Raw genomic sequence first — 61,645 nt, forward strand, 5'->3', positions numbered from 1 at the left:
ATTTGCTCATTTTATGTCTCGATCACGTTTTGGGAATTTTCACATAATCCTATATTTTTTGCATTATATTGAACTGCTGCCATCTAATGATAAAATGTTAACAGATGAGTTGCTTCTTATGGTTGAACAAAGAAGTGGTTTCCTGAGATGGAATCTGCTCTTGGTGAAGATGCTGTGAAGACTGTTGAATGACAAAGAATTTACAATATTACATAAACTTGGTAAAGCGGTGGGATGAGTTGAGCACACTGACTCCTAATTTTGAAAGAAATTCTGTGGGTAAAATGCTATCAAACAGCATCATATGCTATAGAGAAAGGAAGATTAATTAATGAATTAATCTTTATTAAGAAAATGCCACAGCAACCCCAACCTTCACCAAAGACCAGGCTGATCTGTCAGCAGCCATCAGCGGCAAGGACGCTCCCCCAGCAAAAGGACGGACTTGGTGAAAGCCCACATGATGGTTAGCTTGCCTTTTTTTCTTTTCTTTTTCTTTTTTTGCAAGAAAGTATTTAACTAAGGTATGTACATTTTTTGGGGGGAAATAACTGTATTATACACTTAATAGACTGTAGTAAAGGCATCACACTTACATGCACGTGGAAACCAAACTCATCTGACGTGCTCTATCGCGGTATTTTGGCTCTACTGCAGTGGTCTAGAAACAAGCCTGCACTATCTCTGAGGTGCACCGGTGAGTAGTAAGAGACCAAACAGAAGAAGTGCACCCAGAAGTGACCTAGATACTGAGGTTTTTAGACAAGGATTTTGATGTAAATATGGTTAATACATTAAAATACATGAGAAGATGGAAGATAAAGAAAACTGGATGACTTCAACTAGTAATTAGAATCTAGAAAAAACAGTCAAATGGCTGGCTATTCTAGAATTGAAGACACAGTATCTGAGATTAAGAATTTCATAGACAATAGCAAATTGAACACAGAACAAAAAAGTAAACTGGGAGGCAAATGAACAACAACAATACTGAGACGGGCAGAGAGAAATATGGCAAGGTCTGAGAGAAGACTTGGAGCTTTGCTGTTCTCGTTAGAAAGCTCTTCTGTCCTGTCATTCTTCGTCCTCTGTGGAGGACTACTTTCTTTCCTTCAGATTTTGACTTAAATGTCATCTCACGGAGACCTTTCTTGACTTCCTTATCTAACACAGGTCCCCTGCTTATCCTATCATCATGTTTTTTCCCCTCATATTTTGAATTTAGCTAGAAGTCAATTTAGAAGGGCTTTTTCTTGGGGCGCCTGGGTGGCTCAGTGGGTTAAGTCGCTGCCTTTGGCTCAGGTCATGATCTCAGGGTCCTGGGATCGAGTCCCGCATCAGGCTCTCTGCTCGGCGGTGAGCCTGCTTCCCTCTCTCTCTCTCTGCCTGCCTCTCTGTCTGCTTGTGATCTCTCTGTCAAATAAATAAATAAAATCTTTAAAAAAAAAAAAAAGAAGGGCTTTTTCTTAAGATTTTATTTGAGAGAGGGGGAGGGAGTGGGTGAGCTAGTGAGTATGAACAGAGGGGAGGTGCAGAGGGAGAGGGAGAAGTAGACTCCGTGCCGAACAGGGAGCCTGACATGGGACTCGATTTCAGGACCCCAGGACCATGACCTGAGGCGAAAAAGAGGCTTAACTGACTGAGCCACCCAGGTGTCCCAAGTCTACTTCTTTTTAAAATATTTTATTTTTAGGGGCGCCTGGGTGGCTCAGTGGGTTAAAGCCTCTGCCTTCCGCTCAGGTGATGATCCCAGAGTCCTGGGATCGAGCCCCACATTGGGCTCTCTGCTCAGCAGGAAGCCTGCTTCCTCCCTCTCTCTCTGCCTGCCTCTCTACCTACTTGTGATCTCTGTCTGTCAAATAAATAAATAAATAAAATATTTTAAAAAAATTAAAATATTTTTAATATTTTATTTTAATCTATACACCGACCATGGGGCTTGAACCCACAATTCTCAGGAATCACATGCTCCACTGACTGAGCCAACCAGATGCCCCTAGATGAAGTCTAAAAAGAGCCCATGCCCCTTAGCAATATTTTTCAAATGTCCTTTTCAAAGAGTTTGCCTTTAAAACACTGGAGATAGAAAAAGTGGGATGCTGTACTTTATCAAATGCTTTTTCCGCATTTATTGATATGATCATATGGTTGTTATCCTTTCATTAATGTGAAATCACATGATCACATTTATTCAGGAATGTTGAACCACCCTTACAACCCAGGAAGAATCCCATCTTGATTGTGGTGAATGATTTTTTTTTTTTTTTAATGTACTGTTGGTTTCAGCTTGCTAGTATTTTATTGAGAACTTTTGCATCCATGTTCATGATATTGGCCTGTAGTTTTTTTGTTTGATTGTTTATATGTTTGGTTTTTTAGGTTGTTTTTTGTTTTTAGTGGAGTCTTTTTTTTTTAAGATTTTATTTATTTATTTGACAGACAGAGATCACAGTAGGCAAAGAGGCAGGCAGAGAAAGAGAGGGAGAAGCAGGCTCCCTGCTGAGCAGAGAGCCCGATGCAGGGCTTGATCACCAGACCCTGAGATCATGACCTGAGCTGAAGGCAGAGGCTTAACTCACTGAGCCACCCAGGCGCCCCTTAATCTTCCTTCTTGAGACACTAGTTTGTCTTGGTTGGACAAAACTCATCTTTATTGTTCTCCTCTCATCTACTAAGATTCCATTTTTTTTAAAGATTTTGTTTATTTATTTGACAGACAGAGATCACAAGTAGGCAGAGAAGCAGGCAGAGAGAGAGAGGGGAAGCAGGCTCCCTGCTGAGCAAGAGCCCGATGTGGGGCTCGATCCCAGAACCCTGGGATCATGACCTGAGCCGAAGGCAGCAGCTTAACCAACTGAGCCATCCAGGCACCCCATAAGATTCCTTTTTTAAGTCAACCTTTAAATACAGCAGGTCTTCGTGGTCAGTGGTAGACACTGTCTTTTTCCACCATCCATTTTCTCTCTGCAATCTTAGCCACCTTCACAAGACCTATCGTGGTCTGTGGACTGATGTTGCTAAAGTTGCATGTCCATCCTAGACACCTCCTCAGGTCCACAACTGCAGCGTGTCAGCCAGTTATCTGGGTGCTTCACAACTCTATTAAGGTATCCTGGCTAAAACTGCACCTACTGCCTCTTTTTTCCATCAGAGGTTCCTCCTTCTATGTTTTGTTTCTTAATAAATTAGAGCTGAGCTGGTCAGTATCTGTAAGACCAAGTAGAAAAATCTCAATGGCTGCTTTCAGCAACGAAAACTGGTAGCTTCCCCTCTCTGAAAACTCTTCGGATTTCCAGTACTCAAATATTGGGATTTCCCTGCTTCTCTGATCACTTGGTTTTGGTGACTTTAGACCCATCATTATTTGTTGCCTAAGCACAAGTGCTCTGTCAACATTCTTTCATTCCTCCCTTTTCTATGTTCCAAACACATGCGTCCAACCTAAAATATTTACTCTGCATATCTCTTCGGTCTTTAAAAAAAAAAACAAGGTTACTGTGTAGACTGTAAGCATGTGCTTTTAACATCAATAAGCTGATTTTTCTCACACAAAAATATCCAGGTAGAAGCAGTACAGTTCTTTTTTTTTTTTTTTTTTTTTTTTTTTTTTTTTTTACAGATCTTATTTATTTATTTGACAGACAGAGATCACAAGTAGGCAGAGAGAGAGGAGGAAGCAGGATCCCTGCTGAGCAGAGAGCCCCATTTGGAGTTCGATCCCAGGACCTTGAGATCATGACCTGAGCTGAAGGCAGAGGCTTTAACACACTGAGCCACCCAGGTGCCCCACAAGCAGTACAGTTCTAGTACAGCTATCTAAGGAGTCGCTGAGGAACCAGGATCTCCTTCTTTACCTCCTTAGGCCATGGGTGTCATTCTTATGGTCACAGATGGCTCCTTCAGCTCTAGAAGTGGAAAACTCAAAGGGAAAAGAATGAGGAAGGCAGAAAGGTAAACTGCAAAAGGCAAAGAGAAAAAACCAGACAGGTCTGTTTCCAGTGGTACTGTTTTTGATTAATCAGGAATGAGGATTATGGATACAGCTGGGTTCAAGGAGACTGAGAGGAGTTTTGTAACTGGACATATTGCTATTGTGAGCCCAAATAGGATTGTCAGCAGGGAAGGATGAGCTGGATGTCTGACTGCCTACTAACAATACCTGCCACAACAGGCCAGAAAGCAGCTCCCAAGAATATACCAATAAAGTAATATCATATACCCCAGATATTCTAAACGTGATGCAATTAATTTAGAAATCAATAACAATGAGGGTGTCTGGGTGGCTCAGCCAGTTGGGCGGGTGGCTCAGCCAGTTGGGCCTCTGGCTCTTGATTTTGGCTTGGGCTGTCATCTTGGGGTTGTGGGGTCAAGACCTGCACTGGGCTCCACACTCAGTGGGGAGTCTGCTTGGGATTCTTTCTCTCCCTCTCCCCCTTGGCCCCTGCTCACTGTCTTTAAAATGAATTTTTAAAAAGATTTTACTTATTTGACACAGAGAGAGATCACAAGTAGTCAGAGAATCAGGCAGAGGAAGAGGGGAAAGCAGGCTCCCTGCTCAGCAGGGAGCCTGATGTGGGGCTCGAGCCCAGGACCCTGAGACCATGACCTGAGCTGAAGACAGAGGATTAACCCACTGAACCACCCAGGTGCCCTACAATGAATGTCTCTCTCTCTCTCTCTCTCTCTCTCTTTTTTTTTTTTTTTTTTTTTTACAAGTAGGCAGAGAGGCAGGCAGAGAGAGAGGAGGAAGCAGGCTCCTGGCTGAGCAGAGAGCCTGACACGGGACTTGATCCCAGGACCCTGAGATCATGACCTGAGCCGAAGGCAGAGGCATTAACCCACTGAGCCACCCAGGCGCCCATGAATGTCTCTTTTAAAAAAGAAAATAACTGCAAACTTTTAACTATTTTGAAAACATAGAATTCTAAACATCTATACACTCATAAAGTCATCATACATCTTATACAACATTTAGAATTAAACATAGGCCAAATGTGTTACATAGTTCAAGAGGTATTTAGAAGACTATAGTCTTAAATGCTTATTTTGGATGATAAAGCCTGAAATAATGAGTTGGAGTCCACCTCAAGACAATGAATAAATCAATTCCACATTCATAACATTTATAGTTTCTCTTGCAGTGAAGAACTCCAGCTGAAGACTTTTCCACATTGAATACACTCATAGGATTTTATTTCCCCAGTGTGAGTTCTCACATGTTTCCTAAGGGAAGAAGAAACACTGAGGGTTTTCCTACATTCCTTACATTGAAGGTGTTTCTCTCCAGTATGGATTCTCACAAGTATTTTAAGGGATGAGAGTCCACTAAGAACTTTCTCACGGTCATTGCATTTGTAGAGATTCTCTCACGTGTGTATTTTCTTGTGAACTTTAAGGTGCGAGCTTGTAGTAAAGGCTTTTCCACAGTCACTGCAGTCATAGAGTTTCTCCTCAGTGTGTATTCTCCTGTGCACTATTAGGTAAGAACTTGTGCCAAAGGATTTCCCACAATGATTACACTCATAACGTTTCTCTCCCGTATGAGTTCTCACTGGAGCAAGAGGTGTTTTTTGACTAGAGCATTTCCACATTGGTTACATTTATACGGCTTCTCACCAGTGTGAGTTCTTACATGTCTCCTTCGGGTTGAGGAATTGTTGAAGACTTTCTCACATTCTTTACATTCATACTGCTTTTCACCCATGCAACTTTTCTTGTGCAAAATTAGATTACAAAGTCTTCTGAAGGCTTTCCCACATGGACTACATTTATGACATTTCTCTCCATTAGGAGTTTGTTCCTATTGCCTAGGGGGTGGATGATGACAAAAATTCTTGCTTTTATTACATTCATAGGAATTCTCCATATATGAAAATTGTTATAAGTAGGAAGCATATTATTATGTTTGAAGTGTGTACCATGCTTGAAGCATGCATATTTTTGTGCTGCCTGAGTTTTTTCAAGATGTCACAGAGGTCTACATATTTATGACTTTCACACAGAGCTTCCCACTTACATGTTCCTCTTGTAATTATTTGGGATTGAATTATGTTTCAAATTCTCAAAATCTAAGTAACATTTATGGCAATGTTTACTGGTGGAAAGTCTCTTTGAAAAAACAAGTTTTGATCCAAGTTTAGAGTTTTCCTCTAATTCATGATGGTCAAATAATCTCTTCTAAGATGCTGTTTTCTTTTGGGTCACTTTCCTCAAATTTCGCCCTGGGATCTTTTTTGCTGTTTTCTGATCTTATGACATTCCTGGTCTTTACTTAATGTGGAGGACCAGTTGTCCATTATGAATCTTACCATTTTCATTCCACGGGATGATTTTTCCCTAAAAATACTCTGCTTTGGAGTTGAGTTTTTGGTTTTAAGTTGAATTTCCCAGTCTGTATAGGTACCTTGGAGAATAATCCTTTTCATAGTTCTTATCTCTTCTTGACCCAACAGGGAGATCATAATAAACTCCCATAACTGATATTCCAGTGAGGTAAGATTTATAGTTTTCCAAGCTCACATCTCCGTAAATTCTTCTCTGACCAGAATCAAGCATCATCCACTCCTCCTGGGTGAACTCCACAGCTACATCTTTAATGGTCACAGGTACCTGTAACCAGGTTGCTGGAAATTCGGCCACTAACCTTTTTTCCTCAGTATTTATCATGTATAAACAGGCAGAATTCTGTGTTTGCAGAGCCCATATGAGGGGTAGGTTGGTGGCTTCCATCTTAAGAGTCTGAAATTGATATCTGCCTGCACAATAGGGCACAGAGATCAGGATATTTCTTTTCTTCTTCCTCTGATCTAATCAAGGCATGAATGCATTTCACTGGGTGTTCCCCCTGTAGCCAAAGAGGCAGGTTCAGGTAAAAGAAGAAAGGTGAGGGGCACCTGGGTGGCTCAGTGGGTTAAGTCTCTACCTTTGGCTCAGGTCATGGTCTCAGGGTCCTGGGATTGAGCCCTGCATCAGGCTCTCTGCTCAACGGGGAGCCTGCTTCCCTCTCTCTCTCTCTGCCTGCCTCTCTGCCTACTTCTGATTTCTGTCCATCAAATAAATAAACCCACTTAAAAAAAAAAAGAAAGGTGGAAACAGAGCCCCGTTGTTGGCAAGGAAAAGAAAAATTGTAGACCCTCTCCACTACTCTCAGCAAGGTTTGGCCAGCTTAAACTCTTTACAGGGATTTGTAGTCACATACAATATTGTCATCCTTGGCCACCTTCTGGCACTGTCATCTTGGTTATTTATGCTAGCTTCTCCTGCAGATTACTGTTCAGCACTGTGTGAAAGGAGCATACATTATTTATTTTCTTTAAAGATTTTATTCACTTATTTGACAGAGAGAGACACAGCAAGAGAGGGAACACAAGGAGGGGGAGTGGGTGAGGAAGAAGCAGGTTTCCCACTAAGCAGGGAGTCCTACTTAGGATTTGATCTCAGGACCCTGGGATCACAACCTGAGCCAATGGCATATGCTCAATGACTGAGCCACCCAGGGACCCCAAGGACCAGGCTTTTTTTTTTTTTTTAAGATTTTATTTATTTATTTGGCAGACAGAGATCATAAATAGGCAGAGAGGCAGACAGAGGAGGGGGGAGAAGCAGGCTCCCCCCCACAGCAGGCTCCCCCAAAGCAGAGAGCCCAATGGGGGTTTGATCCCAGGATCACAACCTGAGCCGAAGGCAGAGGCTTTAACCCAGTGAGCCACCCAGGCACCCCTAGGACCAGACATTATTAAAAGAAAAAATATTAAAGCTAAAGAGAAGCAGTTCAAAGAGTCACGGTTGATTATTAAATTTTGTGCATACTTTGGTACTTTTTTTTTTTTTTTTACTTTGGTACTTTCTAAGTTAACTTTTGGAATGGAAAAGTAATTTTCATGTGAAACATAATTATTCTATGTATGCTTACTTTCCTATATATAACTTGGGGTTTACCTGAATAACATCATACATGATTAATAACACTGATGATTTAGCTGCTACTTAGGAATTTTATTGGAGTTGTCAAAGGTAGATATGTGAATTTGAAACAAGTATTCCTTTTATTACCTCCAATTCAATCTCCTTCTCCAGAGGACATGTTTCCTCAAGATAATTTATTCTATCTAAAACTTGAATGGGATCAACAAAAAAGCATGATCCATGATCCAAACTTTGGGAGTGAGTTCTTAATGTTAATAAGATGTCAGAGTGCTTTCCTATATAATTTTTGCAAAGGCTTTAATATAAATTTTAAAAAGATGTAGTGTGAATACAAAAAAAACGAATGTTTAGAGACTTTAGGATCATAATAAATCATGCAATAATTCGTTATGCTAATTTTTATACAGGTGTTCCTTTTTGCAGATTACATGATAACCTTCAAAAGTGAGTCCTCTATCTCAATGCTACAATAGAGTTCAGTTTTAATGGATAAAATCACAGATTTGGGAATTTTATTCAGACAAATATATTTTTAAAAGATTTTATTTATTTATTTGACAGACAGATCACGAGTAGGCAGAGAGGCAGGCAGAGAGAGAGAGGAGGAAGCAGGCTCTCCACTCAGCAGAGAGCCCAAAGTGGGGCTCGATCCCAGGACCCTGGGATCATGATCTAAGTCGAAGGCAGAGTCTTTAACCCACCGAGCCACCCAGGCACCCCTAGACAAATATCTTTGACGGGTAGATTCTATGTCCTTAAACCAGAAGCATATAGGTCTTTAGTGTAAACCATACAGAAATAGACTTCCATCTGATTTGTTCATTGCTATATTCCAAGTACCTAGAACATTGTAGCACATGGCAGACACTCAACAAATATTTATCGAATAAGCTGAATGAGTCCATGGCAATTAAGGCTTTGTGAAGGAACCCCCAACCCCACCCCACCATCCATACCCTTCTTTCATTAGGAGAGAAAATTAGAAAGTTATGCTTCCTCTTCAAAAAGGAACTTACTTTGTCTTCTGGTTAAATCTTTTAAATATTTATTTATTTATTTATTTGTTTATTTAATTTATTTTTGTCAGAGAGAGAGAGAGAGACTACAAGTAGGGAGAGCTGAAGGCAGAAAGAGAAGCAGGCTTCCCAAGGAGCCCAATGAGTGACTCCATCCCAGGACCCTGGGATCATGACTTAAGCTGAAGGCAGACTTTTAACTGAGTGAGCCACCCAGGCATCCCTGGTTAAAGCTTTTTAGGCTAAGAATTGTATTCTTGGGATGCCTGGTTGGCTCAGTTGGTTGAGCGGCTGCTTTTGGCTCAGGTCATGATCCCAGCGTCCTGGGATCGAGTCCCACATCGGGCTCCGTGCTCGGTGGGGAGTCTGCTTCTCTCTCTCTGTCTCTACCTGCCACTCTGTCTGCCTGTGTTCACTCTCGCTCTCTCTCTCTGACAAATAAATAAATAAATATCTTTAAAAAAAATAAAAAAAGAATTGTATTCTGGACTTGTTTCTCAGTTCCCTATGTTTTATTTCTTTTCTAGTTACAGAACTAATTAGAAAAACTAAAAACTGTAGGGACAAACAGGAAAAAGTATCTGAATGGAGGAATTCATTATGATTATGGATAGAAATATTAAATATTATAAATATTTCAATTTTTCACTAACTAGAATTGCATTGGATTTTCATTATTCTATATATTCAATTGGGGTTTTTTAATTAAATTTTTAAATTCTTTTATAAACATATAATGTATTTTTAGGCCCAGGGTTACAGGTCTGTGAATCGCCAGGTTTACACATTTCACAGCACTCACCATAGCACATTCCCTCCCCAATGTCCATAACCCCACCACCCTCTCCCAACCCCCCTCCCCCCAGGAACCCTCAGTTTGTTTTGTGAGATTAAGAGTCTTTTATGGTTTGTCTCCCTCCCAATCCCATCTTGTTTCATTTATTCTTTTCCTATCCCCTAAACCCCCCATATTGCATCTCCACTTCCTCATATCAGGGAGATCATATGATAGTTGTCTTTCTCTGACTGACTTATTTTGCTAAGCATAATACCCTCTAGTTCCATCCACGTCGTCACAAATGGCAAGATTTCATTTCTCTTGATGGCTGCATAGTATTCTATTGTGTATATATACCACTTCTTCTTTACCCATTCATCTGCTGATGGACATCTAGGTTCTTTCCATAGTTTGGCTCTTGTGGACATTGCTGCTATAAACATTCGGGTGCACGTGCCTCTTCGGATCACTACGTTTGTATCTTTAGGGCAAATACCCAGTAGTGCAATTGCTGGGTCATAGGGTATCTCTGTTTTCAACTTTAAAAAAAATTTCTTTGTCTTTATTTGACAGCAAGAGTAAGGGAGCATGAGCAGTGAAGATGGGCAGAAGGAGAGGGAGAAACAGACTCCCTGCTGAGCAGGGGGCCCCATGTGGAACTCGACCCCAGGATCCTGAGATCATGACCTGAGCTGAAGGCAGACACTTACTGACTGAGCCACCCAGGCGTCCCCATTTTTGACTTTTAAAAAAATATATAATTTATTTGACAGAGAGAAATCACAACTAGGCAGAGAGGCAGGCAGAGAGATAGAGGAGGAAGCAGGCTCCCTGCTGAGCAGAGAGCCCGATGTGGGGCTCGATCCCAGGACCCTGGGATCATGACCTGAGCCGAAGGCAGAGGCTTTAACCCACTGAGCCACCCAGGCGCCCCCTTATTTTTGACTTTTTGAGGAACCTCCATACTGTTTTCCAGAGTGGCTGCACCAACTTGCGTTCCCACCAACAGTGTAGGAGGGCTCTCCTTTCTCTGCATCCTCGCCAACATCTGTCATTTCCTGCTTGTTAACTTCAACTATTCTGAGTGGTTTGAGGTGGGATGTCACTGTGGTTTTGATTTGTATTTCCCTGATGCTGAGTGATGCTGAGCACTTTTTCATGTGTCTGTTGGCCATTTGGATGTCTTCTTTGCCAAAATATCTGTTCATGTCTTCTGCCCATTTCTTGATTGGATTGGTCTCTGTGGATAGGTCTGCTGCCAGTCTAATATTTCTGCTGTTGTAGGTTACAGTCCTCTTATCCTGAGCTGCTTTCAGGGTTTTCTCTGTCTCTGAGACTTGTAATTTTTTTTTTAATTTATTTGACAGAGAGAGGGAGATCACAAGCAGGCAGAGAGGCAGAAAGAGAGAGAGGAGGAAGCAGGCTCCCTGCTGAGCAGAGAGCCCGATGTGGGGTCAATCCCAGAACCCTGGGATCACGACCCGAGATGAAGGCAGAGACTTAACCCACTGAACCACCCAGGCGCCCTGGTCTCTGAGACTTGTAAATTTTACTATTAGGTGATGGGGTGTTGACCTATTTTTATTGATTTTGAAGGGGTTCTCTGTGCCCCCTGGATTTTGATGCTTATTTTCTTCCCCAAATTAGGGAGTTCTCAGGTATAATTTGCTCCAATATACCTTCTGCCCCCTCCTTTTTCTTCTTCTGGGATCCCAGTTATTCTCATATTATTTCATCTTATGGTATCACTTACCTCTCAAACTTTCCCCTCATGGTCCAGTAGTTGTCTCTCTTTTTCTCAGCTTCCTTACTCTCCATCATTTGGTCTTCTGTATCACAGAAGAATTCTCTCTCCTGCCTGACTTACCGTGGCAGTGAGAGCCTCCATTTTTTATTGTACCTCATTATTAGCCTTTTTTATTTTGACATTGTTGGATTTTAGTTCTCTTATTTCTCCAGAAAGGGATTCTCTAGTATCTTCTATGCTTTTTTCAAGCCCAGCTAGTATCTTTAGAATTGTCGCTCTGAACTCTAGTTCTGACATCTTACTAATGTCCATATGGGTGAGATCCTTGGCAGGTGGTACTGCCTCTTGCTCTTTTTTTTTGAGGTGAGTTTTTCCATTTTGTCATTTGTCCAGAGAAGAATAGGTGGATGAGAGAACAAAATGCTAATAGGATAACAATGACCCAGAAAAATATACACTAAGTGAATCAGGAGAGTCCTGCAACCAGCGGGAAAAGAAAGGAAAAAAAAATAATAGAGAATATGATCAGGCTGGTGAGTAGAGCAGAGCCACACACTAAATTTTGGGTGTATTTTGATCTGTTAGAAGAAACTGCCTCCCAAAATTTTAAGGACAGAAAAAAAGTATATATATACACAAAAAATAAGTGTAAGTACAATGAAAGGATGGACTATGACTGTAAAGGTGAAAATTTAAAAAGATTTTAAAGAAGGAATTCATAAGAAGTTGGTTGAAAAAGAAAAAAAATTTAAAACAAGGGGAGAGAATGTGTTTTGGCAGGAGACAAGAACAAAGTCATACACTAGATTTAGTGTCTATTTTATCTATTAAAAGAAAATGTATCCCACAATTTTATTTTATTTTTTAAGATTTTATTTATTTATTGGAGAGAGAGAGATCACAAGTAGGCAGAGAAGCAGGCAGAGAGAGAGGAGGAAGCAGGCTCCCTGCTGAGCAGAGACCCTGATGCGGAGCTCAATCTCAGAACCCTGGGATCATGCCCCGGGCCGAAGGCAGAGGCTTTAACCCACTGAGCCACCCAGGCACCCCAATCCCACAATTTTATTTATTAAAAGATTATTTATTTATTTGACAGACAGATAGAACACAAGTAGTCAGAGAGGCAGGCAGAGGGAGAGGGAGAAACAGCCTCTCCGCTGAGTAGGGAACCTGATGTGGGACCTGATCCCAGGACCCTGGGATCATGACCCACACTGAAGGCAGCTGCTTAACCAACTGAGACACCCATGCGCCCCCCACAATTTAAAAGAATGAATTACATATATATATATATATATATATATATATACACACACACACACACACACACACACACACCCCAAATAAGGTTAAATACAATGAAGGTATAGAACATGACTGTTAAAAATGAAAATTAAAAAATATTTTTTAAAAAGCTATTGATGTTAGTTAAAATAGGAAAGGGGAAAAATTCAAAAAAAAAAAAAAAGAAAAAATAAAGAAAATTAAACAAATTTAACTTGAAATACTAAAGAATCATGGGGGAAAAGTCATGAATCCTATGTGCTGTATTCTCCTACTGCTGGAGTTTTGCATTTCACATTGATGGGTGAACTTGGTCTTAACTGGATGTTCTTGCTGATCTCAGGGAAGGGCCTGTTGCCCAGATCCTCAAATGTCTTTGACTGAGGTAGAATTTTACTGCCCTTGCCAGGGGCTGGGCAAAGTCAAATGCTTGTGTTTGCTCTTGGGAGCTTTTATTCCCTGAAAGCTTTCTGTAGAGCTCTGGAGGATGGGAATGAAGATGGCGGCTGCCCAATCTTGGGCCTGGAGGGGCCGTGAGCTCTGAGGCCCCACTCCTTAGTGCACCCTCAGAGAAAACTAGTCAGTCATGACAATCTCCCTTGTCTCCGGCCGCTCTCTGTGCTAACCTGGCCTGTGACCAAGTGTCTCTTCTCTGGTATACGACCCCGTTTGGGGTCTCCAAACCCAGCAGATTCCTGCAGTGTGCTCCCCTGCCACTCCTCCCATTGGAGGAAGCAGGGGTCTCCCCGGATCTGCCACTTGTGGGGCCCCTGCTCAAAGAGCAGTGGCCTGACTGTGCTGTGGATCACAGTTATGGCAACCCTGAGATGAGAGCCCACTGCTCAGCTCCGTCTTTGCAGCCGGCTTCCCCGCTCTGATACTTGGGGGGTCTGGTACACTTAGGCACCCCCAGTCTTTCTGTGACCCCGAGGTTCCTGACACCACACTCTCCCAGAGAGGGTTCCACCACCCGCTTAGCCACTGGAGCAATGTCCTGTAAGGGCCTGGTTGGCCGGAGGGAGTCATTCTGTGTTTACGTAGTGAACTTAGATTGACCCCACCCCTCCCAGAGAAACTTACTTGCAAAGCCTAGATACAAGGGCGGGTCAGACCAGGTGAAGACATCCAATCAGTGGGGAGCACATATATCTACTAGGGTAAATTGAAATTCAATTGGCCACCTCTGTGTTACCTAGCAGTTTTTTTTCTGTGTGTGGCAGACCTAGCATGACTGTGCAGTTTTCTCTGTGTATTGCAATCCCATTGGCCACCTGTGTGTGGGCGGGGCTCAACCACCTCTATAAAAGCTGGTCTGTGAGGCTGCAGAGATATATATATAGCAGGAGGAGTCAGAGTAGCTGGTAGCAGCTGCCGCAGCAGCACCGCCACGAGCGGACCCGCCAACCTGAGCAGCAGCACCAGCAACGTCGCCACGAGCAGCCTCGCCACCTCGAGCAGTGCTGCCGCCGGGACTAGCCTCTCAGGAGCCGGCAGTGCAACCTCGTCATCGGGAGTGGCCTCGCTGGGAGCACCGCTGCCCGAGCATCATGAGCGTCGCCGGGCAGCGGCCTTGCCAGCTGGGCAGCAGCCTCGCCAGGGAGCAAAGCTGCGGGAGTGTCATCATCGGGAAGTGGGAGTCGTCGGGTAGTGGGAGTAATTGGGTAAGGGAAGTAATCGGGGTTGGTCTCCGGGTCTTCGCCTCTTTGTAAGAGACGGCGACGACTGATTGATTTGATTTTCGATGCTTGGCATTGCTGGGAGCCTCGTTGGCTGCGGCCTCATCCAGGGAGCGGCCTTGCTGGGAGCAGCCTGTGGTACAGTGAGGGTGGGGCAGGGAGCCTCCAGGAAGGACCCCAGGCCAGGGAGGCGGTGGCCCCCAGCAAGGCTCGGGCACCTCCCGATCAGTTTGGTTTCTAATGCATGGGGCCCGGGCGCCTCCCGGTCAGTTTGATTTCTAATGCATGGGGCTCAGGCACCTACCGGTCAGTTTGGTTTCTGATGCATGGTGCGAAATCAAGCTTTGCTTGATTTTCGCTTTGTGTCAGTCTCGTTCCTTTGATCACAGACCCTAACAGTCCCTCCATGGAGCAGACTTAGAAGAGTTCTGTGCTGCTCTATCACTTGCTGTAGCTGGCTGATGGAGACCCCCTCCCCTAGCAGTATATCTTCCTAAATATCACCAAGGATTCAATTCTCCGCAAGTCCTACCTGCCACAAAGTGGCCCCTTTCTGTTCTTAGAATTGCTATTTTCTTCAATCTCCTGTTGAGTTTGTAGGTGTTCAGAATGGCTTAATAACCAGCTGAATTCCTGGGAGCAGACAAAATTTAGGTCTCCTCCGCCACTGCCATCTTCCTCCTCCCTGCCCTACTATATATATATATATATATATATATATATATATATATATATATAAAATAAATAAATATATATAAATTTTTATTTGACAGACAGAGATCACAAGTAGGCAGAAAGGCAGGCAGAGACAGAGAGGAGGAAGCAGGCTCCCCACGGAGCAGAGAGCCTGATGTGGGGCTCGATCCCAGGACTCTGGGATCATGACTGGAGCCAAAGGCAGAGGCTTTAACCCACTGACCCACCCAGGTGTCCCTATTTTTAAAGATTTTATTTATTTATTTATTTGTCAAAAAGAGAGAGAGAAAGTACACAAGCAGGCAGAGAGGCAGGCATAGGCGGAGAGACAGGAAGGCTCCCTGCTGAGCAAGGAGCCCGATTCGGGACTCGATCCCAGGATCCCGGGATCATGACCCGAGCCGAAGGCAGCGGCTTAACCTGCTGAGCCACCCAGGCGTCCCTGCCCTACTATATTTAAAAATGCATTATAACTTGGGGGGCGCCTGGGTGGCTCAGTGGGTTAAGCCTCTGCCTTCGGCTCAGGTCATGATCCCAGGGTCTTGGGATCGAGCCCCGCATCAGGCTCTCTGCTCAGTGGGGAGCCTGCTTCCTCCTCTCTCTCTCTGCCTGCCTTTCTGCCTACTTGCGATCTCTGTCTGTCAAATAAATAAATAAAATCTTTAAAAAATAAATAAATAGGGGCGCCTGGGTGCTCAGTGGATTAAGCCGCTGCCTTCGGCTCAGGTCATGATCTCAGGGTTCTGGGATCGAGTCCCGCATCGGGCTCTCTGCTCTGCAGGGAGCCTGCTTCCTCCTCTCTCTCTGCCTGCCTCTCTGCCTACTTGTGATCTCTCTCTCTGTCAAATAAATAAATAAAATCTTTGAAAAAAAAAATAAATAAATTTCTAGTAACTTGGGGCACTTGGGTGGCTCAGCTGATTAAGCATCTGCCTTCAGCTCAGGTCAGGATCCCAGGGTCCTGGGATCGAGCCCCGCATTGGGATCCCTGCTTGGTGCGAAGCCTGCTTCTCCCTGTCTCACTCCCCCGGCTTGTGTTCCCTCTCTCACTGTATCTCTCTTTGTCAAGTAAATAAAATCTTAAAAAAAAATAAAAATCATCGAGAGATATTTCATTCATAAAGCATTAATAGGATTTAAAAAAAAAAGATTTTATTTATTTGTCAGAGAGAGAGAGACAGAGAGAGAAAGATCACAAGTAGGCAGAGGGAGAAGCAGGCTCCCTGCCAAGCAAGGAGCCCGATATGGGACTCGATCCCAGGACGCTGGGATCATGACCTGAGCCGAAGGCAGCCGCTTAACCAACTGAGCCACCCAGGCGTCCCAAAACATTAATAGGATTTATGGCTGCTTTTCTTTTTTTACATACAAAATCACAAAATAAGTGGTCTTAGGAAATTTAATAGTAACAAAAAAATTTAAAAAGGGTAAAAAGATTTCAAGATAAAGCTTAGAAACTCTTCCAGGAAGCAGAACTCCCAAAAGAGAAAAGCAACAAGAGAGAACAGGTAAGAAAATTTTATGATGAATTTCAAAGGTTCAATAATAATTTAACTCAGATAATTCAGACTTCCAGAAACAAAACAAAACAAAACAGAAGAAAGAATCAAACAAATACAGAAAAAGTTCTTTAAAGTAGTGAAATATGTAAGGACTGACCCATCAAAATCGGCAATGTGGCAATGTTTTTTTTAAAGATTTTATTTATTTACTTGAGAGAGCATGAGCGAGAGAGCAAGAGTGCGGGTGGAAAGGGGCATCGTGAGAGGGAGAAGCAGGAGCCCAATGTGGGGCTCCATCCCAGGATCCTGAGATCATGACCTGAGACGAAGGCAGATGCTTAACCGACTGAGCAACCCAGGCACCCTAAAATGGGCAATTTCTTGAAAGACGAACTAAACATATTAACATGAAAGTTTTGAATACCAAAAATAAACTGATGAATCTAAAAGTTGCAACAGATGACAAATAGGTTACATACACAAGCACAGGAACAGGTGTAGAGCAGGACTTCTCAGTGGTAACACTGCTTCCTCTCTACCCAGCTTTGCCCACTTTCCTAAAATGCCAAGGAAAGGCAAGTTCTTCCATCCACCCCCTAAGAGTGGAGCTGTAAGAAGCAACAACCCTTCCTCTTCCTCTCCGCCATCTGCTCAGCAGCCACAAAGCAGCAACCATGTGTAAGTTCATTTCCATCCAGGCTGGTGTTCAGACTGGCAATACCTGCTGGGAGCTCTACTGCCTGGAACAGGGCATCCGGCCCAATGATCAGATGCCAACTGACAAGACCACTGGGGGAGGAGATGACTCCTTCAACACTTTTGCAGTGAGACAGGTGCTGGCACATGTGAGCCCAGGGCAGTGTTTGTAGACCTGGAATCCAGTCATTGATGGCAGTTCACACTGGCAGCTTCTCCACTCTGAGCAGCTCATCACAGGGAAGGAAGATGGTACCAATAACTCTGCTGGAGGGTCCCACACCATCAGCAAGCAGATCAATGACCCTGTCTTGGACTTAAGCTCAATAAAGAAAAAAATGGTTACAAATACAGCAATGATTTTAAAATATCACTAAAAAGGCATGATTTTTTAAATCTTCAAAAATTACTATAAAAGATTAGTATGAACAACTTTATGCTACCAAACTTGAAAATTCAGAGAACAATTTTCTAGAAAACCTTAAGTATCCAAATTGACTCAGTAAGAACTATAAAACTTAAATCCATCAACAACCATTAAAAAAAAAAATAAAAGAATCAGAAATCAAATATCTACCCCTAGAGAGTTTGGGTCTGAAACTCACAATGGAAAAACTACTTTACAAAATAGGAGGGAAAAAAAAATCTATGCTTCCCAAATTACTCATGAGACTTGCAAAATTTTCCTATGGTACAGAAGACCGTACTGCAAAGACAGCATAGAGGCCACTTTTAGGCAAAGAGACTGGAGCATGGGATGTGCAAAGGGCCCACAGCGACCTGCCCATCAGGTGACCCACTTTAAAACAGCCGACCAGGGGCACCTGGGTGGCTCAGTGGGTTAAGCCTCTGCCTTTAGCTCAGGTCATGATCTCAGGGTCCTGGGATCGAGCCCCGCATCGGGCTCTCTGCTCAGCGGGGAGCCTGCTTACTCCTCTCTCTCTACCTGCCTCTCTGCCTACTTGTGATCTCTCTCTGTCAAATAAATAAATCTTAAAAAAAAAACAAAAAAAAACAGCCGACCAATGGGCTACTTACTACCGGGTAGTAACCAAAAAAAGCAAAATGCCACACCTCTCCCTACTTTCTCACCTTCCCCCTTAAAAAAAACAGCCCCACCCACTGCCTTGCTTTGGTCTCTCCTCTGCTGTCCAGCCACCACTCCCGCAACCCCTGCGGTGGGTTCAATAAACTTGTATCTCCTTTGTTCCTCCTGGGGAAATTCCTTTCACCGCCAGGGCCACCGGCTTCCACCCCATGGCGGCCCCACATATGCGAGCCTCTAGACAGTACAAGGAAAAAAGATTACAATTTTAATTCTGAACACTGAAAAAGGCCCAAGTAAAATACTAACTTCAATAGACTGTGTAGCAAAGTAATAGCATAGTATCCTATGCACACAGGGCTTGAAGAACATTTGCAAGAATTTCAAGCAGAAAAACTACTGTTACTATAATGTAACAGCTAATGAGCACTCTTGTACCCACTGCATTTTGAAGCAGATCTGGGGATGCTCTATTATTTGTAAACATTTCATCATTTATCTTTGTAGAAGTATTTTTTCTGGCTCCTTTCTTTCTTCTTTCCTTCTCTTCCTTCCTCCCTCCCTCTTCTTTCCTGCCTTCCTTCCTTCCCTCTTTTTTTCTTTCCCCCTCACCTCATCTCACCTCACCTCCCGTAAGCTCTATACCCCACGTGGGGCTTGAACTCCACCTAGACACCCAGAGTTGCATGCTGTATAGACTGAGCCAGCCAGGCACCCCAGAATTTCTCTCTGAGCAAAAACTTAAAAAAAAAAAAAAAATCATAAACAGGATATAGTCATACCCACAGAATCAGGAGGAACTGCTTAATAAATATATAGGCAGTGTTCAAACTTTTCTTATATCTCATTAGATTTTTTTCAAGCAATTTCTTTGACTTGTGGCCCAAATAAGGTTCATGAATTTCAAGTCCCTTTTAATTTAGGGCTTGTCTTATAGAACAGAGATCCCGGCGGGGAGCTGCCGCCCATTAAGAGACAGACCAAGAAGAGCCTGCACAAAGTACCGGTCGGTGCGCGACGCCCACCACGGCCCCCCAGCAGCGCTCAGCCAGGTGACCTCTCCTCGGTCCGCCCTAACCCCACTCCCCCGCTCCAGGAGCGGCTCCGCGTCTTGCTGACCCCGTCTCCCGGCCGAAGGGCCAGGCCTGGCTGCCCGCGGAGCTCGGGTGGGCGCTGAGCACCGGAGCGACCGCCCCCCACGGCCCCTCTCACCGGACCCGTCTCAACTCTGCGCGCTCCTACGCACACTTGTCCCCAGGGTACCTGTCTCTCGCGTCGGGACCACCCGGTCGCCGGGGAAAGGAGAGGGGAGTACGCGCTGGACGGGCGGGGAGGGCGGGCGGCGGAGTACGGAGGCCTCAAGCCGAAGGAGGAAAGCAGCAACCAAAATTCCCGCACTCAGCGGCCCCAAAAAGCCCGGGGCGGGGACTACATTTCCCAGGAGACCCCCGCGCCAACCAGACCCGCCCCGCGGAGGGATTCTGGGCTCCTGTACTGGCCGCGCTCCTTGGCAGAGAAGGAGCATGCGTGCGTGGAAGGGGCGGGGCGTGGGCGGGGCGGGAGGAGCGGGTGTGGGACGGGCCGTGGCCGCGGCGCTAGCGTGAGGGGACGCGGGGCGGGCGTGTGGGGGACGGGCCGGGGCCGCGGCGCTAGCGTGAGGGGACGCGGGGTGGGCGTGTGTGGGACGGGCCGGGGCCGCGGCGCGAGCGTGAGGGGATGCGGGGCGGGCGTGTGTGGGACGGGCCGGGGCCGCGGCGCTAGCGTGAGGGGCCGCGGGCGTGAGGAGACGCGGGGCGGGCGGGCCGCGGGTGAGGAGGCCCCGCGCGGAGAGTCGGCAGCCGCTCGGACGGACCCTGCGCGGCCCCGGGGCCCCTGCTCGCGGAGGCCCGGCTCGTCATCGATTTGCCGTTGCTGCTGCCATTGTGACGGATCGCCCCCCCGGCGCGCCCGCTGGGTGCTCGCTGCAGGTATACATGCGCGCGCCGCGCTGGGTGTGCGCCAGCTCGTCCTTCCCGCAGCCCGGGGCGTGCTGGCTCGTCCTGGCGGGGTTTTCGCCCCCGCGTGACTGACGGTTCCCGTTGCTGGGTGCGCTTCGGCAGGAACAGTGGCGGCCCCGAGGGTCCGAATGCGCTCTGCGGGGATGGCGTTGCGGGCGGGTGGGAGCCGGAGGCTCTCAGGGATTCAGAATATGGTTACTCTCCTCCCGCCGGTTGTCCCGCAGCCAGGGCCCGCTGTTGGACGGGGCTCGCGGCTGTCGAGCGCCGGCGGGAGACGGGCGTGCTCGCCTCGTCGGGGTGCGAGACTTCTCCGCCCGGAGGCCGTGCGCGCCGGGGGGCACCCAGCGGGGGCGCCCGGCGTTGGAACGCGCGTCCGCCAGGTTCCGCCCGCGCCGCCGGCTCCTGGGAGTCGTCGGCTCGCGCGCGTCGCGGGATAAGGGCTGCGTGTTCTGTTGCTGGTCTGCTCCGAAAATGCAAGGGTAGAGCCGTTCTGCTTACTGCGGAGGTTCTATGAGTATCTTCTTCAGGATTTCTTACCGGTGTTTCCAGTGTTTGAGATGAGGCCGACTGGTGTGCGGCTTTTACAAAAATATACCCCGCGCCCCGCATCTTTGGCTCCCGTCTCGGTGGTCGGTATGGAGCGCGTGTGTGTTTGAAGGCAGATTAGCTGTCGTGGGTTCGTGTGCACCCGATTTTCTCGGAGACGGCTCCAGGCCAGCGTGTCGTCGTCCCTCCACACGAGGCTCGGCGAGCGAACACGGCGCCGCCGCCGGGAGCGTTCAGCCTGCGGCGGACAGGTCCCGTCCTGAGTCCGCCGGGGAGGAGACCATCCAGCCCCGCCCCTCTGACGGAGTGCGTTGGCCGTCACCCGAGTGGGAGGGGAGACGACGCGTCGCGCGAACGCCTGCTGGCGAAGGTGTCGGGCGGCCCCGGTCTAGACCGTTACACAGCGCGCTCCTCTTCCCCGTGTCTGGACCACCCGGGCTCTGCACTAACTTTGCTCTCTGACCCAGCTCGTCTGTATCGTCCCAGTGGTCTCTGTCGTGCAGAACCCCCCGGATGGTGTGTGTCGCACGTTCCGGCCTGTTCTTGAGAGTGGTCCCCTTGTGTCATTTCTTCTCTCCGCGCGCGTTGCCTGAGCTCTCAGCATGCGCCAGACGCAGGCAGGGATTTGAATTCGGATAAAGAAGGAAGGCCGTTGCTCCGCGTTTTACGTCAACCTGATCTCCGGGTTCCCCTTCGCACCCTGGAGTATTTACGTAGATCCAAAGCGCGCCTTCTGGAGACCAGACAACAGAGTTACTCGTATTGATTAATTAGCCTAACCGCTGACACGCGGAAGGGATTCAGTTAACATCAATGCGTTTTCACTAAAAGTGCCTGGAAAGGGGCGCCTGGGTGGCTCAGTGGGTTAAGCCTCTGCCTTCGGCTCAGGTCATGATCCCAGGGTTCTGGGATCGAGCCCTGCATCAGGCTCTCTGCTCGGCTAGGAGCCTGCTCCCCCCCCCCCCCCCCCCGACTGCCTCTCTGCCTGCTTGTGGTCTCTGTCAAATAAACAAAATCTTTACATAAAGTGACTGGAAAGGAAATGTGTAAGTGAACAGAGTGCTTCAGTGTCCTCAACAACAAGCTAACACGTCTTTGTAGAAGAAAGTCTGCTCCCAGCAATAATGGAGTACCCAGTACTAATTCTAACTTGAAATACGCCTGAGCTATATGAAGAACTTTAAAACCTGACTAGGAGATAGACGACTGAAAGAGGAGTAGGAATGAGAACAGTTCTGTTTTTGATTAAATTCGGTTGTCAAGAAATTATAAATGGGTTTTTTTCAAGACGACCACCACCCCGTGCACTGTGTTCTTTATATGTTCATTCTTAAAAATGTTATGGAAGTGCCTTCTTGCTTTTCATAATTTGGTGAGAAAATGCTTCTGTTAAAGAGAAATACTAATAGAAATAATGGGTTTCCATAGTTTACATGACATAGTACTGAATACATATAATACATGACAAACACTGAAGGCTTAGTAACATAGTTTAAAAAACCTTTTCGGTTTTAAGAAATTATGTTTAAGGAAAGGGAAATTTCATATGTCTCTTTTCCTGACAATACACTTTGACCTTTAGTACTCCTTTTTGCTTGTCTCCTATCAGAGGTGCTGTCTCCTGTCACATGGGCCTGTCTTCTATCTTCTGGCTACAAAACAGCGTCAGGACTGGGTGTGGCATAGCCTGTATATGTATCCCTGACATAGTACCAACACCCACAGCATCACTTTTGCCTCTATTATGCAGTACCTCTCTGCTATCTCATTCTTACCTTTTTCTTATTTTATTATGAAAACTTTTGAACGTACAGCTGAATTAAAAGACTGCTTGTAAACCTCCCTCCTAGACTCTACCATTAACATTTTATTTTACTTATTTTAACATACATCTTTTTCTTTTATCAGTCCATTTTCTTGTGTATCAGGTAAATTGCATACATCAGTATAGTTCCCTAAATACTTGAAAATGTATGTGTTATTAACTAGAATTCAGTATTTGTTTGGCTTTTTCTTTTGATGTAAAATTAACATAAAATGATGCACAAAATGAAAGTATACATTTGCTGAGTTTTTGTAGTTGCATGGTCCTTTTTTTATCTTCAAGTCTTCTTGCCTTTTGTATCTTCAGGTATGTCTTTGCATCTCTCCTGGCCCCAGAGTTCTAACTCTGTGGCTGCTGGGTTCTTTTGCTAATCATTCCTTGCCCTTTGCACACACCAAAGACTAACGAACTTACTCAAAATCTAGAGATTCTGTTCTCTTTTATTAAGAAGCATATACTCCAGGGGAGCTAGGGTGGCTAGTCAGTTGAGCATCCAGCTCTTGATTTCAGCTCTGGTCATGATCTCCTTATCCCAAGTCATGCTCTCAGGGTCCCAAGTCAGGCTCCACTCTCAGAGAGGAGTCTGCTTGACAGGTTCTCTCCCTCTCCTTCTGCCCCTCTTCCTTCTCCCTCATTCTCTCTAAAATAAATCAATCTTAAAAAAAAAAAACACATAGACTTCATACGCTTGAATGAAATGCTGTCCCTGACATGGTTTTGCCTGTCACTGGGCACTGGAACTCAAATACTGGGTCTTCAAATGGAGACTGGAGGGCAGACACCTTGGGAAACAGACACGTTATCTTTGTGGGTGCTTGTAATGTACTGGACAAATGCCAGTGGAACAGATACGAAGTTGGAAGCACTATGCTGGTCTCTTTCTGAGATTTAGCACGAGATTATCCCAATTCTCAAGTGATTCCTTATAAGAGAGGTGGACAATAAGTAGGGTGTTGAATTGCTAAAAGCATGTCCAAAGTGCTTATGATAACTGGCCAGGGAACAGTTACTCTCTCTGGGGCGACAGGAAAGCTTGTCAGAAAAGGTGGCATTTAAATGAGGCCCAGAGAGCATGGGGCAAGTGCAGCAGAAATTAAGGTTGAGATGTTGTCAAGGCCGTGAAAGTAGTGAAGCCTGTATACTCAGTGACTTGATCAGAGCCATGCTGCAGAACCTCTTATGCCGTGGATAGTCTCCTTCATAGCCTTCTGGTTCATACTGGAAGCTTCTTTTAGCCCATCTCTGCCCTGATGGTAGGCAGAATAATCACTCTCCAAAGAACCAGAACCTGTGGATATATTACAGTGTTATATGACAAAAGGGACCTTGCAGATGTGATTCAACTAAGGACCTTAAGATGGGGGAGATTACCCCGGATTGTTCAGGTGGACCCAGTGTAATGACAGAGGTCCATCAGAGTTGGAACAAGGAGGCAGAAGGTGAGCATCAGGGGGAGATGTGACTATAGAAGAAAGGCATAGAGGGAGGTGGTTTTGCTAGCTTCCTGCCTTGTAAACCTCCAAGTGATGCCTCCATCTGAGCTTCTGACTCCATCCCTTGCCCTCCTCTCTCCTCTGGCTCCAGCCCGCTTGTCTTTTACTTCCTTCCTCTCAGTCTACCCTCCAGTCCCCAGCACCTCTTCCAGCTGCGCCCTTTCTCCTCTTTTTTCACCTCCAAACTTTTCATTCCTTTTGTGGAATTTGTCTGCTGTTGCCACTGCTATATTGAGACCACTCTCCCCTAATCACTAGTGAACCGTTATCTAAGCAGTCCTGCACATTATGCTCTTTAACTTACCTGAACTCTTTTAAGTCTCCCCTCCTTGAAATTCTCTCTTCTTCTGGCTTCGATACTCCTCTCTTCTGGATCTTCTCATTCTCTAGTGGGTCTTTGCCTCATTCGTGGTCTTTCCTTTCTCTTCTCCTTGCTTCCTAAATCTTGATTTTCCCCATAATCTAATCCTGGTCTTAGAGTTTATTGTACTCTTCACATTATCTTTGGTTGACTTTATATACAGCCAGGTGTCATCTGATAATACCATTAGCTAGCATTATCAAATCTTACTGTTTCTTACTGGGCTTTATAGGAATTGTGTCATAGGGTTGTTGATAGGAATGTATGATCTCACTTAGACTGTTGTCCATCTACCTACTTCACCTTTTTCTCGTAGTGGAAGAACACAGTCACTCAAATCTATGACATAAGACCATCCCCCTACTCCATAAATCTTGTTGGAGACTAGCTGAGTAGTTTGGATAGATAAAGATAGAACAGAAATGTGCAAGGTGGATGATACAGCTGGATAACCCTCACATCTACATATGTCTCCTAAATACCATTTCTCTGGCCCAGTTTCTGAGTTTAAAACCTAACCCCATCAGGATGTGAGGACAAACTAGCTGCGACATCTGTCACGCCCTTGATCACCAGGGTTGGTTTAGCTGATATGGCTCTCTAGGTGGGTGTCCCTTTCCTCCTCCACTGCTCTGTGTCCATTCCTCCCGAAGCTGCAGGTTCACAGAGGACAACCTTCCCCAATAGAGGAGGCCCATTCTTTGGTGAAGGGTATACAAGAAGCTGTGCTCCATGCCAGAACTTCCAGATAAGCTCTTAAGGTCCATTTGTAGGAGAACAAATCAGTCAAGTTTCCAAGACCCCAGGCACATCCAGATGAGGCACTGCTATGGCAGTTTGCCTTTCTTTAAAACAAAACAAAGCAAAAAACAAAAAACAACCCAGTCCCATCGTTCCTCTAGTGCCTACTCCTGATGCATTGTCCTATCAGTCACCCAGGAAACTGGGAGTCATCTTTAATCCTTAACCCATCTTCACATCCATATCCATTTAATTTCCAGGATATACCAATCTTTCCATAGTCTACCTGCTCTGCATTTCTATCCCTAACAGCCCTAATTTGTGCTCCATCCTCTGGATTATGGTATAGCTTCCTTCCTTGTTCCTTTGCTGCTGTTGTATCTTCCATCACACATCCGCCCCAAATGCAGAGGAACCATTTTTAAGGTGCAAATCTAGTATCATTTCTGGGTTTGTAACATGTAGGAGAGAGTCTCTGAAAATGGCATTTTTCTGAAAATGTTTTTTTTGTCCTTTTGTGACCTAGGTCTGGTCATGTGCATCTATGGGCTCCCTTCAGGCTGTTCCCTGCCTGGCACAGTATACATCAGCTGCACTGAGCTCCCTGCCTTATATAAAAATCATTATCTTCATCTCTGCCTTTGTTTACACAGGTCCCCACCCTTTTTTGTCTGCCTGATTAGGTCTAGGACCCAGCCTTGAAACCACCAGGTGGTGCTGGGTGCATTTTCTGTGCTCCATGACCCCTTGGGCATGCTTTTGTTCAGAGCAGTAATCATAGTGGACTGAGGTGTCCATTTTCAGTGTCTTCAGCTAGACTCAGCTGCTTGATGTCAAGAATAAATACTTTATTCATGTTTTTATCTCCCGGGCTTTATCGCCAGAGCCAGGCGCATAGTAAGTGACCACTAATTATTTATTAAAATTGCAGAAGAAGATCCAAATCTGTAACATTAAGATAGTAATCAACTTACCAGCTGTTTCCCTAAACACAAGTAAAACTCATCCCAGTGTTCCCACATGGTAGTGACAGTTGTTACTTAAGAGAAATCAGTTTTGGCCAGTTGCACAGAAAGATTCTTTGTATTTCTGGTGACTCGTAAAAGAATCTGATTATTCCAGGGTGCCTGGATGGCTTAGTCAGTTAAACATCCACCTCTTGGTTTCAGTTTAGGTCATGATCTCAGGGTCTTGGGATTGAGCTCCATGTTGGGCGCTGCATGGAGTCTGTTGGACATTATCTCCCTCTTCCTCTCCCTTGGCTCATCTCCTGCTCGTGCACGCGTGCATGCTTTCTCTCCAAAATAAATAAAATCTTAAAAAACAAAAAAAAAAAAGAATCGGGGGGCCTGGGTGGCTCAGTTGTTAGGTGTCTGCCTACAGCTCGGGTCGTGGTCCCAGGGGCCTGGGATTGAGTCCCAGGTCGGGCTCCCTGCTCAGCAGAAAGCTTGCTTCTCCCTCTCCCATTCCTCATGCTTGTATTCCCTCTCTTGCCATCTTTCTCTGTCAAATAATAAATAAAATCTTAAAAAGAATCTGATTATCTCTGGGGCGCCTGGGTGGCTCAGTGAGTTAAAGCCTCTGCCATTGGCTCAGGTCGTGATCCCAGGGTCCTGGGATCGAGCCCCGCATCACGCTCTCTGCCTAGCAGGGAGCCTGCTTCCTCCTCTCTCTCTGCCTGCCTCTCTGCCTACTTGTGATCTCTGTCCGTCAAATAAATAAATACAATCTTTAAAAAAAAGAATCTGATTATCCCTAAGAAGTGGTAGAATTTAATTGATTAGTTCAAATAGATTTGAATAGTTGCATAGATTAAATAATGGCTTGGATCGGTGATTCTCAAATATGGCTGCACAGTTGAGTCACCCAGGGAACTGTTGAAAAGAAACAAAGCCTACCCACTCCCCATACACTTAAGTCAGCATCTCTCAGAGAAGGATGGCATGGTACCCAGGTATCATAATTTATTAATATACCTGGCATTTCCAGTGTTCAGTTAGGGCTGAAAACCACTTGTTTAGATAAAGGTTTGAGTAAGTTTTCAAAAGTGGAGGTTAAGGGAAATTAAGATGACATGATACTAATTGAAGGCTTGTTGTATTTTATGTAATCCTAAATGGCAGTTAATGGAATGGACCTTAGATACTTACATAAAGTAGAGGCTGTACTGTAGTTGTTTTTTAAATAAGATACTATTGAAAATTTACTGGTGGCCAGAATTTCCTGCTTTGTTAGACAACCTGATCTATTTCCAGGTATCATATAATATTGACTTGTAATAGATTTTTTTTGTGACTACACTCATTACTCCTCTAATTCTGCCCTCTGGAGCAGTGCAAAATAAATATCCCTGTTCCACAGGACCTGTAGACACATGGAAACTCATTCTCTTGGTTCCATAAAGTAATTTCTTATATAGTTTAACATCCCTCGTTATTGCAGCCTTTATTCATGTGACACTGAAAAGTAAGTTCCGGGAAAGGTTAAGAAACCTTCTATTAAGTATTGGAGCAGGAACTGGAATCTGGGGAGGCTGGCTGCAGAATCCATGCTGTTAGCCACGGTTGGAAATACGCACTTGGTGGTGAGGAGCAAGCTTGGGATAGAAGACCGTGTTCTCCTCACTGCAGCTGAAACATAGTTCTGTTGTGTGCCTGGCAGTGAGATAGACAGTGGGGATAAAACAAGTAGGTATACTGTGTATCCTGAAAGTGCCTGTGGGGGGGCATTGAAAGTGGAGACCGAGAGATGCAGCGAGGGGAAACCTATATTAAAGTTTATCATCGTGTAAATTGTAGAGAAGACTGAGAACCAAGATATACAGAGGGAAGCTAGGTGAGGAAGGAAGCCAAGTAAATAAAGAGCTTCAAGAACGATCAAAGGGCCAACAGTGTCCTCTGATTGATGTCATTGGTGAGAACCGTTTTAGTGGTGTGGCAGGACAGAAGCCATACTGCTTTTAGTAAATTTGCATAGAACCGAGATGGAAATCCGTAAGATCTCCAGAAGACAAAGGGGAAAACAACAGAAAAGAAAACAAATTCAAAAGAACTGTAAATACAAGCATGGGAAATATTCAAGCTCGGTATTCAAAAGGTGGAAATTAAAAATATAATCTAAATTTAAAACAACTTAAAAATGCCATGTTTATGGACTTCTGTTTCTGGCCAACATGGAATAACAGGGACAGCGGCAACAACAACAACAGACAGACAGACAGACAAAATACATGAAACAATTGTTCTAAGACCCTGGACATCAGATGACAAAGGACAGTCATCCCTGGGAGATGGAAAATCAACGAGGTAAGCCTTCTAATTGCTCCGGTTTATTGCCTTGAGAGGGTTTCCCGTTTACAGCAGAGGAAGGTGAAACTGAGGTGGAGCCCAGCAGACTTCCCGAGTCGAGGATGGATCTGAGAATCTGATCTGGGGAGAGCAAAGCAGCTGGAGTTCGTAGGACAGACCACCAGAGAGGAGAGGTCTGCAGAGGGTCTCCCACGCATACTCAAGAGCACAGAGCAGCACATATGTGTGAGGAAACTCCACAAGGCCAGGGAACGAATCCTCTACAGGGCTGGAGGGAATAGTCCTGATATTTGCATGGGGAATACTGCCTATTACCACTAGCCAGACTGGAAAACTCTTGTAATTCCTGGAACATTGGGAGTGGAACTATTTATGTAAAGCACTGAAAGGAAAATTAACTCTACTTAGAATTCTAAATTCAGCAAAAATATATATTCAACAACAAAGACAAGATGACAGAATGGGAGAAAATATTTGGAAATTATATATCTGATAAGGGTTTGTATATAAGATACATAAATACACATATGTGCTCACATGTAGAATATGTAAAGAACTACAACTCAATAACAAAAGCACAAACTATCCAATTTAAAAATGGGCAAAGGACTTGAACTGACATTTCTCCAAGGAGGATATGCAGATGTCACTAAGTATGTGAAAATAATGCAAATCAAAACTACCGTGAAATACCACTTCACACCAACTAGGATGGCTTTAATAATTTGAAAAATGGAATAACAAGTTTTGGCAAGCATGTGGGGAAATTGGATCTCAGCATCACAACTCGCAGTGACACTGCCACTGTGGAAAACAGTTGTGGGTCCTCAAAATGTTAAACATACAATAACCATATGACCCAGCACTTCCACTTGTAGGTATAGCCTGGAAGGAATTGAAAGCAGTGACTCAAGCTGGTACTTGTATGCCAGTGTTCACAGCAGCATGTGCACAAGAGCCAGTAGATGGAAACAACCCAGGGGTCCATCAGCAGATGGAGGGACAAACGGGATGTGGTCTCTCCATACAATGGAATATTATTTGGTCATTAGAAGGAATGAAGTTCTGATTCATGCTACAGCATGGATGAAGCTTGAAGACATGATGTAGAGTCACATAAGCTAGACGCAAAAGGACAAGCATTGTATGATTCCATTTATATGCATTTTCTAGAATTGGCAAATTCAGAGAGACAAAGTAGATTATAGGTTATTGGCATCTGAGAGGATCCAGGAATGGGGAGTTTGGTTAATGTTTCAAAGTTTCCATTGGGGTGATGAGAAAGTTCTGGAATTATTAGTGATGGTTGTACACTATTGTGAATGTAATTAATGCCGCTGAATTGTATGCTTAACAGTAAGATAGCGAAGTTAATTTTTTACTACAATTTTAAAGATAATATAATTGCCAAAACCCATTGGATTTTATACTCTGAGTGGATGAATTGTATGGTATGTGAGTTATATCTTAGTAAAGCTGTTTGGGAAAAAAAAGGCAAAATGAAGACATTGTCAGAATTAAAAAGCTGAAAGAATTCATTATCAGCAGACCCACATTGCAGGAAATGTTAAGAGATGGCCTTCAGGGAGAAAGGAAATGAAACCAAGTGGAAATCTGGATCTACAGGAAAGAATGAAAAGCAGTGGCAATGGTAACTATGTAGGTAAATATACGATATTTTTCTTTATTGTTTAATAATAATACCTATTGCTGGGTAACAAACTATCACAAACGTAGTAGCTTCAAACAGCACTCACTTACTAGCTCAAGTTCTGTAGGTAGAAGTCTGAGCCTCTTTGGCTGGGTTTTCTGCTCAGATATGCAACATCTGCTTTCAAGGTGTTGGCTGCCCTGGGTTCTCATTTGGAGGCTCTGATTGTTGGCGGAATTCAGTTGCTTGTGGCTTCGGGACCATGATAGGACTGGCTGTCAGCTGGGTGTTGCTCTTAGCTCCCAGAGACTGCCCCCATTCCTTGCCCTGTGATGCCATCCACCTGCAGGCCAGTAATGGCGCATCACATGTTTCTTGTGCTTCCAGTCTCTGACTTCCATTCTCTGGTCAGCTGGAGAAAACACTTGTTTTCTTATCTGTAAAGTAAGGGTGTTAGATTGAGGCAGGTTTTGTGTCTTGGTTTGTTTTTCTCAAAAAAGAGGATTTGTAGCATCAGAACCATTAAATTGCAAATGAGATTTTGCATGGAACTCTAGAGACTAAGGGGGAAATGGCAATCTATATAGTTCTTCATGCTCCTGGGAATTTCAGACCTTGTAGATGTATTTTTGGACTATCGCTGATGTTCCTCGTTGTGTGGTGGGTATTACATTATACCCAGCCAGGTGTGAGGGAGTCTAGGTTGATAATTTATAAAACCTCCCTGTCGCAGCTGCCTTTCTCATGTTTCTTTCTTTTCTCCAGCTTCCTCTTAGGATCTCCATTACTCAAAAATAGCATCATCAGGAAAAAGAAGGGGATGGAAGCCGAGTCAGTAACTGCCGCGTCCCATGTAAGTTGCGCTGCCTTCTTTGTTTTCCAACTGAGAATTCCTTTTTTTTTTTTTTTTAAAGATATTATTTATTCATTTGACAGAGATCACAGGTAGGCAGAGAGGCAGGCAGAGAGAAAGGGGGAAGCAGGCTCCCTCCTGAGCAGAGATCCCGATGCAGGGCTCGATCCCAGGACCCTGAGACCATGACCCGAGCCGAAGGCAGAGATTTTTTTCCCCTTTTTTAAAAATTTCTTTTCAGCGTAACAGTATTCATTGTTTTTGCACCACACCCAGTGCTCCATGCAATACGTGCCCTCCCTATTACCCACCACCTGGTTCCCCCAACCTCCCACCCCCCGCCCCTTCAAAACCCTCAGGTTGTTTTTCAGAGTCCATAGTCTCTCACGGTTCATCTCCCCTTCCAATTTCCCTCAACTCCCTTCTCCTCTCCATCTCCCCATGTCCTCCATGTTATTTGTTATGCTCCACAAATAAGTGAAACCATATGATAATTGACTCTCTGCTTGACTTATTTCACTCAGCATAATCTCTTCCAGTCCCGTCCATGTTGCTACAAAAGTTGGGTATTCATCCTTTCTGATGGTGGCATAATACTCCATCGTGTACATGGACCACATCTTCCTTATCCATTTGTCTGTTAAAGGGCATCTTGGTTCTTTCCACAGGTTGGCAACCGTGGCCATTGCTGCTATAAACATTGGGGTACAGATGGCCCTTCTTTTCACTACATCTGTATCTTTGGGGTAAATGCCCAGTAGTGCAATTCAGCATTTCTTTTTGATGTAGCTAAGAAGGCTTTGTTTCTTTTATCTATTGTTTCTTTGTCAAATTATTTTGTTACTACTAAAATATAATCTCCATTAAAAAAAAAAAAATGACATTCGGGTGCCTGGGTGGCTCAGTGGGTTAAGCCTCTGCCTTCGGCTCAGGTCATGATCTCAGGGTCCTAGGATCGAGTCCCACGTCCGGCTCTCTGCTTAGCGGGGAGCCTGCTTCCTCCTCTCTCTGCCTGTGTCTCTGCCTACTTGTGATCTCTGTCCGTCAAATAAATAAATAAAATCTTAAAAAAAAAAAAAAAGAAAAAACTAAAAAAAAAACTTTATAAAAAAAATAAAAAAATGACATTCATCATTTAGGAAAAATGTCTTGGATAATTATTTTATTTTATTTATTTATTTTTTAAGATTTTATTTATTTATTTGACAAAGATTACCAGTGGGCAGAGAGAGAGAGACAGAGGAGGAAGCAGGCTCCCCATCGAGCAGAGAGCCTGATTATGGGGCTCGATCCTAGGACCCTGGGATCATGACCTGAGCTGAAGGCAGAGGCTTTAACCCACTGAGCCACCCAGGTGCCCCTTGGATAATTATTTTAGATCAGAAAACATGGTGAAGTTGGTCTCTCTCTTTTTTTTTTTTTTTTTTTTAAGATTTATTTATTTGACAGGTAGAGATTACAAGTAGGCAGAGAGGCAGGCAGAGAGAGAGGAGGAAGCAGGCTCCCAGCTAAGCAGAGAGCCCGATGCGGGGCTCGATCCCAGCACCCCGGGATCATGACCTGAGCTGAAGGCAGAGGCTTTAACCCGCTGAGCTACCCAGGCGCCCCTTAATTAATTAATTAAAAAATTTTAAAAGATTTTATTTTTTTATTTATTTGACAGAGAGAGGGAGATCACAAGTAGGCAGAGAGGCAGGCAGAGAGAGAGGGGGAAGCAGGCTCCCTGCTGAGCAGAGAGCCCGACGCGGGACTCCATCCCGGGACCCTGAGGTCATGACCTGAGCCAAAGGCAGAGGCTTAACCCACTGAGCCACTCGGGCGCCCCTCTCTCTTTTTTTTAAAGATTTATTTATTTTAGAGCATGTGTGTGTGAGTGGGGGGGCAGGGGGAGAGGGAGAATGAGGGAAGCAGATGCCCTGCTGAGTGTGGAACCTGACATGGGGCTCAATCTCATGACCCTGAGATCATGACCTGAGCCAGAACTAAGAGTTGGAAGATTAATCTACTGAGCCACCTGGTGCCCTTACATTAGTCTTTTAAGCATTAAGTTGTACTTGGACTGAAGACTTTTTACTGCCTTAAATTAGGTTCTTTATTTTGCAGAATATAAATGTAGAATAACTTTGGATGCTTCTTGCTATAGCTGTTCATAACAAACTTGATTTAAGTAAAACTTCTTTTGGGGTGCCTGGGTGGCACCACTCAATCATTTGGGTGTCCAACTCTTGGTTTTGGCTCAGGTTGTGATCTCAGGGTCCTGGGATCGAGCCCCACATTGGGGAGTCTTCTTAGGGATTCTCTTTCTTTCTCTCCCTCTGCCCCTCCCCACTAAAATAAATAAATCGACCAAAAAAATGTTCTTCTGACAGTTTCTAAACCTAGAGCATAACATGGAACTGGTTTTTGGACAGTAGGTATCTAGTAGCCATTCCTTTTAGGACTTGACCAGACCCAAATAAGTACTACTCACTTTTGAAATAAATTCTGGTCCATCCTCTTTTCCTACACCAATGCTGCCTGCCTAATCTCTCTTTCTGTCAGTACTCAAGAAGGGGAGGGCTGAGCTCTACTTCTGGCTTATTATAGATTTGTTCCACGTTGTAGACACTGGTGACCTTCAGGGATATACTTGTGAACTTCACCAGGGAGGAGTGGAAGCTGCTGGACTCTGCTCAGCAGATCATGTACAAAGATGTGATGCTGGAGAACTATAAGAACCTGGTTTCCTTGGGTAAGACTGACTTTTGTTCTTAGAGATAGCTCCTGCGGCGATTTTGATTCTTCATTGATATGGAGACATATATCAGAGTGTGAGCTTGGGGTTAGGGACCTAATTTCTTTTGGGCATAGAAGTGGGTTTTGTACTCAATTCTGCTTTTGTGGAAAAAAGGTGTTTTTGTTTTGATTTGTTGAATTTTTAAAAATGCACATTTTGTTGCCTCTTCAGCCTCCCCTTGTCTACTCTTCAGAGTCCCCTCAGGACTAAGAAGGGGTTAGGGGTTGGGGCTGAATCTGGGCTGCTCTTTGTGTCCATCCCAGAGTTCCCCAACTGCTATCCAGTTCTTTATCTTTTGCTGTGCCCAGGACATCAGCTTCCTAAACCACACGTGATCCTCCAGTTGGAGAAAGGGGAAGAGCCGTGGCTGGTGGAGAGAGGGATTCACCAGGAGACCCAGCCAGGTGAGCACCAGTCAAGAGACATTATAGGCAGTGTCCCAGATGAGCTGTTAGGGGCGGGAATCCCTGGCCATAGTGGTCACTAGCTGTGTGCATTTTTGTAGAGAACACTGAGTTTATTTACGTTCCGTTTCCCCATGACCAGTCTTCCTGCAGTCTTGTCACACGCCATTTGCCTTTGGAGACAAAGATGTGTTCTTCATGAAAATTACCTTTCTGTTGATATGCTTGGTTTCCGCTTTGTTGGTCTTTCTTTCTTGATTCTCACACCCCCATTCTGTCATTTGTCATACAGTCTTTTCTTTCCTCCTTGCCTGCCTTTTCCCTTTCCTGTGGCCCCTTCCCCGTGGCTTTCTGTTGCTTCCCCCTGTGAGCCATGCAGTGAGGCTCGGTCACCGGCCACTTTATTTTTGCAGAGCATTACACACTCAAGACTTCTTTTAAAAAAGATTTTATTTATTTATTTGACAGAAAGACAGTGAGAGAGAGAACACAAGCAGGGGGAGTGAGAAAAGGAGAAGCAGGCTTCCCACTGAGCAAGGAGCCTGATGCAGGGCTCAGTCCCAGGACCCTGGGATCATGATGTGAGCTGAAGTCAGATGCCCTACGGACTGAGCCCCCCGGGTGCTTCTTCAACCTTCTGTTTCTTAACCTCTAGGAAGCGGATTTTCAATGCACGGGGAAGCTGCGGAAAGGATGTTCGGAATCTATGTAATTTGCATTTTAGAGATACTAAGATGGAAACAAAATAGGAATAACTTAAGAAAACATGAAATAAAGAGCTAGAATACAGTAAGAAAAAGGCGTTTTGGGAGCAGCAGTTCTGGAGAGAGGAATTTAGCCAGCAGGAACTTGCAAGACTTCTGCAAACTCAGAAGAGCAGCTGGTCGGGGTGCCTGGGTGGCTCAGCGTTTAAGCCTCTGCCTTTGGCTCAGGTCATCTGGCATCTTCCTCCCCAGGCATCTCGGGTGCTGCTGAGTCATACTGCAGATAGCCTTCTTGGTGTGGGTGAGGCATGTGACTCCATGTGACTCCAGTGTGGTCTAGTCACGCTGGGAGGACCTGTGTTGCCTCTGATCCCCCGTGTCCACACGCACACGTGTCTGGTGCTTCCCTGCATCTTGAGCTTTGAGTATGATGTGAATAAAATGTGTCAGTCCTTGTCCTCTGTGAAACCTCTTATGGCTCCTCATCAGATGCAGGTTCCTTCCTTTTCCGAGCTTCCACTTCAAGTGTATTTTTAAACATCATAAACTATTTTTTACTGTTTCACATTTGGTCTTATAGGTGACTGCCTCAAAGGCAAGTCCTTCAATACACCGTTAAGAATTTGATCAGCCAGCTGCTTTGGGGCCTTGGGAGGAAAGATTGTTCTGTTTTCTTTCATTTCTCCATTATTTATTTCATTTTTTCCATTCCTGTGTTCATTCATCTAGGAAGGTTTCCTAGACTCTCTTGACAACTATCTAAAACTAACTAGATCAGCAGTTTAGATTTCTATTGAGACTTTGTTGTCAAAGAAATACTGAAGCTCCATGTGGTTAAACACATGGCTATAGGAGCCTCAGGAACAAAGTGGAAAGGATAATGAATGGTGGCTCTAAAAATGCAAATGGGGGGTCAGCTGGCTGGCTCAGTTGGAGGAATGTGTGACTCTTAATCTTGGGGTTGTAGGTTCAGGCTCCACATTGGGTGTAGAGGTTACTTAAATAAAATCTCTAAAAAAAAAATGCAGGCGATGAGTTGATGAATGGATATTGTATGTTTTAAGTATTATTCTCTTGAATGTTGTACTACATAATATGTGGATTAGGTTTTTTTTTTTAAGATTTTATTTATTTATTTGATAGACAGAGATCACAAGTAGGCAGAGAGGCAGGCAGAGAGGGAGAGAGAGGAGGAAGCAGGCTCCCTGCTGAGCAGAGAGCCCGATGCAGGGCTCGATCCAAGGACGCTGGGATAATGACCTGAGCCAAAGGCAAAGGCTTTAATCCACTGAACCACCCAGGCGCCCCTAAAGTTGTCAGGATCGTGAAGACAAAGTGTAATGGTGCTTAGCAGGTACTGGCAGGAGGGGAGAACAGGGCCTTACTTTTTAAGAGGTACCAAGTTTCAGTTCTACAGATGAGAAGAGATGTGGGGACAGCTGCACGACCATGTGAATGTGTGGAGTACCTGAGGTATGCCCTTAAAAATGGTTAAGATGGTAAATTTTATGTTTTGCCTATTCTACCACAATTTAAAATAGAAAAAAGGGGCACCTGGGTGACTTAGTTGGTTGAGTGTCCAACTCTCAATTTTGGCTCAAGTTATGATCTCAGGATTGTGAGATTGACCCCCGTGTCCGGCTCTGTGCTCAGCAGGGAGTCTGCTTAGGATTCTCTCTCTGCCTCTTCATCTGCCCCCCGCAAAAATCTTTCAAAAACATTTAAAATTAAAACAGAAAAAGAGATGAAGCTGGGGAAGAAGCTAGTGACTCAGTAATAAAAGAAGATTGGGAATGTTGGGGTTCCCACAAAGAAGGCAGGAGTCAGGAGCCTGGCACGGGGATCATTGTCAGGTGAGTTACTCTCCTGGTGCTGCTGAGATAAAGTTCCACAAACTGGGTGATATAAGTGTGCCCTCTTAAAGCTCCAGAGGTCACAAGTCTGAGATCAAGGTGTCAGCAGGGCCACACGCCCTCTGCAGCCGCTAGGAGAGGATCCTTCTTGGCCTCTTGTGGCTCTGGGAGTCCTAGGTGTTCTATGGCTTATGAGCACATCAGCGCCCCCTGCACATGGCTGTCTTTCTGGTGTGTCTTTGTGTCTCCTCTCCTCTTGTAAGGACACCATTCATATTGGATGGGGGGCCCAGTTTGCACCAGTACTGCTTCATTTAACTAACGACATCTGCGATGATCCTGTTTCCAAATAAGTTTGCATTCTGAGATATTGGAGGTTAGGACTTCAACGTGTCTTATTTGGGGCACAAAATTCAACCCATACTCCAGGTAAGAATAGAATATCACCTCATTTGTGTAGGGAGTGGTGGTACTTTGTAGATAGTGTTTTTCAGGAGTGCCTGGCTGGCTCAGTCGATAGAGCATGCAGCTCTTGATGTCGGGGTTGTGAATTCAAGCCCATGTTAGGCTATTGATCATTTAAAAAACATGGCTTTTTTCCCCCCCTCTAGGTTAAGAACCTAACATTTTTGGCTCCTGGGTGGCTCAGTCAGTTAAGCATCTGCCTTCAACTCAGGTCGTGATCCCAGGGTCCTGGGACTGAGTCCTGCATCGGGCTCCCTGCTCTGTGGGGAGCCTGCTTCTCCCTCTCCCTCTGCCTGTTGCCCCTGCCCACTTTTGTGCGTGCGTGCTCTTTAATACATAAAATCTTAAGAAAAGAACGTAACATTTTACCTAAAAGGCATTGAGAGACAAACAAGCTTTTAACTAGGGGAAATAATGTGCAGTAATACACACAGATATAAGCAAAAGGGCAGAAAAGTCCAGGAGAATATGAGTTAGGGGTTGGGTTGTGATATAGTATCCTGTGGTGTGATGAGACATCAGTTGTTAAGTCCTTTTTCTTTTTAAAGATTTTATTTATTTATTTGGGATAGAAAAGAGAATGTGAATAGGGGAGAGGGCAGAGGGAGAAACAGGCCACTCAGTATGGGGCTTGGTCCTAGGACCCTGAGATCATGACCTGAGCTGAAGGCAGACGCTTAACTGACTGAGCCACCCAAGGGTCCCAGTTGTTAAGTCTTGATATGTCACAACAAAGACCAGGAGAATATTAATAATGATTATTGTGGTATTGCTTTGACCGTACATGTGTGAGTCTGTGATGAGCTCACATCTTATAATACTTCATAATAATCTTACACCACAAATACTGTATCTCTTGGTTTATAGATAAGCAAAGTGATATTTGAAAAGTTTAACAGCTTGTCTAAATTCACCACGAGTAGCATTAAAGCTTTGATTTAGAACCTGTATATCCAGTTGCTTTTCCAACCTGTTGCACAGCCTTTCTGAGGGGTTCCTGTGCCAGTTATCCGGGCATTATTCTGTAGTCCTTTAGTGGTGTCAAGAACAGGGAGTGGCTCAGCGTATGGTAGGACTCATGGCTTAGGAATGTGAGATTGGCTATAGCAGGGAAGAATGCATGCCAGGAGAAGGACCTGGCAACAGTCAGTCATGTAAGGTTCTTGTGTCATTAGTAGATCAGATCATGGGAGTGTAGGCCTTTCTGTGGGATTTCCCTGTTGCCCCCCAGCACTGAATGTCTGAACCCATGTGTCCTACCCAGTACTGTGTCTTTTTCCTTCATTGCTCTTCTTACACAGCCCAGTGCCTTCCCTGTTTGCTGCTTTTCTCTGCCCTTTCTCACTGTCCCTGAAGGCAGCTCTATATGGCCTACATAGTTGTTTCCACATCCCACCATTTAGACCTCAATGTTGTTTTACTTACTTAAAGGTTTCTCTCTCTCTCTCTTTTTTTTTTCCAGATAAAAGACTAGAGACTGCAGTTGAAATTAAATCAATTTCCAGTAAGAGCATTTCTAAAAATAAACAGTCCTATGGCATTAAAATGGAAGGAATTGCAAAGAATGATCTCTGGTACTTGTCATTAGAAGAAGTCTGGAGATGTGAAGACCAGTTGGACAAATATCAGGAAAACCAGGAGAGACATTTGAGGCAAGTGGCATTCACCCAAAAGAAAGTACTTACTCAGGAAAGAGTCTGTGAAAATGGTAAATATGGGGGAAACTGTCTTCTTCCTACTCAGCTGGTACTGAGAGAATATTTCCACAAACATGACTCACGTACTAAAAGTTTAAAACAGAATTTAGTTTTTAGCGGTCATCAGGAAAGCTACGCAGGTGGCAGTGAATGTGGCCCAACCTTCTGTCAAAACATTCACCTTATTCAGTTTGCAAGAACCCAGCCAGGAGATAAGTCCTACAAATGCCCTGATCCTGTTAACTCTCTTCCCGGTGGTACATCCCTTGGTATATCAAAGGGTGTACATAGGGAGAAACCCTATGAATGTAAGGAGTGTGGAAAATTCTTCAGCTGGCGCTCTAATCTTACCAGGCACCGGCTTATTCATACTGGAGAAAAACCCTATGAGTGTAAAGAATGTGGAAAATCTTTCAGCCGGAGTTCTCACCTCATTGGCCATCAGAAGACTCACACTGGTGAAGAACCCTATGAATGTAAAGAGTGTGGAAAGTCCTTCAGCTGGTTTTCTCACCTTGTCACGCATCAGAGAACTCACACAGGAGACAAACTGTACACATGTAGCCAGTGTGGGAAATCTTTTGTTCACAGCTCCAGGCTTATTAGGCACCAGAGAACTCATACTGGAGAGAAACCTTATGAATGTCCTGAATGTGGGAAGTCTTTCAGACAGAGCACACATCTCATTCTGCATCAGAGAACTCACGTGAGAGTGAGGCCTTATGAATGTAATGAGTGTGGGAAATCTTACAGCCAGAGATCTCACCTTGTGGTGCACCACAGAACTCACACGGGACTGAAGCCCTTCGAGTGTAAAGACTGTGGAAAATGCTTCAGTAGAAGCTCTCACCTGTTCTCACATCAGAGAACCCACACTGGAGAGAAACCGTATGAATGCCACGATTGCGGGAAATCTTTCAGCCAGAGTTCTGCCCTCATTGTGCATCAGAGAATTCATACTGGAGAAAAGCCATATGAATGTTGCCAGTGTGGGAAAGCCTTCATCCGGAAGAACGACCTTATTAAGCACCAGAGGGTTCATGTTGGGGAAGAGACCTATAAGTGTGATCAGTGTGGGATCATCTTCAGCCAGAACTCTCCACTGATTGTCCATCAGATAGCCCACACTGGAGAGCAGTTCTCAACATGTAACCAGTGTGGGACAGCGCTTGTCAGTAGCCCTAACCTTGTTCGATACCAGACCAATCATATTACAGGAAATGCTTATTAGTATAGTGAATGTGGAGAGTTCTTTACCAAGAGCAATAACTTTATTTTGCATTGGAAACTCTGGAAAGAAGCTGTGTAGATGTAATCTGTGCAGAAATGCTGTCAGTCTTGTTATCCTTTTGTGCACTAGAGAACTGGTCCTAGAAGGGGTAGTAACCCACAGATTTCATTTTAGTACATAAATAAATCAGCCTACCTTTCCACAAATTCCTACAAAAGCAGTTGTCCTTGGAGCATTCTTGACCAAGCCTTAAAATGCTAAAATCTGAGAGGGAACCATTAATTAGGTGAGTTGTTGAGAGATTAACCAACTTTGTTACCTTCTTCAAAAAGGTAAAGCAATGAGTGTTGCTACTGCAATGAATAAAAAAATTGATACACAAAAGTGGAAAAATAGTATTCCAGCATCCCCCCTTTTTTACTTAATTGTCCTCTTCTGGGACATTTAGTAGTGTTTACTCTGTTTTATGTGTCTGATTTAAACCACATTTTGGTTAGCATCAGGGAAAATGTTTATAATGTAAAGCAGAAAAAGAACACATTTACTAGTAATGGTACTTACTTTAAATATATTTGCATGTGGGCAAGAATTGGAAAAGTATTCATGGATAAATGACCAGAAATGATTTGTTAGGTAATGGGATTGAGTGAGTTTTATAGTTTATTCCATGTTACTCTGATAATTATTTGAAGATATTTTTAAATAGTAAGAAAAGGATATCCAGCTTCTCTATTCTATCATCAGGGATACTCAAGGATCATCTATTAGCAGACTTTCCCATTCTGTGTTGTTTTGGGACATAGTTAGAGTTGCACTCTTTGAGACAGGGTGCGAAGTGCTTCTGGGAATTTAGAAACAGTGATTCTGTGGACATTGGGATCTAGAGGAAGATTAGGTATTTGAGCACACCAGGGAGGGTCCCCATCTGAGTGGGAGCAGGTACTTGGGCCATACTTAGAGCAACTATGATCATGAAATAAACAGCTCTGCCCAAAGCCCCCTCCTTCCAAGGTAGTCCTTCATCTTTATAAAGGGAACATAGTGGTTAAATAGCATAAGCTTGAGGTAGACTACCTACATTGAAATTTCACCTCTGTCCTTAACTTGCTGAGTGAGCTTGGGCATACTGCCTAATGTCTCTGTGCCTACCTTACAGAATCTGCTTCTGTACATTGGGGATATTACTTACCTGGTAGGATTGTGGTGGGTATTAAGTGGGTAAACGCATAAGCAGCTTAGAACAATGCCTGATGTATATTAAGTGCTTTATGATTGCTAGCTATGGTGCTTAGTGTTGCTGTCGTGGCCCCACCGTGGTGTGTGCCATTGAATTTAAACCTGCCTGAGTGTAAGAGCTCATAGTGCTCTCGCTTCCCTCCCAGCCACATGTTTTCCTCTTATCTCCATCAGCCCTTAGTCTGAGGAAAGCCCTGCCTGTAGTGGGTGTGTAGACTCATTTCTGAGGAGCAGTAAACAACTTGTAGTATTGTATGCAAAATCATCTTGTTTGTATAGGGTTTTTTTTTTTCTAGGGAGAGGAGCCTAATCTTCTGTGGTAAGTTCATGCTAAAAGTTCATGCTAAAAAGATTTAGCAAGAGAACTTGTTTAAATTCTCTTTCATTCTATAGATGGATCTCCTATTTGTAGGGACTAGCCATTATCTTCCATTTGCATATAACAGGATATATGTTAGGTGCTTAATGATTGAGGGTTGGAAGCTAAATATTTTTGAGAGCAAGAGGACAAAGATCTTGATGTCTGTTTCGCAGGAAAGCTCTAGAAATGATTGCTAGTGTCATGAGACTTGGGATCCACAGGGAACATAAGACCATCTAACTCGTACTCTTCATCATACAGTTGAGAAAAGGTGAGTTGGCGCAGGTCTCACATTTTGAGTGAAGTCAGGCCCAGAACTAGACCTCCGGTGCCTCAGTTACTACTGCTGTCCTTGGTGCATTTATACCAGTGACACGTATAATACGCTCCTGTTAGGAGTTTTCATGATAAGCAGTGGTTCTTTATGAGAGTGGAAGAGTAGCCTCTTAACTTGGTTTCTGTTAACCTGTGACTCAATTTTCCTCAACTGTGTAATGGAAGTACTTCTAGTACCTACCTCAGAGGGTTGTTGCATGGATTAAGATAATGTGTATAAAGTATTTAAGACAGTGCCTGGCACACAAGTACTGTATGTGTTAGCTACTACAACTGTTACTAACACTAACACACTAAGGAGTGTAGGAAGAGAGAAAAGTCTGTGAATGATCACTGAAAAATTATATTAGTCCAGAAATTTGCAGTATAAAATGTATAGTAGCAAAATGGTTATTTATAGCATATCCATTGTCATGGAATATTATGCAGACATTAAAATTATGCAGACAAAGTTAACAGAAATGTTGATGCTGTCATGTGTTTTGAAGAAAGCATGATAAATAAGTGTTAATGTGGAGTAAACGCAGATGTAAAAATAAATGAATTGTAAATAAATGAATCTTGCTCAAAACTTTTAAGGAAACTTGTCAAAAGATTAGTAACAGTTAACCTACTTTCTTTTCTCTTCCTCCTTCTTTCTTCCTTTCTTTCTTTTTTGTACTTTTCTATTTTTTCCAAAGTCTCCTCAACAAATACGTATCACTTCTAGGATCAGGAAAACAGTCTCTTCGGTAAGGAAATATTTTCTCTTCCAAAGTTTTTGTATACAGATAAACTACTAGAACCTTAATAAGGGAATTCGACAGCAGATAACTCAGAGGTTGCTGTTGGTCTGGGAAGAGAGAGAATGGACCGCAGGTGGGACCGCCAGGGAACCATGGAGGATGATCTGTGTCTTGACTGGTGCTGTGTCCATGACTGCACTTGTCTGTTAAACTCATCACACTATACATTTGAAGTGGATCCAGTTTGTTGTATGTAAGTTTTACTTCAATTAAATTGATTTTTTGAAAATACTCAGAACAGGAATTTCTCGGAAATCCGAGAAAATCTGCAGCTTCAAGTGGAAGCTAGTAACAGTAGTAGTATTTGCTGATTTTATAATTCATCTTCATTTATAGACAGCTTAATACAAGGTAGCCAATCTGCTAAGCCCTTTAATACAATAGATTATTTCTACCTATAGCCCTATGAAGAATATTTCCTCACCCCTATGTTTAAGGAAACTAGAATTTGGAAATTTTAGGTGATCTGCCCCAATTACATAGCTAGTGAAGCTTCATATTAAAAGTAACTAGCAAGTGTGGGGCGGATCTCAAGCAAGGTAGTGTCTGGGGCTTTGTAGAGGATCTTACAAAATTAGCCAGTCCAATATGAAAAATAGACAGTACCATTGGGATTTATTTTCTCCAGAGACAAATTCACTGAATTAATACCTGCATCATTTTAAGACAGGCACATGACACTATACAGGGAGACAGGACATTGAGTGGAAATTAGGATCTGAAGGTAAGAAAGTAGATTACTGTGGAAATGAGTAGTGGCCTCTAAGTTGTATGTACTGTCTTACTTAGTTTTCACATTAGTGCTGCTTTGAGTTCACAGTGACTGCCCCAAGCTGCACAGTAAGAAGTGGAAGAGCCAAGGTTGAAACCCAGATCACTTTGGCTCCAGCACACGCGGTGTTTCCACTACTTGCTGCCTGCACATCTGGCTAAGGATCCTGGTGCTATCATAAGGGTAATGCGAAAACACAGGAATTTTAAAGGCCCAGTATCCTTGATCACCACTGTTATAGGCTCATAGGGATTCAGAAAGCATTTTCTTTCTTCCTTTTTTTTTAAAAAATTAATTTATTTTTTTCAGCGTAACAGTATTCATTGTTTTTGCACAACACCCAGTGCTCCATGCAATACGTGCCCTCGCTATTACCCACCGCCTGGTTCCCCCAACCTCCCACCCCCGCCCCTTCAAAACCTTTTTTTCTTTTTTTAAACAGATTTTACTTATTGAGAGAGAGCATGTGGGGGGGGGGCAGAAGGAGGAGGAACAGAGAAAAGGAATTTCAAGCAGACTCCCTGACAGCATTTGATCCCACGACCCCAAGACTGTGACCTGAGCCGAAACCAAGATCAGCTGAGCTTAACTGATTGAGCCACTCAGGTGCCCCAGAAAGTATTTTCTTAACATTCATCCATGAATTAAGCATACACTGATCGATCTGTGGAATTGCCTTTCCTGTTAGATGGCAAAAAGGTGAAAATTTTTTCTTTCGTTAACTTTGCTGTTAAATAAATTGCAAGGTAACCACGTGCCCAGTGTCTTGGCAGGTGTATAGGAATTTGGTTGAAAGAAAGGGTGTGTGTAAATGGGTGTTGGTTGAGGTTGGCAAGATATCCCATTAATGAGATCAATTTAGGAGGAGATAGCAAGGGTCCATAGATTTGTGGCTTCAGGGAGTTGGAAAGACCCAACTGCTTTCTGCTCTACACATTAGAAATTCGGCCGTTACCTTTAGATATTTTATTGACAAAGTTCTCTTATCACACAGCCCTGTGAAAAAAGATTTAGGGTGCATTACCTTACAAACAAGTTCTACTGTATCTGTTCTGGATAGAACTTTATGCTCCCAAATTTCCTGTTACGTGAAGAAAGGGTCTTCATGGAGGTCATCAAGTTAAGTCATTAGTGCAAGCTATAATCCAGTATCGATGGTGCATTTCTATTTAAAAAAAGGGGGGGTGACATTTGGATACAGAGATGCATAAAAAGGGAAGATGATGTGGGGAGACACAGGTAGAAGGTGGGTCTGCAGGTTAAAGGACAGAGGCTTGTAACAGATCCTTCCTTGACAGCCCTCAGAAGGAACCAGTCCCTACCAGCAACTTGATTTTGGACCTCTAGCCTCCAGAATTGTAAGACAAATTTCTGTTGTTGAAGGCCACACTCTGTGGTAGTTTGTTACCAGTGACCTAGGACTGTGACATTGCTTTATTTAAAATTGCTGCCACGTGGTTGCTACTGCTAATTCCTTAATCCTATTCTTTTCAGTAGTACTACTTTCCTATTTATCAACCAATCAATCATCTGTCTTCCCTTGCCAAAATAAATATTTCACAAAGTATCCTAGTGGGTTTTCTTTTTTGAAAGATTTACTTATTTTAGAGACAGCAGGGGTGAGGGGCAGAGGGAGAGAGAGAGAGGTCTTAGTCTCCCTGTAGTGTGTGGAGCCCAATGCAGGGCTAGATCTCACCACCCTAAGATGACCTTGTGTGTCAAGGGTTGGACACTTACCCGATAGAACCACCCAGATGCCTCAAGGATCCTAGTTTGTTTGTTTTAAAGATTAACTAATTAATTAATTTGAGAGTACTTTAGCAGGAGAGGGAGAGAGAATCTTAGGCAGACTCCATGCTGGGCACGGAGCCTGAGCCAGGGCTCAGTCTCATGACCCTGAGATCGTGACCTGAGCTGAAATCATAAGTCGGATGCTCAACTGACTGCCACCCAGCTGCCCCTCCCCAAGGATTCTAGTTTTAATTACTGATGTATCCTCTGTGCCTAATACAGTGGCTAGCTCAGAGTAGGCATTCAATAAATACTTGTTGAATGAATTGAATAAAACATTCATTCACTGAATCTAGAAAGGAGAATGCCATAAACTTATGGCCAACCAATATGTAAACAAACACAGTCCTAGCAAAGAAGAAGGAGAGAGGATATTTATCAGACAGTGAAGCAACCGTGTGTGCCACATGGAGATGACACCCTAATAGATCATAATTTGTTATAAAGGGTTTTACATGAAACTCGGTAATTGAAGCTTAAAATATGCATGCAAGACCAAAGGAATAAAGTAACAGACAATTTTAAAGAACAACAAAAAAGGTTTTGATCTACTTATCAAGGCTTACTCTAATAGAATAAGAAGACTGGTGCACCGGCATGGTGGTGACCAGGAATCAGTGAACAATGGACATAGGACAAATCTGGCCTTCTGTCTACTTTTGTATTTAAAGTTTTACTGGAACATGGCCAGGCTCATTCACACATGTGTTATCTGTGGCTGCTTTTGTGTTACAATGGCAAGGTTCCGTAATTGTGGTGCACAAAACTTAAAATATTTACTCATTGTTACCAGATGAGTTATCTCCCTCCCCACATTCCTATGCTGGAAGTCCTAATCCCCAGTAACTCAGAATGTTGACTGGGGTCTTTCAAGTTTAAACATTACAAGTTAAAATAATGATACTAGGGTGGGCCCTAATCCAGTCTGACTAGTGTCCTTTTAGGAGGTGGGGAGAGGCACACACACACACACACACACACACACACACACACACACACAGGGACAACCATGTGGGGACCTGGGGAGATGAGGAGAGGGATTAGAAGAAACCAACTCTGTCGACACCTTGATCTCTGACTTGCAGCCCCCAGAACTGTGAGAAAAGAAATTGGTGTTCAAGCTACCCAGTCTGTGGTACTGTATCATCATCATACTAATACACTGGACTTGTACAGAAAAAGTTTGCAGATCCTCATTGTAGGCACCTCAATGTAGTTCCATTGTAGTGGAATGAAATAAAGTCTAGAGACAGACCCACATATACATGGTAGGCAAAATAACGGCTCCTGAAAGATGTTCACATCCTAATCCTAGAATCTCTGAATATATTACATGGCAAAGGAGAATGAAGTATGCCAATCCAGCATTATCCAAATATTGCCCATGTAATCCATACATGCTTTAAAGTGGAAGAGGGAGACTAAGAAGGCCAGAGAGATGTGAACAGTACTCAACTCTGTAGCTGGTTTTGGATGCAGAGGAAATGCCATGATCCAAGAAATGCATGTGGCCTCTAAAATCTGGAAAAGGCAAGGGAAAGAATCCTTTCCCAAGAGCCTCCAGAAATGAAGGATCCCTGTCAACACTTTGATTTAGCCCAGTAAGACTCGTGTGGAATTTTTGACCTACAGAACTATAAGATACATTTGTATCATCTTAAGCCACCAAGTTTGTGGTAACCTGTTACAGAAGTGTAGAAAATTAATAGCATATGAGTAACTAGTATATGATTGAAATTATTTTAACCCATCAGTAGTGGGCAAAAGATGCTAACTCTCCATTTCAGTGTAAAACTTTTAGACTCTTCCTTTCCACATTTAGTATTTAGGATTTATTTCACTTTATGAAGTCCTTGATAGAGCAGCAAAAGTATTAAATCAACTCAAGTACATATCTTTTTAATATCTGTGCAACAGATACTCTGACTCCATACTGAAGTTCCATAGCTATATCCAGAAAAAGCACTTGTGTGGTTGTTTGACTTGGGGGCTTCACCTTGCTAAAAAGGGACTGAAGACAAGGCACTCTTATGGATGTGGCAGACTTCGTCTCAAAAATCGAGTGAGCTTGTCACTTCAAGGGAAACAAATAACCATATTTACTTATTGGCAACATAAAATTGGAGTTTTCTAGGTGTGGAGCCTAAGGCAGGGCTTGAAATCAGGACGTTAGATGAAAACCTGAATTGAGATCAAAAGCCCACTGGACTGCCGCCCAGGCGCCTGCCAAAATTAGCGTTTTCACATTAAGAGTACAGTTTTGGAAACTTGTATCTGCCACTGATTCTCACAGTTTTCCAATACTTAAGATCAATGATAATATTATTAAATAGGGTTTTTCATAAGATAAAGCGAAATGTGTCATTTGGAATATCTGCATAAGTCAGTGAACTGTTATCTACACACGACTAATTCATGATGGTAGAGAAGCATGATAATAAAACGATCTCAAGTTCAAGACAGACAGATTTTAATGTAACAGAGTGGAAGTTCACCTGTCTGGTTTCAGACTGTACACTACAACTAAAGTATCCCTTGCTTAGTTGCTATCCAAGGGTATCCATAATTATCTGAGAAGCGTATCAAAAATACCCGGTTCTCTTGCAGCGACACACCTGTGAGAGGCGGGTTCTTCTCTAAATACTTCCACAGAAACATCTGCGACAGATTGAATGCAGGGGCAGACCTGAGAACCCAGCTATTTTCTGTGAAGCCAGACTTTTAAAGGATTTTTTTGCTCGAGAAAAATGTCAAACAATGTCACTTCACTATTTTTTTTGTTTTTTTTTTAGGATTTTATTTGACAGACAGAGATCACAAGTAGGCAGAGAGAGAGGGGGAAGCAGGCTCCCCGACGAGCAGAGAGCCCGACTGGGGGCTGGATACTAGGACCCCGAGATCATGACCTGAGCCCAAGGCAGAAGCTTTAACCCACTGAGCCACCCAGGCGCCCCTATTTATTTTTTTTAACTAATATTCATTCGCTAAATTGTCATTTATGTTAACATGTTATTATGAATTTCTGAGTTTTTATCGTGTAAATCTGGACATGCCCCATTTCGGGAAAGCGGAGAAACAAGAACATTTTAAAAAAATTTTTTATTTTTTTATAAACATATAACGTATTATTAGCCCCAGGGGTACAGGTCTGTAAATCGCCAGGTTTACACACTTCATAGCACCCACCATAGCACATACCTTCCCCAATGTCCATACCTAGAACATTTTACCTCCGTTGATACCACTCCCGCCTTTGCGCTAATGCTGTCCACGACTGCAATTCTCGGCTGCATTGAGAGACCCCACACGGGTGTCCACCGTCAGGACGGGGAGAACCAGAGCCTCTCTCCGCAGCTCCCGGCGCACCCCGTGCCAGGGGGCGCTCCCGCAGGGACTTCTGGGCGTTGTAGTTCGCTCCGCCCTGGGGTCGCACCGACGCATTTCTTGTGCGTCCCTAACGGCCGCCATTGGCTGGGCCTGGCTTAGAGATCCTTGTTTCGTGGTGTTTGTCAGTTTCCCGTCGCGGTGACCGGAGCTGAAGGTGGCTGACCACGTCTGCCTCGACAGCTGTGGCCGAAGCACCCGCGGCGGGTGCCGCCAGCTCAAAAGGGAGGCCAGAGCCGATGTGACTGCAGATCCGGGAGGTAGAGGCGGCCAGTCCCCCCGAGTCTCCCGGCCGGCGGCTGAGGGGTTAGTGGAGCCCGACGCGCCCAGTCCCTTCAGCTTCAGGGCGGCGGGACGATAGAAACTCTTGTGACCTCACATCCCCCTGCCCAGACTTGGAACAGTTTCCTGACCCGATCGCGCAGGTGTTGGGAAGGGGGCGGCGCGGGAGAAGGGAAGCCCCGGGGCTGCGAGAGAGAAGGCGTCTCCGCCCGGGTTCCCTCCGTGGGGGGCGGGAGGCTTTCCCCGGCGTGAGGGTGGGAACGGCGGGGAGACCGCCTCCTTCACGTTTCTTACCCCTCCGGCAGCCCTAGGGTCCTGCCGCCACCCGCGGGACGCATAGACCCGACCGTGGGGATGGCCACCAGGGTCCGGACAGCGGCCATCTGGGTGAGTAGCGCTTTTTCTCTCCTTTCTGAAAAGCTCTCCCTGAGCCCCAAGGTGTACACATTCCATTCCGCCGGGTGGGAGTTTATCGTGCGCGCCCGCTCCCCACTCCGCTTCAGGACACTCCTGTAGAGCGCGTTAGACCGTCCAGAAGTACTTCTTGTCATCAGACTTTTAATTTAAACTTTCCGTCTCTTTTCTGCCAATTTTGTACCCTGAACTTTGAGTTCAACGAGGGGTTGAACTCATCTCTCGCCGTCTCTTTCTAAGCTCTTTGGACCTCATTTGGGAAATTAGGTCCTCGTTTATTCCCTTATTCAACAGTTTTTACTGTCTTGTGCTTGCTGGGCCCTGGGGCAGGTGCTAAGAGTGCAAAGATCAGTTGTTCCTGCCCTTGTTTTGTGAGAGCAGAGGTCTGGTGGGGCCGGTGAACAAGGAAACCCATAGGGACAATGACAATACGTACTCAGAACAGGCTGCGGAAGTACATGAGGACGCACAGCACAGGGTCAGTTTTGGAGATGAGGGTCCTCCAAGAAATGCTTGGGTGATTAATAAGACACTCTTAACTGAGGTTTGGAAGGTGAGTGTGAATAAGGGACTGAAGCTCAGCCTGGGAAAAGGAAGCAACGTGCAAATCTGAGAGGCCTGAAATGCCCTGGTCTGTTGGTGACCTTTGATCATTTTAGGGTTGCTGAAATGTGGAGTTTGAAGGTTTGTACGTGATGGTGGAATGTATGTTAAAAAAGGAGGCCAGAGCCACAGGCTGACCAGATCATAGAGAGGTTTGAGAATTACCTTAAAAACTTGGATTTTAGGGGCACCTGGGTGGCTCAGGTCATGATCTCAGGGTCCTGGGATCGAGCCCCACATTGGGTTCTCTGCTCAGCAGGGAGCCTGCTTCCTCCTCTCTCTCTGCCTGCCTCTCTGCTTACTTGTGATCTCTCTGTCAAATAAACAAATAAATAAAATCTTAAAAAAAAAAGAAACCTTGGATTTTATTCTCCAGGGAAGAGAGATTTATTGACGTGATTTCCCAAAGAACTTCTGGTTGGAATGGTCTGAAGTAGGCAAGAGAAGATAAGGGTTTAAATAAACTAGTAGTTTTGAAAAAAGAGAGATGGGGGGCGCCTGGGTGGCTCAGTGGATTAAGTCGCTGCATTCGGCTCAGGTCATGATCTCAGGGTCCTGGGATCGAGCCCCGCATCGGGCTCTCTGCTCTGCAGGGAGCCTGCTTCCTCCTCTCTCTCTGCCTGCCTCTCTGCCTACTTGTGATCTCTCTCTCTCTGTCAAATAAATAAATAAAATCTTTAAAAAAAAAAAAAAAAAAAAAAAAAAAAAAAAAAAAAAAAAAGAAAAAAGAGAGATGGTAAAGAGGCAGAAGCAAGTCACCGGCATGAAAGGTACAGCATAGGGAATTTTCTCGGTGGTATTGTAATAATGTCGTAAGGTGACAGATGGTAGCTGGGCTTATGGTGAGCGTGACATAATAGACCCCTGTGTTGTACTCCTGAAATTAATGGAACATTGGGCATCAACTATACCTTAATAAGATAAGTGAATAAGATAGTCAAATATATAGAAAACATTAGTTTAAAAAAGGGTGGGGGGCAGAAGCAACTGGATTTGGTACCTAGTTGGGTGCTGGTTGTGAGGGAGACGGAAAAGCGGGTGTGGCTGCTCGAATTCTGCTCTGTGGGCCTGGGTTGGGAGTGGTAGCATTCCCCAAGTCAGGAAAGTCTGTCAGAGTTGTTTTTGGTGGGGGGAGGTGGGTGGAGAGTTATGCTTTAGATGGATTGGACCCAATACTTGTTGGTGGGCAGGAGAGTAAGCATGTGTCTCAAGAGCAAGATCTGGACAGGCTGCACTGATCAGGTGTGGCCAGATTAGCTCAAGGAGAGCGTGTAGAATGAGGAGAGGACTGAGGATAGTTCTCAGAGAATTCGCAAGGGAAGGCCGCAGAAGAGGGGCTGAATACTGAGAGCCCAGTAGAGATGAGAGTAAAGAAGAGACTTGTGTTCCAGCGTTCAAGAAAAAGGAACCTCAAATCCAGTTGCCATGTGAGATGTCCCACAGAGATCAAGTAACATTAGGTCATAGAAGTTGAAATTGGATTTAGTGATGACGGTGGTGGTGGGTGTTACTTGTAACATTTCCAGAACAGAGTGTGTGTGTGTGTGTGTGTGTGTGTGTGTGTGTTAGGGAGGGAAAGAAGATGAAGAGTGGAGTTATGGGAACGGCAGTCGACTGCAGAAATGGGAATGAGGCAGGAGGACCGTGATGGAGAATTAAAGTAGTTGTTCTGTTGTAGTGGGAAGAGTTTGAGGAGAATCCAGTCAGGTACCTTGGTACAAAATCAGTCTAGAAATCAATAGGTTTCTACTTACAAATGGTTAATCTGCTTAGGAAGTTCCATGAAAGAAATTATCCTATTTAGAATGGCAATGAGTTAAATAAAATTGCTATAAACCTAGAAAAATGTGGAGGACTTCTATAAAGAGAGCTTTCCAGGGGTGCTGGGGTGACTCTGTCAGTTAAGCGTCTGCCTTCAGCTTAGGTCATGATCTTGGGGTCCTGGGATCGAGCCCCACATTGGACTCCCTGCTCAGCAGCAAATCTGCTTCTCCCTCTCCCTCTGTGATGTTTCTCCCTCTCCCTCTGATGTCTCTTATTCTCTCTCAAAAAAGTAAATAAAAATCTAAAAAAAAAAAAAAAAAGAGCTTTCTGGCACCAATAGTGTAGTTGACATTTACATAGTATACCAGCCGTGGGTGGCTGTGAGGGAGAACCAGAGTTCTTGCCACTTTACCGATCTTACTCCTCACGGCAGCCTCATGAGGAAGGGGCTAGGGTTAGCCCCCTTTGAAAGAAGAGGAAAGTGGGACAGAGAGAGAGTACAGCATTCTACCAAAACCACATGGCATTCAGACAGCCAAATAGAGAACTCAAACCCATGCAAGGTCAGGCTCCTGGCTCTGAGTTCTTAACATGATGGTATTCACCCTCTCCAGATGAAGAACATCCGAAGAGACAGGAACCATATGCTTTGACTTTCGAAGTGTTTGCCCATTTTTTCACTCTCCAGATATTTATTGAGCACCCACTGCATACCAGGTCCCCTTCCAGGTCCTGGGCATGCACTGTTGAGCAAGAATGACAGAATCCATGCTCTCAGAAAGTCTGCTTTCTGTCGAGGGAGACATGACAAATAATGATGAAGAAACTACTCCGGTAAAAAGAAGAGGTCAGAGTTGAGTTACCCTTAGAATTAAAACAGGTAGTGCTGAAGGCTGGGTAATAAGAGAAGGCCCCACTAAGGAGGTGATGTTAAGCCAAGGTCTAACTCACAAGAGGAGGCCGACCTGAGGAAGCGCAGCGGGAGAACAGCAGGGTGGGAACAGCCATTGCCAAGGTCATGAGGTGGAAGAGGGTTGGTGCTTACCTGACGGTGGAAAGAAGGCCTGTGTGGCTGGGCTGTGGGGATGTCGGAGGGGAGCAGACACAAGGTGGCCAGAGGCCAGATGGGCTGAGAAGCTGTCAAGAAAGGTGGCAGCGTAACATACATGGGTTTTCCGAAGACCCCTGCAGCTGCCGAGTGAAGAGTGGTTGTGGCGGGTAGGAGCGGACACAGGGAATGCTAGAACAGGGTGGGTCGAGGAGGCTACTGCAGTGATGCAGACAGCAGGTGGTGGAGGGTTCTTCTCAGGCGGTAGAAATGGAGAAACCGGACAGACCCCCGGGGCGATCTGAAAGCAAAGTCCTCTTTCTGAGAACCACTGATGCTTTTCATGCAGCCAGATGCCGTTTTTCAGAGTGAGCTGTGCGGTTTGAGTAGTCTGTGGTCCTTACCAGACAAACAAACGCTGATCTCAGTGTTCGCTACAGGGGAGGTTTTGTGCGGAGTCTCACGCAGATGGTAGTTAGGAGCCGGGTGACGCCACCGGTCGGTGCAGAGTCAGGAGTGGATTTGGGTGGCGTGGCCTTCCGCCCGTCCCCTGGTCCGTGTACTCTGCTGCTCAGGATGTAGGCTGGGAATTCTCAGCCCGCAGATTCCAGCATCCTGGGCCCTAATGTAGTTATTATTGACCTGGGAAGGGTCACTTCTCAGCTCTCTGGACCCAGAAAATGACGAAAGCAGGGCCAGTGGCTGTGCCCCACGTATCAGCGGCTCGGGGAGGCGAGACGGTGTCTCTTGCTGGCTAGTGTGCGTTTCAGCTCCTCTCCGTGGCTGACTGAGCAGGGGACTCATCCTCCAAACAAGTTTAAGATCACATTTTCCTGATGAGTTGAGCCTTTAATGACTGTGGAGTCCGCTTTAATTTCCAGGGATGCTTTTTTGCCATAAAGTCTGTTTTATGTTCATATAGCTGTTGGAGCTTCCTTTTGGTTAATTGCTAGTTTTATCTTTGTCTTTCGCGTTTGTATCTTTTCAGTCTTTGTATTTTGGATGTGCCTTCTTTAAACAGCGTAAATTTGTTTCTCATCAGTCAGTCCTTTTATTTTAAATGATGCACTTTGTTTATGATTGATGCAATTACTGATATGTCTGGGTTTAAATCTGCCATCTCACTGTGTGTTTTCTATCTGCTGTACTTGATCTGGGATTTTGTGTTTGTTTTTTCTTCTCCTCTCTTGCCTTTGTATTTTTTCTCTCACAGAGGTTTGGCCATTATACACATTGTTTATTGCTTTAACATTTTTTAAATTTAATGGGTGCTTTCTGGATAATTTCCTATAATTTGTCTTTTAATTAATTATTTCTAACATGCTATTAAAAATATTTTGGTTAAAAGTTTTCTCCTTTTTTTTTTTTTTTTTTAAGATTTATTTATTGGGTGCCTGGGTGGCTCAGTGGGTTAAGCCTCTGCCTTTCGCTCAGGTCATGATCCCAGGGTCTTGGGATTGAGGCCCGCATCAGGCTCTCTGCTCAGCGGGGAACCTGCTTCCTCCTCTCTCTCTGCCTGCCTCTCTGCCTACTTATGATCTCTCTCTCTGTCAAATTAATTAATAAAATCTTAAAAAAAAAGATTTATTTATTAGAGAAAGAGCGAGTGTGCATCCACACGGTGAGGGAGGGACAGAGGGAGAGAGGGAGAGACTCTCCAGCTGCCTGCTGAGCATGGAGCCCTGCGCACAGCTTCCATCTTAGGACCCTGAGATCATGACCTGAGCAGAAATCAAGGGACGCTTAACCGACTGAGCCAGCCAGGCGCCCCATCCGTTTCTATTAATTCTTTTCCTTTTTCAAATATGCTTGCTAAGTCATTTGTCTAATTCTAGGCCACATGATAAAGTTTGCCTTCATCTTGAATATAATAAGGTTCGTCCTTTATGATCAGTGGCCATGGAGCCTGTTCATTGGCTGTTGTCTTTGAGGGGTTCTGTCTGTTGTATGTTGACTTTCATTAGTTTTGCTTATGTCCTCTTGTTTTTTCAAAGTTTCATTATCTCGTGTGCTGGTCACTGTACTTGGAAATTCTCAAGCGGGGCGCCTGGGTGGCTCAGTCAGTTAAGCGACTGACTCTGGATTTCAGGTCAGGCCATGATGTCAGGGTCTCAAGTTTGAGCCCCGTGTGGGACTCTGTACTGGGCAGAGTCTGGGGTCTGGAGTCTGCTTGAGATTCTCTCTCTCCCTCTGCCCCTTCCCCTGCTCACACATGTACACACGCTCTGTCTTAAAAAGTGAAAAAAGAAGAAACAAGTTCTTTGAAGGAAAAAGTTAAGGCCTAGGAGGAAGGTATTTTACTCTAGATGTGCATATAGTTTTGCTTTTTTCCCATATGCTTTTGAGTACGGCTGAGGACAGGTGTGTTCCCATTGTAGGGGTTGGATGTGAGCCCCGGCTGCAGGACGGCCAGAGGCTGGCTTACACATGAACCTGTGTCGGGACGGCAGGATGCATGCTCAACTCCTCTCCATTATAAGCGCCAGGGGCCACCAGGGAGCTGGTGCCTTAGTTACCTCCGCTGGCGAGAGCAATGAGTTTCTTACTGGATTTTTTCTTTTTTTAACTTGACTATGATTAAGAAATTCCTAGATCTTGTGGTGTTCCGTTAGTTTCAGCCATTTGCAACCCTTATTCTTCCAGAGGCTTCTGGTGTCCCAGCTGTGGCCAGAGGAGCCTCTTCCTGAGCTCTCTTGAGGTGACTCTGTCAGTCTTAGCTGGCTTCCTGGCTTCCTGGCTTTTGGGCCAAACAAGATATTCTAGGTTCATCTGAGTATTTCCTGTCCCAAATCTGGAATCAGCTTTTCCTCCTGGAAATCTGATCCCTTTTAGTAGATTAACGTGCTCAAAGACCGCAATGAAGACCAGAATGTCATTGCTTCTAGGCGGTTTCACCAGGCAGACCTAGGAATCTTTGAAAGGAAAAAAAATATGGCTCATATTGGTATTTCCAATTCAAATTATGGAGTTTTCACTGTTCTAAAATTACTTTTTTTTGGTGGAAGTAACCCAGTGTTTGTTGAAAGATGAATGGATAAACAAAATGTGTGTGTCTCTTTGTGTGCTGATATGGATATGCATGACATACGATTCTTAAAAAGAAATTCTGCTATGTACTGCAGCATGGATGAACCCTGAGGACATTATCTTTGGTGCAATGAGCTAGTGACAAAAGGACAGATATTCTACTGATAGGAGTTTTTCAGTGTTGTCAGAGTCATAGAAAGTAGAGTGATGTTGTCAGAGATGGGGGTGGGGGAGGGGACAATGAGGGTTTATTGCCCAGAAGATGCAGTTTTACACATGAAAAGGCTTCTGGAGGTGGGAGGTGGTTATGATGCTGTAACACTGTGAATGTATTTAATTCCACTGAACTGTACATTTAAAAATGCTTAAGATAAATTTTGTTATGTGTATTTTACCAAAATTAAAAAATTTTCAAAAAGATGAGCTTTGACTCTTACCTCACACAGTACAAAAAAATGAACTCAGAATGGAACATAGACTTAAAATTTAAGAGCTAAAGCTATAACACTTCTGGAAGAAAACATAGAAAAATATTTGTGACTTTGGGTTAAGCCAAAGTTCTTAGATATACCTCCAATACCATCAGTCTCCAAAAAAAAAAAAAAAAAGAGAGAGAGAGAAAGCTTCTATGTAGATTCTGCTTTTGAAGTTGTGAATTGGACTATTACATCAAAATAAAAACTTTTGTGCTTCAAAGTCATTTCATTCAGAAAATGAAAAGGCAATTCACAGACTCTGAGTTACTATTTGCAAATCCTCTATCTAGTACAGGACTGTATTGAGAATATATAAAGAACACTTACAACTCAGTAAAAATGGCCAAAGGATCAGAAAAGACACTTCACCAAAGATCTGTAGATGGCAAATAAGATACAAAAAGATGTTTTCCACCCTTAGTCATCAGGGAAATACAGATTTCATCACAACTAGGTGCCATCTGTACCCACTTAAGCTGAAAGGCCGACAGCAAAAGTAGAGACCTTGGGGTCTTTATAGACTTGGTGGGAATATAAAGTGGTTGAGTCACTTTGAAAAGATTTTGGGGGCGCCTGGGTGACTCAGTGGGTTAAGCCTCTGCCTTCGGCTCAGGTCATGATCCCAGGGTCCTGGGTTTGAGCCCCGCATTGGGCTCTCTCACAACTGTCAGTGTTGAGTCACTGGGGAATGCATAGCCAAATGGGCTACTGTTAGCAGGAAAGGGGACACTGTGGGTCTGTGTTATGACAAGAATAACCCTCAAAGGCATTCTACTAAGTGAAACAAGCCAGACACAGTACAGGGTATGGCCCCATTTATAGGAGCCACCAGGAGAGGCAGTTCCTTAGACACAGAAGCTGGGCGAGAGCCGCCTGGGAGCTGCAGACGGCTTCAGAGGAGCGCGCAGAGTACAGGGCGGCGTCGGTGCCAGCCTGGACAGAGAGGGTTCCCTTCCCGCAAGGCCTTCAATTTAATAAAAGTCACTGAAGTTACATACTCTCTCCTTATAAAAGCTTCATTGCAGCATAATTTATGTACTGGAAAATTCACTCTTAAAATGTACAACTTGGTCATCTTTAGTATTTAGAGTTGTACACATGTCACCACTGTCTAATTCTAGAACATTATTGTCACTCCAATAAGAAACTGTCCCCACTGTCTAATTCTAGAACATTATCATCACTCCAAAAAGAAACTGTCCCCATCTGCAGTCTCTCCCTATTCCCTCTTTCTCCCTTTCCTTGGCAACCATTAATCTACTTTGTGTTTTTCTGAATTTACCAATTTCATAGAGTTATACCGTATATGACCTTTTCTCTCTGGCCTCTTTGGGCATATTTTTAAGGGTTGCTTTGCATTGGTTTCCGCCTGTCAGTCGTGATGCAAGCGAGTAGGAAGGCCTGTGGCACTCCCCTGGGCCCATGTGAGCATCCAGACATTTCTGACTGGAGGCAGAGTTGCGGCTGGACTGGTGTTTGAGGTTCGTCCTATGATGGCAAGATGCGCTTCGTCAGCAACCGTCCGGGAATGTCGGAAAAACAAGGTTTATAAGTCCTGGAGGTTCATAAGCCCTGGAGCACGCATGGTATGCCAGACAGCAAGGTCATGGAGGGGGAAGTGTGCACTCAGGCCTGGGCTTGTGCCTTTATTAGGATTGAGGGTGGGGTGCCTTGTGTTTTGCAGGTTCACATTTTATTGGTGAATTTAAAATATAAGGGTGGGAATTAGAGCACAGAAAGGGAAAACCAGGGTCACTCAATCGAGCAGTTATCTAGGTCACCCAGCGCTTTCCAAAAGGGGGATGTCATTGGGAGGGGCAGCCCGGTTTTTCGTCTTTTGGTGTAGCCAGCGATGTGTTGGTCCAAGATGAGTGTGTTCAAACTGGATGGCTTGACAATGAGAAGCTTGCCTCAGACACTTAAATTATGGTTAAAAAAAGCCAATTCCTTGGGCTTCCTCTCCAAGGGTTCATATATGTGGTACCATTTATCAGTACTTAATTCCTCGGTTTGGCTCAGTAGCCTCTGCTGGGTAGGCCGCATTTTGTTTATCTGATCATCCATTGATGGACATCTGGGTTGTTTCCAATAATGAGCTACTGTCATGAACATTTGTGTACAAGTGTTTAACTTACTGTTGCATCTTTTTTTAATTTTTAAATTTATTTTTATTTTTTTAATAAACATATAATGTATATTTAGGCCCAGGGTTACAGGTCTGTGAATCGCCAGGTTTACACACTTCACAGCACTCACCATAGCACATACCCTCCCCAGTGTCCATAACCCCACTCCCCTCTCCCGAGCCTCCTTCCCCCAGTAACTCTCTGTTTGTTTTGTGAGATTAAGAGTCTTTTATGGTTTGTCTCTCTCCCGATCCCATCTTGTTTCATTTATTCTTTTCCTACCCCGCAAGTCCCCCACGTTGCATCTCCACTTCCTTATATCAGGGAGATCATATGAAAGTTGTCTTTCTCCGATTGACTTATTTCGCTAAGCATAATACCCTCTAGTTCCACCTACGTCGTCGCAAATGGCAAGATTTCATTTCTTTTGATGGCTGCATAGTATTCCATTGTATATATATATCACATCTTCTTCATCCATTCATCTGTTGATGGGCATCTAGGTTCTTTCCATAGTTTGGCTATTGTGGACATTGCTGCTATAAACATTCGGGTGCATGTGCCCCTTCGGATCACTACGTTTGTATCTTTAGGGTAAATACCCAGTAGTGTTGCATCTTTTTTGTCACGTGCTAGGTATCTTGTTTTTATTTTATGAAGTTACTCTTTTAATTCCAGTGTAGTTAACGTGCAGTGTTGTGTTGGTTTCGGGCGTGCAGGGTGGTGATTCAACACTCCCACACATCACTCTACGCTCCTTGTGGAAGTGTACACCTAGTCTCCTGACCTGGTTCACCCCGTCTTGCTGACCATGTGCTCTCTGTAGCTAAGACACTCTTTTCTTGGCTTGTCTCTTTTTTTCTTCCTTTGTTTCTTAAATTCCACATATGACAGTACGGTATTTGTACTTTCTCTTCTCACATATGGTATTTGTCTTTCTCTGACTGCCTTATTTCACTTAGCATAATACTCTCCAGCTCCATCCATGTCATTGCAAATGGCAAGATTTCATTCTTTTTTTTTTTTTTTTTTAAGATTTTACTTATTTATCTGGCAGAGAGAGATCACAAGTAGGCAGAGAGGCAGGCAGAGAGACAGAGAGAGAGAGAGAGAGGGAGAAGCAGGCTCCTCGCTGAGCAGAGAGCCCGATGGGGGCTCGATCCCAGGACCTTGAGATCATGACCCGAGCTGAAGGCAGAGGCTTAACCCACTGAGCCATCCAGGTGCCCGATTTCATTCTTTTTGATGGCTGATTAATATTCCTGTGTGTGTGTGTGTGTGTGTGTGTGTACACCATATCTTTATCCATTCATCGGTTGATGGCCACTTGGGCTGTCTCCATACATACTATTATAGATACTGCTGCTATAAATTTAGGGGTGCATGTATCCTTTCAAATTAGTGTTTTTGTATTCTTTGGTAGATACCTAGTAGTGTAATTACCGCATGCATCCTTGCCCACACCTGTTATTTCTTGTGTTGATTTTAGCCATTCAGACAGGTGTGAGGTGATCTCTCATTGTGGTTTTAACTTTCATTTCCCTACTGACAAGCGCCGTTGAACATGTTTTCCTGTCTCTGTTGGCCATCCACATGTCTTCTTTGGAAAAATGTCTGTTCATGTCTTCTGCCCATTTTTTAATTGGATTATTTGTTTTTGGGTGTTGAGTTATGTCTGTTCCTTATATATTTGGGTACTAACCCTGTACTGGATATGTCATTTGCAAATATCTTGTCCCATGCCGCAGGATGTCTTTTATTTTGTGACTGTTTCCTTCACTGTGCAGAAGCTTTTTATTCTGCTGACGTCCCGGGAGTATGTTTTTGCTTTTGTTTTTCTTGCTTCGAGAGACGCATTAGAAAAATGTTGCTCTGGCTGATGTTAGAGAAATTACTGCCTGTGTTCTCTCCTAGGATTTTTGATTTCTGTTGCTGATATGATCTTTCGTGTTGATTGATGATTGATTTGTGAATATTGAGCCACCCTTGCAACCCAGGAATAAATCCCGCTTGATCGTAGTGAATGATGTTTTTAGAGTATTGTTGGATTTGGTTTGCCGATACTTTGTTGAGGATTTTTGCATCTGTATTCATCAGAGATACTGGCCTGTAATTCCTGTTTTGTTTTCTTTTTTTTTTTTTTTTAAGATTTTATTTATTTATTTGAGAGAGAGAGAGCACAAGCAGGCAGAGCGAAAGAGGGAGAAGCAGGCTCTCCTTTGAGCAGGGAGCCTGACGTGGGGCTTGATCCCAGGACTCCGGGATCATGACCTGAACCAAAGACAGATGCTTAACAGACTGAGCCACCCAGGTGCCCCAAGTTCCTGTTATTTTGTAGTGTCTTTATTTGGTTTGGGGATCAGGGTAATGCAGCCCTCATAGAATGAATTTGGAAGTTTTCCTTCTTCTGTTTTTTGGAATACTTTGAGAAGAATAGATATTAACTCTCCTTCAAATGTTTGGTAGAACTTAACCCGTGAGGCTGCCTGTGAGGTGACTTCTGTTCGTTGGGAGTTTTTTGCCTGCTGATTCAGTGTCATTGCCGGTAATCAGTCTGTTCAAATTCTCTGTGTCTTCCTGATTCAGTTTTGGGAGGTTGTATGTCTCTAGGTTTTTATCCATTTCTTCCAGGTTGTCCAGTTTGTTGGCATAATGTTCATGTTCACATATTCATAGTATTCTCTTATAAGCCTTTGTATTTCTGTAGTATTACTTATTATTTCTCCTTTCTTTTCTAATTTTATTTGAGGCCTCTCTCTGTTTCTCTCTCTGTCTCTCTTGATGAGTCTAGTGAAAAGTTCATCAATTTGGTTGATCTTTTCAAAGAACCAGCTCCTTGTCTCACTGGTCCATTCCATTGTTTGTTTTAGTTTCTCTTACATTTATTTCAGCTCTAATCTTTGTTATTTCCTTCCTTCTCCTGGTTTTGCGTTTTGTTTGTTCTTTGTTTGGTTCCTTTAGGTGTATGG

The 61,645-nt window shown here is 44.2% G+C and overlaps 2 protein-coding genes across 7 annotated transcripts in view; both read left to right on the forward strand.

Annotated features, from left to right (window-relative positions):
- Nucleotides 1-20,068: 20,068 nt before the first annotated feature.
- Nucleotides 20,069-42,783, forward strand: ZNF10 (zinc finger protein 10). Of its 4 annotated transcripts, XM_046025160.1 has the most exons (6): nucleotides 20,069-20,333; nucleotides 30,199-30,300; nucleotides 31,054-31,141; nucleotides 33,746-33,872; nucleotides 34,202-34,321; nucleotides 38,806-42,783. In XM_046025160.1, exons 3-6 carry the CDS (start codon nucleotides 31,109-31,111, stop codon nucleotides 40,269-40,271), a joined length of 1,746 nt encoding a protein of 581 aa, XP_045881116.1. In that variant the 5' UTR covers nucleotides 20,069-20,333; nucleotides 30,199-30,300; nucleotides 31,054-31,108; the 3' UTR covers nucleotides 40,272-42,783. The 4 variants fall into 4 exon arrangements, with proteins under 4 accessions (XP_045881116.1, XP_045881117.1, XP_045881114.1 ...); XM_046025161.1 differs by lacking the exon at nucleotides 30,199-30,300; XM_046025158.1 differs by lacking the exons at nucleotides 20,069-20,333; nucleotides 30,199-30,300 and adding an exon at nucleotides 27,005-28,634 and having other exon boundaries at nucleotides 34,226-34,321.
- A 6,232-nt stretch (nucleotides 42,784-49,015) lies between these two features.
- The window catches only part of LOC123954475 (zinc finger protein 268-like), a 34,505-nt gene continuing 21,875 nt past the window's right edge, over nucleotides 49,016-61,645 (forward strand). For 2 of the 3 annotated variants that reach the window (XM_046025685.1, XM_046025687.1), the window contains exons 1-2: nucleotides 49,016-49,242; nucleotides 49,524-49,605. In XM_046025685.1, coding sequence (XP_045881641.1) covers nucleotides 49,573-49,605 — 33 coding nt within the window. In that variant the 5' untranslated portion in view covers nucleotides 49,016-49,242; nucleotides 49,524-49,572. The remainder of the gene's footprint in view (nucleotides 49,243-49,523; nucleotides 49,606-61,645) is intronic. The other variant, XM_046025686.1, reaches the window with a different exon arrangement.

Source organism: Meles meles, chromosome 12, assembly GCF_922984935.1.
Source record: "Meles meles chromosome 12, mMelMel3.1 paternal haplotype, whole genome shotgun sequence".
Lineage (NCBI taxonomy): Eukaryota > Metazoa > Chordata > Mammalia > Carnivora > Mustelidae > Meles > Meles meles.

Excerpts from the sequence above, each read along its gene's own strand:
- ZNF10 (XM_046025158.1), top strand. The coding sequence starts at position 28,468 with ATGCCATGTTTATGGACTTCTGTTTCTGGCCAACATGGAATAACAGGG. Across the intron at positions 31,142-33,745 it reads CAGTAACTGCCGCGTCCCAT|ACACTGGTGACCTTCAGGGA; the intron begins GTAAGTTGCGCT and ends TCCACGTTGTAG. Across the intron at positions 33,873-34,225 it reads TAAGAACCTGGTTTCCTTGG|GACATCAGCTTCCTAAACCA; the intron begins GTAAGACTGACT and ends TGCTGTGCCCAG.